The sequence below is a fragment of a genome, unplaced genomic scaffold (assembly GCF_019419815.1).
Source record: "Pyrus x bretschneideri cultivar Hongxiangsu unplaced genomic scaffold, Pyrus_bretschneideri_v1 Contig34, whole genome shotgun sequence".
NCBI classification, from domain to species: Eukaryota; Viridiplantae; Streptophyta; class Magnoliopsida; order Rosales; family Rosaceae; genus Pyrus; species Pyrus x bretschneideri.
In genome coordinates this window covers 3,651,229-3,723,317 of record NW_025999657.1, presented here as the reverse complement: position 1 = coordinate 3,723,317, position 72,089 = coordinate 3,651,229, and the positions used below count along the sequence as shown (strand labels likewise).

The 72,089-nt window shown below is 37.9% G+C and overlaps 4 protein-coding genes and 1 pseudogene across 5 annotated transcripts; 2 read left to right on the top strand and 3 right to left on the bottom strand.

The window, feature by feature from the left end:
- Positions 1-31,475: 31,475 nt before the first annotated feature.
- LOC103940224 lies at positions 31,476-37,055 on the top strand. The gene is made up of 14 exons (XM_009350310.3): positions 31,476-31,670; positions 31,771-31,960; positions 32,080-32,131; positions 32,227-32,275; positions 32,878-33,035; positions 33,164-33,229; positions 33,310-33,446; positions 33,640-33,700; positions 33,838-33,899; positions 34,638-34,742; positions 35,309-35,384; positions 35,855-35,967; positions 36,315-36,374; positions 36,458-37,055. The coding sequence occupies exons 1-14, from the start codon at positions 31,583-31,585 to the stop codon at positions 36,561-36,563; spliced, it is 1,323 nt and encodes a 440-aa protein (XP_009348585.2). The 5' UTR covers positions 31,476-31,582; the 3' UTR covers positions 36,564-37,055.
- Positions 37,056-41,939: 4,884 nt separating this feature from the next.
- Positions 41,940-42,615, top strand: LOC108866673 (annotated as a pseudogene).
- A 321-nt stretch (positions 42,616-42,936) lies between these two features.
- On the bottom strand, positions 42,937-44,246 carry LOC103940225 (small heat shock protein, chloroplastic). The gene is made up of 2 exons (XM_009350311.3): positions 43,824-44,246; positions 42,937-43,543 (listed from the first exon to the last, which is right to left on the bottom strand). The coding sequence occupies exons 1-2, from the start codon at positions 44,059-44,061 to the stop codon at positions 43,134-43,136; spliced, it is 648 nt and encodes a 215-aa protein (XP_009348586.2). The 5' UTR covers positions 44,062-44,246; the 3' UTR covers positions 42,937-43,133.
- A 2,960-nt stretch (positions 44,247-47,206) lies between these two features.
- Positions 47,207-51,509, bottom strand: LOC103940223 (vesicle-associated protein 1-2). Of its 2 annotated transcripts, XM_009350309.3 has the most exons (9): positions 51,319-51,509; positions 51,128-51,198; positions 50,688-50,769; positions 50,480-50,595; positions 50,222-50,386; positions 50,081-50,128; positions 48,768-48,845; positions 47,690-47,796; positions 47,207-47,555 (listed from the first exon to the last, which is right to left on the bottom strand). In XM_009350309.3, exons 1-9 carry the CDS (start codon positions 51,368-51,370, stop codon positions 47,468-47,470), a joined length of 807 nt encoding a protein of 268 aa, XP_009348584.2. In that variant the 5' UTR covers positions 51,371-51,509; the 3' UTR covers positions 47,207-47,467. The 2 variants fall into 2 exon arrangements, with proteins under 2 accessions (XP_009348584.2, XP_048447579.1); XM_048591622.1 differs by having other exon boundaries at positions 47,207-47,796; positions 51,319-51,507.
- A 14,888-nt stretch (positions 51,510-66,397) lies between these two features.
- On the bottom strand, positions 66,398-68,236 carry LOC103940222 (probable aspartyl protease At4g16563). Its single transcript, XM_009350308.3, has one exon. It carries the CDS (start codon positions 68,152-68,154, stop codon positions 66,673-66,675), a length of 1,482 nt encoding a protein of 493 aa, XP_009348583.2. The 5' UTR covers positions 68,155-68,236; the 3' UTR covers positions 66,398-66,672.
- Positions 68,237-72,089: the final 3,853 nt, after the last annotated feature.

Here is a 72,089-nt window from a genome sequence, read left to right as displayed (position 1 = left end):
AAAAACTTTCATTCATGGTATGGTCGGCCTTCTAAAGGCTTTGGGCTGTTTGGGCCCTTTTGAGTCTTTAGTCATTAAGTTGTCAAACAACTTAAGTTAATGGGCTTGACGGTTCTAAGCCCAATGAGCCTTGAGGTCCACTAATTACTCAAAAGCTAAAATGAACTTATTCGTTTGATTAATTAACATATTAATTAATCCTAGCCATAAATAATTAAACCATTTAATTATCCTTACTCATCTCCGTTGTTTCTTTAATCTCTACGTTACACGGTGTACGATCTATTAAGTTCCTTTTAGCGAGGCAGTGGGCGATTAGAACTCTTCAAATCGATTGTGAATTGAAACTTACTTTCAATTCACCCTTTAGTGATTATACACCTTTAGGGCTTCCACAAACCATATGTGGCACCTAGCAGTATGTCATGGCTACCCAAGCTAATCAGAAGAGGTGGAGAACCTATTCAGTTTGGGATTACAATGCAATACAATCTTTCTCTAATACAATACTCTTGACCACATTGTTTGGTTTGATAGTTTATTCATGTCTACTATCCAATGTGATTCTCTTACTTATATGATTATCTTGAATGTGATTTGGAACGACTTCCTTAATCTCATTCATACTCTGATCAGAGATTCTTAATCATATCATATAGTATTCTCCCTCAAACGGTTTGAAGGTTAGAGATCCCTTGTTGTGCATTCACTTGCCTCCATGGCTAAATGGCTTAACCTAACTATGTCTTGGACACCCTTTGACGGAGTGACTTTGACATAATCAAAGATCAAGGACCTAACCATAAAACAACTATGATGCCTCAGATCAAATGACTACTTTACATTATCCAAACCATGAGTTCTCATGTGACATGAGTATGAGAACTCCTTGTTGATCGCGTTCAATGGACTCATTCTCTATTGGGCACCTACATGCTTGTCTTGGTGTCAGTCACACCAATGACTCGAGACTAGTCACTCTCTCTAAGAGAAGACATAACACGTACTGAACTTAATGGACTGTCAATGCCCAATTGGCAATCCTATGATCAGGAACTTTTAGGATACGTATACGAAAGAGAATGGTTTCATGAATCTAACTTCTTTAGATCACATTTTCCCAACTACATATTCCTTGGACTTATCGTTTAAGTATATAACATTTATATGAGACAGCTTTAAACAATAATCTTTGCCCTTTATATTAAACTAGATTAGTTTAACATGTGAAATGTCCATAAAGTATCATCATATGATTGGCTTTAGGGCAGATTTACAACACGCCGTACGCTCACTTTGGATCCATTGTAGGTGCCAGTCTTGTCCTAGATTGTTACAGGCAATTAGGACTCGTATGTGCTGCATATAGAGCCAATCTTCATATGATTGTAGTACAAGAGCAAATATCATTGTTACACCCAGTCATATTCATGTCAGAATATCTCTGCATGAACTCGTGTGTCAGCATATGTTGATGAGCACTCATTATGATATGTTTGCTTATGCGAGATTATACGATTACAGACGTCATGCACTTATTTACGTAATATTATGCTGTATTGAATTCTTGAGATATTGCAGGCTATGGTAAGTATTTTCATACTATACATAGTATGTATATTTTGGAAACTATGCTTGTTTTACGACGAGGAGTTATAAAGTTTTAAAAAAGGTTTTTATTAAACTTTATTTTTAGGCCCACTCACCCTTTTTTTTTTGCCCCTCCAGGTTTTAGTGGTCGAGCTATCGTGTCGACGAGCATTTCTGGCAAACTATTGTTGTGGGAATATTACCGACAGTATAATTCCTCTTTTAACTTTACTGTATTTTATTAATACTCTGACATCACGTGTGAAATGGGTTCATTTCTGCTCACATGCGCAATCTTACATTTAGGCACTTAGGTTTAAATTTATTCACGTTTTCCACATCACTACACCTTATGGCTTCGTCACCCTCCTGGTGTTGGCCAACACAACTCGATTCGAAGTCTAGGTGGACATTTCGGGTCGGGGTGTATCAGAGATTGTATGCTTTTGGTTCTAGATTGTAACTTAGATATAGATTTTCTTGCCTCGCTTCATTTCTATTTTTCAACAATTTTTTTCTATTACGCAGGCTAATCTCTGATGTTTCTAGCGATCTTACTGTGGAAATAGGAACATCAAGCTTTGCACTTATTAGAATTCAAATTCTGATTATTTGAACATTGAAGACCTCATCGTAAAGAAGAGATTTCATGTTTTTTTTTTTGTTATTAGGATTCATATTCTGATTATTATTTTCTTCAATTTTATTCCATTAGATATTTGTGTTTAATTTAGATTAATATTTTCCTTATTAATTAGAATCCACATCATCATCTAAGTCATTTAATGTTTAAAACTATTCACACCACTTTTAATCTAAACCATTGAATGTTATAAAATCTAAAAGCTACAAAGAAGTAGAAACATTTGTCCTTTGATCCTATCCCATATAAAAAAGAACAATATTTGGCTATTTAAAAATTAGTAGGAACTCCTACTCAAAAAATTTCAAAATAGTTCGTTGTTAATTTATAGAACTTCGTGTTTATAATCAGAACCGTTCATATTATAAATCACCATATAAAGATCATCTCAGCAAAAAAAAAAAATCAATTAAAATTAAGGTCATTTAGTCATCAAACTGTTTAAAAACAAATGAACGGTATTATACTTGCTAAAAGTATTACGAACCGTCTATATACTTGCTATAATAGATTGACAAAACAACCTTAGTTTTAATTTATTTTTTGTAGAGATAATCTTTACAGTGTAATTCATAGTATGAATGGTTCTGATCATGAACACAAAGCTCTGTGATTAAAACACTAAGAGTTTTTAGTAGGAGTTCCTACTCATCTTTGAGTAGTCAAGTATTGTTCTATAAAAAAAAGTATTATTTTTGTTTAGTAAACGATATTATCTACACCGCATTAGTTTTGGGGAGGTGAATTGATACCCCTCCCTCCCACGGATGAAATATAAAGCATGCATGCAACACTAGGAATATTTGTTGCATGACTTGATTAATATGAAAATGCATTTTGAGGCCTCGACACTTTGAAACTAGCATGTTAATCCCTTCACATACATAATTGACATTTCATTTGTGCACGAGGATTTGTGTGATGCTAATTACTTTTAGCAAGGATACAAATTGAAGCTGATATTTACTTCATCATTCACGACTTATTTTGTGATGCGAAATTGGTGGTGTGAGTTGTTGGCGACTTCTGATTTCCGAGCAGTTACGGTGGGTCATCCAGCACCTAGGCTGTTAGGGTTTTCTTTACTAGCCACCTCTAGGTCGAGGACTAATTAATCTTCTGGGGTTAAAACGTGTTTATAGTTTTTAATTTATGTACATACTATTTTGTAATTGCTGCAATGAAGAACCATTACTCATGCTCATATGTCGGTTCCTTCTAGGACTATGTAAGATGTAATTAGTCCGTTTGGAATTCGTTTTAATGATTATTACCTACCTTTGATGAAAAAAAAAAAAAACCAAAAACGGAAAATGAAAGGAAAAAATAACATAAACTACCATTCAACTAAAATATTACTTAGAGTTGAAAACCTGTTTAAGAGAATGAATATCAATGTTTGAATTGAAACATTTCCCCAAAACCTACATTAGACAAGCTGAAATGAGTAAAAAACCATAGGATCCAAAAGTATGAACTTACAGGGCATTGCAAAGGAAATTCACCTTGACGGTATCTTCTTGTGTTGTTGGTGTGAAACATGCACCGTGGGAGGCTACACCATTCCGAAAGGTTCTCGAATTTCATCAACGTTTGGGCGAAACATAGAGATCCTTCTAGCTGGGAAAATCCACTGGAATTCGACCCGGATAGGTTCTTGAATGGTAAATGGGACTACAGTGGGAGTGACTTCAACTATTTTCTGTTTGGGTCAGGTAGAAGAATATGGGCAGGGGTTGCAATGGCTGAGATGATGGTGATGCATTTACTTGTTACACTTTTGCATTCTTTTGACTGGAAACTGCCACAAGGAGAGGAGTCGGATTTTTCGCAGAAGTTTAGGATTTGTTTTGAAGAAGAAGATACCTTTGGTTACCATCCCTACTCCACGGTTGTCGGATCCAACACTCTATGAGTAAGAAGCCCTCGTGTTTCATTCCCCTACGTCTACTCCACCTGTGGGTAGCAACAATCTAATAAGCAAAAACAATAGTGTGTTATCAAGAATGACTTTGGATCTTGATTACAGAATTTCTGCTAGACCAACAAAGATTTATGGGGATGCTAGTTGAGTGTGTATTTCCGGACATGGAAAAATCATGTGTTGATGTACAAAATCAGTGAGACTTTGGATCAAAGTCAAGTTCACCTGTAGTCGGGTTACGTCCACCAGGGTAGATGAGTTCTTATTAATAATATAGAGTCTACATAATACAATGGTTAAAGCATGATCATCATTAGTGAGTTCTAATAATAATTTAGGTACAATAATGGGATTTGGATTTAATTGTAGGATCTCCTTTTATAGTTGACGAGAAGCGTACGTTTTCATCCGTAGTCGATGTGGGACTCTAGGAGCTTTTATTTAGACGCTGACATGTTTGTCGTTGTGATTGACCTCCTAGTTGGAGGGACTTGCACTTCGGCAGGGGTGCCTCAACACGAATTAGTGGGTCCCTAAAGATATGAAGTTGACCAAGGCTCGGTAATTTTGAGATCAGTAAAGTATGGTACAAACATCATGTAATAATCTATTAAGAAAGCTGAGCTCTATTATATATAACAGTGCGAGTGAAATAATGTTAGCGGCAATAGTAAGGTAAAGTGGGAAAAGTGGTTGTCTAATTACCAATGTTACTTATTTGATTATGTTGCTCTTTCAAGTTGGTGTAGCTTGAAAACTGTTGAAAATAAATTCACATTGCTAAAAGAATGAACCTTCCATGAGTTTATACGTAAATTGAGCTACTTTTAATATTGCTAATTAATTTTATGATGAAATCTCAACTTTCTTTATAAATTTCATTGTCTATAGAGAGCTCCCATATGTCAAGAGGTTGGAAATTGAAACAATTTCTTTTCATTGTCTGGAAATGTTTTTTTTTTCTTCTTCTTCTTTTTTTTTTTTTTTTTTTTGAAAAAAATAATATGATATTATAATGCACTCAGAATATCACAACAAACGTAAGCAATCATGCCCATTATTATTAGGCTAGCAACAATCACCGCAAATATGTAGTATCATAATCATTTTATATGTGAGTCGACTATGAGACCTACCTAATTTGAGCCAAATGCCACCAGGCAAAATATTAATTGGTATTCCTTTCCTTTCTTGCGGTTTGTAACTTTGTGATGTAAGAGAAATTAAAATTTGTTCCACTTTCAAATAGTAGCAATATATAAGAAAAATATATAAGTTCAGTACACGATGAAAGTAAATAAGCTAAATATTCTCTTGCATGGCAAATAATTAAGCTAGCAAAAAATAAATTAAAGTTCGAGTTAATTAGAGAAAGAAAAGGATATAAATTTCAATTTCAAAGATTGCAATAGAAGCAACCACCGGTTCGGAAAATATTTGTTACAACATGAGTGGAATACATAACCCAAAACCTAAAAATTTACAATATTCTCCTTCACAGATCCTCATGTTGTGGCTCTGGTGTTAGTCTGAGTAGCTCATCGACAGAAACTCAGGGATCCTCATCCCCTATATAGTCTGAGGTGTAATTATCATTGACTAAATCGCCCAATCCTCCAAACACATTATTACTTGGTGGATAAAGATGATCAGCTTGAGTAGTAGTCGAAGTGAATCCTGTGTCACCGATATATGGATAAAGATGATCAGCTTGAGCAGTTGCAGTAAATCCTGTCCCGTTAACATATTGATGAAGATCATGAGGTTCAGTAGTCACAGCAAATCCTGTGCCGTCGACATATGAATGAAGATGATCAACTTGAGTAGTCGCATTAATCCTATCCCCCTGACACATGAATGAAGATCATGAGCTTGAGTAGTCACAGTAAATCCTGTGCCATCGACAAATGAATGAAGATGATCAACTTGAGTAGTCGCAGCAAAACCTGTCCCGTTGACATATTGATGAAGATCATGAGCTTGAGTACTCGCAGCAATTCCTGTGCCGTCGACGTATGAATGAAGATGATCAACTTGAGTAGTCGAAGCAAATCCTGTGCCATCCAAATATTGATGAAGATCATGAGCTTGAGTAGTCACAGTAAATCCTGAGGCGTCGACATATTGATGATCATGAGCTTGAGTTGTCAAGTAAATCCGGTTTCACTTACATATGGATAATGACGATCAGCTTGCATAGTTGCAGTATATCCTGTGTCGCCAACATATTGATAAAATCATCAGGTAGTGTTACAGCAGGTGGTACAATATTGTCAATGCATGGTTGGAGTTTTTGCTGTTACTGACACCAAGTTTCTTCCTGTAGACATCGAAATTTCAGTAAAACAAATGTTCACCAACGCATTAAAGTTTTGACATGTCAGGGCATACATGGCATACGCCACGTGTCGTACAAATTGTACACATGGCATGTGACTCAACAAAATAGGAAGAAATACCCTTGGATGATTAAACAAGTTTTTTCTTCTCAATTTGGGCAATGACAAGGTAAGCACATTTCAATCCATTGAGGATCAAAACAAGTTTTTCTTCTCATGTTGGGCAATGACAAGGCAAGCACACTTCAATCCATTACGGATCAAAGCAAGTTTTTCTCATTTGGGCAATGACAAAGCATACACATTTCAAGTTTAAAATGGTGTTAAGTGGGAAATTAGGCCATAAGTTAGACCACTTCAAGTTTAAAATGGTATTAAGTGGGAAATTAGGCCATAAGTTACACCACTTCAATTTCAATATTGCATTAAGTGGGAAAATTAGGCAATGGTGCTTGGAAAGGAAAAAAATATTTTGTGGTGGTGATTCATTCTCAAAGCCTATAAATAGGCTTCTCCATCAAGGTATCAAGCATCAACCAATTCACAAATACATTTCTCTACTCCCAAATTGGAAGAGAATTCCCCAAATCCTTGAAGCCTTGAAACTCCAAAGCTTCCAACCATCCAAATTCCCAAGAAAAGCCAACACACACCAAAACCAATTCACAAATACATTTCTCTACACACCAAAACCTTGAAGCCTTAAAGTCCTAAAGCTCTCAAGAAAATCCCGAAGGATCAAGAAAGCACTCTTCGTTTCTTCGTCAAATCCTCCTTCAAGATCAAGCCCCAACGGCCCTTGAAGAACTTCCACCAACTCAAGATCAAGCCCCGACGGCCCTTGAAGAAAGTGTTCATTGTTCATCAACTGTTCATCCTAAGATCAAGCCCCAATGGCCCTTTGGATCAACAACCTCAACAAATCCACACATCCAATCGTTCTTCAAGATTAAGCCCAAAAACCCTTGAAGATCCGCTCATCCATCAACCTTCAAGATCAAGCCCAAAAGCCCTTGAAGAAATCCACACAACCATTATTCAAGATCAAGCCCCGACGGCCCTTGAAGAAAGTGTTCATCGTTCATCCTAAGATCAAGCCCCAATGGCCCCTTGGATCAACAACACAAACAAATCCACACATCCAATCGTTCTTCAAGACTAAGCCCAAAAGCCCTTGAAGATCTGCTCATCCATCAACCTTCAAGATCAAGCTCAAAAGCCCCTTGAAGAAATCCATACACCCATTCTTCAAGATCAAGCCCAACGCCCCTTGAAGATCCGTTCATCAACTGTTCATCCTTAGATCAAGCCCCGACGACCCTTTGGATCAACAACTCATCCACAAACCTACACCCTACGAAGATAGAATCAGAGGACCAAATTTGAGAGAGATCGTAACCCCAAAATCATAAACACAAAAATATTATTTTGTACACGTTATTCTGGTTTCTTGTTTCAAGGAAACTTTCGTGTTCACAAATTTGGCACGCCCAGTGGGACATCTCTACCTCTCATCTCTATCCTCAAATCATCGAAAAACGCAAATGGCATCAAGAAAGGATCAAGCTGTTCCTACAATCAAAGCAAAGAACAAGAACATCATCGCCGCAAGTGGTGATATTTCGGGCACCATAACCCGAAGTAAGGCAAGAGCTCTTTTTGCCGCGGCTTCTGCCCCTGCATTAACTCTGTCAAAGGAACAAGAGCACCTGAGGCACGAGCCTGTGATCACCCTAGCCTCGCTAAGGGCATCAAGAGGGGAAAGCCTGAGGAAATACTCAGAGTCCCTACTCTCCGACGCTGATTCAAGCGGCAGTACAACCATGCAAGTCATGACCACTGGAGTAACTTCAATCGAGGAGCAGCTAGCTCAGATGAATGAAGCAATCGCAAAGCTCACACGGACTGCAGAGGAGAAAAACTTGCAAACCGCCGGACTCATCAACCGTCTGGAGGCACAGCATGGCGTCAAAATGAAACCAAGCTCTCTTCCAACTAAGAAGACCGAAGAAGGCTTTAACCCAAATGCCTACGAACTCATGTCAAAGGCTAGGCATGACTTTGCTTCCTCTTCAAATCTTGGAAAGAAGGTTTCAAACACCGTCAATGACAAAGATCGTGACCTCACCGACACTCAAAAGAAGTTGAAGGAGCATGATTACGGAGTTGACAACAACAAAGCTGGACTTGGCTTCACACCAAATACACCCGTGAAGATTTCAAGCAAAGTGAAGAAAGCTAGCGCTCAACACATCAACGTGAGCATTGAACAAGACCAAAAAGAGCCTAAACCAGCCCCTCGGACGTCGGTATTCGATAGGATGAGCCATTCAAGCTCCAGAATTTCAGTGCTTAATCGCATTGGTAGTCAAGGCCGAACCTCTGTCTTCAAGAGGCTTAACGCGCCAACATCCCAAAGCTCTGTTTTTGAAAGGTTGTTAAAGCCTAAGAAACAAAGCAACACAGCTATCTCTCCTCTGCGACGATCAGCTTCGGAAAGATTTGAAGATAATGAGAAGCCTTTTGGAAAGAGGAAGACAACACCAAAGGAAGAAAAGTTTGATGGGTTAGCAGAAAAAGGCGACGTTTGAAGCTTGATTCCTTCAAGGATGAAGCGCCAAGCAATCCTAGAGGTCGACACAAAAGGACCACTGAAAGTAAGGAGGCGCATCATCGTCCACACTGGCAAATCTTCATGCCAACAAACCCAAGAGGACGGCACTGAAGATGAAATCCCTAAGAAAGATGTCACTTCTGGCTCTTTCGACTCAAAGTCTTCACCTCGACTGTTGGGGGCATGCTCCAAGTCAAGTGAAATTGAAGGATGGACTCATGTCACTCCGAAGAAACTGCACGAGAAACATGTGTCTTCTCCACAAGTGCACCAATCAGAAAGGAGGGAAAGCAGCTTTCGCCAACCTCCAAAGCAATGTGAAAATGTTGAAGATAAGAAAATTTCAACACAAAGATCGTTCATGCGCGATCTCTTCTTCATCGAAGACTTATTCAATTTCTCGATCAAGGCTCCTTGCTATGAAGATTGTGAGGAATGCCTTTCGAAGATCGCTTCAAAGAAATTGGACAAGCAGCAACCATCTTGTCCACAAGCTCCTTGTCTGCACGAGTTGAAACTACAAACGACACCACAAGCTCCTCGTTCGCACGAGCCTAAAAGGTGACAACAAACGCTCCTTGCCTACACGAGCTGAAACTGCAAACGGCACCAAAAGCTCCTTGTCTGCACGAGTTGAAACTGCAAACGACACCACAAGCTCCTCGTTCGCACGAGCCTAAAAGGTGACAACAAACACTCCTTGCCTGCACGAGCTGAAACTGCAAACGGCACCAAACGCTCCTTGCCTGCACGAGCTGAAACTGCAAACAGCACCAAACGCTCCTTGCCTGCACGAGCTGAAACTGCAAACAGCACCAAACACTACTTGCCTGACGAGGAGGTGTTCTACATCGACATCTTCCCAACATGGACGATGTTCTTCGACGGATCCGCACGAGCAGATGGAGCGGGGGCAGGAGTAGTATTCATGTCGCCACAAAGGCAAATACTACCTTACTCCTTCCAACTGAATGAGCTATGCTCCAACAATGTTGCTGAGTACCAAGCATTGATCATCGGGCTCCAAATGGCGATCAACATGGAAATCACAGCTCTTGAGGTATATAGCGATTCCAAGCTCATAATCAATCAACTCTTAACTGAATATGAGGTGAGGAAAGATGATCTCGTCCCATACTTCCGGCTAGCGACCCAACTGCTACAAAAGTTCGAAGCTGTGACACTAGAACATGTGCCAAGAAAGGAAAATCAAATGGCAGACGCTCTCGCCAATCTAGCCTCGAGTATGACACTAGGAAAAGATGAAGTTGCAGACGTGCCAGTTTGCCAAAGATGGGTGATTCCACTCGTTAATGAAATGTCACTAGATGATACAAATGTCATCTCAGTACTTCCAGTCGATGCTGAAGAGTGGAGACAGCCGCTGATCGACTACTTAGAGCACGGAAAGCTTCCAGATGATCTCAGACACTGTTCTGAAATACGTCGACGAGCACCTCGCTTCCTTTACTACAAAGGAACACTCTATCGACGCTCTCTTGAAGGAGTGCTCCTGAGATGCCTAGGTGAGGAAGAAGTTAATCTAGCCATGGAAGAAGCACATTCAGGTGTGTGTGGGGCACATCAGTCTGGACCAAAGCTACATTTCCGGCTTAAAAGAATGGGTTACTACTGGCCGAGCATGGTGAAGGACTGCCTGGAACACGCCAAAAGGTGCCAAGCCTGCCAATTCCACGCCAACTTCATACATCAACCGCCTGAACCATTACACCCTACAGTTGCTTCATGGCCGTTCGACGCATGGGGATTGGACGTTGTAGGACCAATTACGCCAAAGTCATCTGCAGGGCAAGCTTACATCCTAGCTGCAACATATTACTTCTCCAAGTGGGCTGAAGCCATCCCTTTAAGGGAAGTAAAAAAGGAAACTGTTGTTCGTTTCATCAAGGAGCATATCATCCACCGATATGGGGTGCCTCGCTACATTATCACTGACAACGGAAAGTAGTTCTCCAACCGACTCGTGGACGAGCTTTGCGACAAATACAAGTTCAAGCAGCACAAGTCTTCCATGTATCATGCTCCGGCCAACGGCCTCGCGGAAGCATTCAACAAGACGCTGTGCAACCTCCTGAAAAAGGTAATCGGCCGAACAAAGAGAGATTGGCATGAAAGAATAAGTGAAGCACTTTGGGCATATAGGACTACACATAGGACTCCTACCCAAGCTACACCTTATTCTCTCGTATATGGCGTAGAAGCTGTTCTACAGCTCGAAAGTCAAATTCCCTCACTAAGGATGGCTATACAAGAAGGCTTGACTGATGAAGAAAATGCAAAGTTGCGCCTTCAGGAGTTGGAAGCGCTGGATGAGAGAAGGCTCGAAGCTCAACAACACTTGTAATGCTACCAAGCATGGTTATCCAAGGCATTCAACAAGAAAGTCCGCCCAAGGTATTTCCAAGCCGGAGATCTCGTGCTGGCATTGCGTAGGCCTATCATTACAACTCATAAGACAAAAAGCAAGTTCACATCAAAGTGGGATGGACCCTACGTAATACAAGAGATCTACACCAATGGCGCCTACTTAATCATGGCAGAAGACGGGTTGAAGATCGGCCCCATCAACGGCAGATTTTTGAAGCGCTACTACCCCTAAAGCAAACGCTCCTGGCCCGCAAGAGCATAAACTGTGTACAGCAAAATCATCATCAAAACCATCATTCATCTGAACTACGTTATGACTTGATCCCTTCTTTGGAAGAGTACGTAGGCAACTTGAAACTTCAAAACTTCAAGTACAGTCACATCAAAATAAATAAATAAATGTTTCATTAAAGAAAGTCAATTTTATTACATCATCAAAAAAAAAAAAAAAAAAAAAAAGATGGAGCTTTCACAAAGGTTGTTCACGTGAAGCCCCACTACGTGGCAAAACTCTAGAAGCGGAAGGCATCGGAGCAGAAGGCATCGGAGCGGGAGGCATTGAAGATAGAGCATTCGAGGCCTCAATACTGGGTGGAACGCTAGATGACCCAGGAAAAAGGTGCCTCTGGAGATAAGTCGCAAGCCTTTGACAGTCACTTTGAATTCGACCTTCAGATTCTTGCAGCTCATCAAGCTTCCTCTTCATGCCCGTCGAATAGTTATTTGCAAGCACATGCAAACTTCTATTCTCGTACTTAAGCTGTTTGATCTCTTGCTTAAGATTTTCCACCTCTGTCATCAATGATTCCACTTGACGGGATCGAGCAAGCAGGCGTTGGCCCATGTTGGACACAGAGCCCGCACACTGAACACTGAGAGCGAGGGACTCTTGAACGGCCAACTCATCGGACTGTCCTGAAAGCAGCCTACTATCTTTGGGAGTAAAGAGGTTCCTAGCTACTATCGTAGCTGTTGTTGCATCCGTCATCATGGAGTCTTCACCTGTAAGGGGACCATTAGAAGATAAGAAAGACGGGCACCATACCTTAGCCTGACGCGGCGTAACCGGATCACTGCTGAGACTTAAATCTAAGCAAATGTTCGATGGGTTAGCCATTTTCAAAGGTGTTAAAAGAGAAGGGTGGATGGAGTTAAATCTCAAAGGGCCGGAGACGATTTTCACAAATGGGCAATCTTCAAAGTGTGCATGTTGGAGGTGATCGATACCTCTATTAAAAGGAAAGACGACGCTCTCTCGGCTTTTCAGAAAACGCATGCAACTTTGTCAAAAGATCTCTGACAAAGCCGCATCTGCACTACTGTTTGCCATTCAAAAATCGAAGAAGCGCTTGCTCAAAAATCGAAGAAGCATTTGTTCAGAAATCGAAGAGACGCTTGCTCAAAAATCGAAGAAGCGTTTGTTCAGAAATCAAAGAGGTAACACCCTCCGAACCTCAAAAGTTGGGCCGCTTATTCAAGGATCGAAGAGTCATCACTCTCTAAATTTCAAAAGCTGGGCTCTTCTAGATTTGTCATCACCCTTCATATGCAACCCCAGCTTTGCAGAAATCACGGGCAACTTTGTCAAAGATTTCTGACAAAGTTGAGAACGCGTGAATCTTACTGTTCAATTACCCAACAGTTGTCGACAATGGTAAAGGAACAGTACCACCACTTGCTATTGGGAAATCCCTATATATGTCAACCTTCATCTTTTATGGCAAGGCAGACCTGCAAAAAAAAAAAAAAAAAAAAAAAATGCCCAACTCTTCCTCACCTCTGAGGGCGCACTCCCAGCAAAGCCTCTCGAAATACTCAATTTTTTCTTCTTCCCCAAAGAAGATACCAGATACCTGGAGTACAGATGAGCCAGGAGGAAACGGTAGATCGAAGCATGTGGAGACAAGCACAACAAATACATGTGCTGATTCATTCGCCGCTTCTTCCAAAGCAAAGGTATCTCATATCATCAAGGGCGAAAGCAAGGGTATCTCATATCATGTTTTTTCCCTGTCTTTTCCTTTGCCCTTGTTCTCACCTGCCAGGATAAGGACAAAGAAAGCAATATGCCGGAACCTCCACTCAAACTTGCGCTGCCACCAAGAAGTGATGGTCCATTCAAATGCAAGGTTTGCATTCAACTCCTGCATCAGAGGACAAATACTACAAGAGAAAATGCCACACCTGCATAAGGAAATACCACTTCTGCAAAGGGAGCAAGTAAGGCAAGTAAAAATGATACATCGAAGCATGTGGAGACAAGCACAACAAATATATGTGCTGATTCATTCGCTGCTTCTTCAAAAGCAAAGGTATCTCATATCATGCCTTCTCCATGTCCTTTCCTTTGTCCTTGTTCTTACTCGCATGGCAAAGTGAAAGAAGCAATCAGCCGGCACTTGGAGTCAGTCTTCCGATCTGGAACCAACTGCCTGGAATCTATTCCCTGGTTGCTTACCTAGCGTTGCTCTCGAGTAGTCATCTTCAACGGTTGATACACTTCCAGAGAAGGGACCACTTCTGCAAAGGGGAGCAAGTAAGGCAAGTGAAAATGATACATTAAAGCATGTGGAGACAAGCAACAACTGCATATGCTGAGCTATCCTCTAACCCTCTTCAATACGAATTGGAGAGATTGAACAAAGAAACAGAAAAAAGGAGTAAAGCTCAGACCTTCGGGGGAGACCAAAAGAATCATGCTGCCCAGTTCAAAAGTAGCACAAAGGAAAATCAACGATTGGAGGAAACCAGAAAATCTTCCAATCGAACTCAAGATCAAGCCTCGATGGCCCTTGAAGAAATTTCCAGCCCAGTTCAAGACTAAGCCTGTGGAAAATCAACGATTGGAGGAAACCAGAAAATCTTCCAGTCGAACTCAAGATCAAGCCTCAATGGTCCTTGAAGAAATTTCCAGCCCAGTTCAAGACTAAGCCTGTGGAAAATCAACGATTGGAGGAAACCAGAAAATCTTCCAGTCGAACTCAAGATCAAGCCTCGATGGCCCTTGAAGAAATTTCCAGCCCAGTTAAAGACTAAGCCTGTGGAAAATCAACGATTGGAGGAAACCAGAAAATCTTCCAGTCGAACTCAAGATCAAGCCTCGATGGCCCTTGAAGAAATTTCCAGCCCAATTCAAGATTAAGCCTCGACGGCCCTTGGATTGACATCTACATTAATGGACTTCAAAACGCATCTTCTACACGTGACAAGCACATGTCTACGACGCGCCTTGAAGTGGGGGCATTTGTAGACATCGAAATTTCAGTAAAACAAATGTTCACCAACGCATTAAAGTTTTGACATGTCAGGGCATACATGGCATACGCCACGTGTCGTACAAATTGTACACATGGCATGTGACTCAACAAAATAGGAAGAAATACCCTTGGATGATTAAACAAGTTTTTTCTTCTCAATTTGGGCAATGACAAGGTAAGCACATTTCAATCCATTGAGGATCAAAACAAGTTTTTCTTCTCATGTTGGGCAATGACAAGGCAAGCACACTTCAATCCATTACGGATCAAAGCAAGTTTTTCTCATTTGGGCAATGACAAAGCATACACATTTCAAGTTTAAAATGGTGTTAAGTGGGAAATTAGGCCATAAGTTAGACCACTTCAAGTTTAAAATGGTATTAAGTGGGAAATTAGGCCATAAGTTACACCACTTCAATTTCAATATTGCATTAAGTGGGAAAATTAGGCAATGGTGCTTGGAAAGGAAAAAAATATTTTGTGGTGGTGATTCATTCTCAAAGCCTATAAATAGGCTTCTCCATCAAGGTATCAAGCATCAACCAATTCACAAATACATTTCTCTACTCCCAAATTGGAAGAGAATTCCCCAAATCCTTGAAGCCTTGAAACTCCAAAGCTTCCAACCATCCAAATTCCCAAGAAAAGCCAACACACACCAAAACCAATTCACAAATACATTTCTCTACACACCAAAACCTTGAAGCCTTAAAGTCCTAAAGCTCTCAAGAAAATCCCGAAGGATCAAGAAAGCACTCTTCGTTTCTTCGTCAAATCCTCCTTCAAGATCAAGCCCCAACGGCCCTTGAAGAACTTCCACCAACTCAAGATCAAGCCCTGACGGCCCTTGAAGAAAGTGTTCATTGTTCATCAACTGTTCATCCTAAGATCAAGCCCCAATGGCCCTTTGGATCAACAACCTCAACAAATCCACACATCCAATCGTTCTTCAAGATTAAGCCCAAAAACCCTTGAAGATCCGCTCATCCATCAACCTTCAAGATCAAGCCCAAAAGCCCTTGAAGAAATCCACACAACCATTATTCAAGATCAAGCCCCGACGGCCCTTGAAGAAAGTGTTCATCGTTCATCCTAAGATCAAGCCCCAACGGCCCCTTGGATCAACAACACAAACAAATCCACACATCCAATCGTTCTTCAAGACTAAGCCCAAAAGCCCTTGAAGATCTGCTCATCCATCAACCTTCAAGATCAAGCTCAAAAGCCCCTTGAAGAAATCCATACACCCATTCTTCAAGATCAAGCCCAACGCCCCTTGAAGATCCGTTCATCAACTGTTCATCCTTAGATCAAGCCCCGACGGCCCTTTGGATCAACAACTCATCCACAAACCTACACCCTACGAAGATAGAATCAGAGGACCAAATTTGAGAGAGATCGTAACCCCAAAATCATAAACACAAAAATATTATTTTGTACACGTTATTCTGGTTTCTTGTTTCAAGGAAACTTTCGTGTTCACACTTCCCATTGCAAGGCACCCAGTTAATTGTCTGCAAATGACGGTATGTTGTTAACGCAAGGTAGAAGTAATTCTTGTCCCGGTTTTTCTTCTCTTGCATGCACTAATCCACCTGCTAATGGTGGACTACTGATCATATTGTTGCGTGGCTAGAGGTATTGTAGATCAGGTACACATGGTAAGAGACGCTGCCGTTTTCCGTGTGTCTCAATCGAACAAGCTGATTTATCATCATCTTCTCCAACCATCTCATCCTCCTCTGCTCGTTGTTTTTGTTTCTTGTTGAAATCCTCATTTTTACGAAGTATACATAGAACATATTTCTTCTCCTGCACATCCGATAAAAATCTTGTTATTTAATTAAATTTATTGGAAGTTGTCTAATGGATATTAGGGTTTCCTGCATGGTTGAGGTCGGTTTCCTTGTGATAAGTTGTCAACTCCCTTAATTCAAGGAGCTGGTATTTAGCTTCCCAAAGTGATTTGTAAGGATCTCAAGGATGGGTTGTCATCCTCACTTTAGCTAAGTCATGGGCTAAAGTGATGGTCTCAACCCTACTTTCTTGTCTTCCCATACCTTGTCTTGTCCCTTACCTCTTAGGTCTACCTTCTTGCTTGTAGGAGCTTCTTTACTTAATTAAGTTTTTTTGCTTTTCCACGGGTGAGAGAGCAGTTTCTTAGGGATTGTGTTTTGTCTACTTTTCTGGTAGCTTTTCCTCTTGATCCTCTATAAGAGTGATCTTCTTTTTCTTGTAACTTTTTCATAATGAAAAATACAATTCAACCTTTGAAAAGCAACATGGTATCAGAGCAGGAAAATTAACCTGCTTCTGCTATACTGCTTTCCAAGAGTATTCAATCTCCAAAATGTCTGAAGAAAATCCGTTAGCATCAAAAGCTGATAGCTCCCCGGAGCTTTCCTCCGTAAATGTGCATGAGGTGGATGTCAACCCAAATCAAAGGTTAAGCCTAGTCGTATTGAATGAGTTTAATTACTTGTCATGGTCAAGAGCTGTGTCTTTGGCGCTAGGTGGCAGGTCCAAGTTAGGGTTCATAAATGGAAGCATCAAAGTACCTGATACTTCCTCGTCAAACTATGAATCCTGGCTTAGCAAGGATCAACTAGTTATGTCATGGCTCTTGAATTCCATGGAACGAAAGTTAGCTGAAATATTCAGCTACTCAGAATCCTCGTATCAACTATGGGAAGTAGTCAAGGAAATGTATGGTAGCCAGAATAATGCTGCTTGGGTTTTTCAATTAAAGAAGGGCATCTTCAATCTGCAACAAGATGGTAAGCCGTTTGTGCAACTCCTAGGAAGCATGAAAAACATGTGGAACGAGTTGGAAATCTATCGTCCTCATACGATCGATCCAGCACTGATACGAAAGAGAGCAGAAGAAGACAAGATATTCCAACTCTTGTCCAATCTTGACTCAACATATGAAGATCTACGATGTCACATGCTCATGAACACTGAACTGCCTTCCTTCACAAGCGTGTGTGCAATGATTCAACGTGAGGAAGTAAGGAGGAAAGTCATGAACATGAGTACAATGTCTAATGTACCTGAGGCCAGGGCATATGTAACCAACGAAAGAAGGTACAAAGGAAAGCATCCTCACTTAAAGTGTCAACACTGCAACAATACAGGTCATGTTAGAGACACATGCTGGATTTTACATCCAGAATTAAAGCCTGACTTCATGAAGGACAACAAAGGGCATACAAAGGGTAAATCGTACTCCACATCGAGTAAATCATGCGTCTACCTCCATCTCCAATAGGTCAGATCCATTCAAGAACTTCACAACAAACCCATCATAACTCATGAATGAGTTTATGTCATACCTTCAAGGCAAGAAAGGAGGTGTTGGAATTGACCGTACAGATAGCATGGAAGAAGGTACCTCGACAGCAATGCTCGGCAAGTTTACAGGTTTCTTGGCAGACACAAAACCTGTACCCCAAGAGGACATGCAAGGTATTATGAAAGCCTTTAAAACTACTCTCAAATTAAATATGTTGCATGATTTTTGGGTTGTAGATTTAGGTGCCACAGATCATATGACCAACCATGTGTCTAAATCTCAAAAGTTTGAAAATTTGACAAAGCCTTCTCAAGTTTCAATTGCAAATGGAAAACATGTAAAGGTTTTAGGAAGAGAAAAAATAAAGTTGATGTCTGATGAAATTGAGTCAGTAGCTTTGTATGTTCCTTCCTTCCCATTTCAACTTCTATATGTGGGAAGGATCACAAATACCTTGAATTGCTTAGCCATTTTTTCTCCTCACAATGTGATTTTTCAAGATTGTGCCACCAAAAAGACGATTAGTGAAGGGTTTTATTTAGATGGTCTCTATTACATGTCAAAGAGCAATCCCAGAGGGTTTCAAGCCAAGTTCGACTCCATTCACGATAATCAATTGTGGCATCAACGTTTAGCTCACCCTTCCTCACCCATTTTGTCATCTTTATTTCCAAACTTAGGAAAGGATGCTATTTTTTGTGAAACATGCCACTTGTCTAAGGCCACTAGATTACCTTTTAACTCTTCTCTGTCTAGGACAAGTAAGTGTTTTGAACTAGTTCATTCAGATGTATGGGGACCAACTAGTGAATCTTTTGATGGCTACAAGTATTTTGTGATTTTTGTGGATGATTTCTCTCGAGTCACATGGTTGTATCTTCTAAAGTCTAAGAGTGAAGTTGTAGAAGTGTTTAAAGACTTCCATAACCTTGTTAAAAACCATTTTTCATCTCACATACAAACCTTACGATCTGACAAAGGCACCGAATACATGTCCCATATCATGAAACAATATTTGAGCACTCATGGCATCATGCATCAAACAAGTTGCGTTGGAACCCCTCAACAAAATAGGGTAGCTGAACATAAAAACCGTGACCTACTTGAGAAAACAAGAGCACTAATGCTACAAATGAATGTACCAAAGAGTTTTTGGTCCCAAGGTGTTATGGCAGCTACATATATCATCAATAGGTTACCTAGCCGAGTCTTGGAATTCAAGTCTCCTCTAGAGGTCCTGAAAATAGGAAAAATTGATCTCTCACATCTTAGAGTGTTTGGTTGCATCTGTTTTGTGCATGTTCAATCTCAACACCGAGATAAATTGGATCCTAGTGCTGCTAAATGTATCTTCCTTGGTTATTCGTCTACTCAAAAGGGATATAAGTGTTATAATCCCCAACTAAGGAGAGTGATTGTGTCCAAAGACGTTCGATTTCATGAGACTAACTCTTTTTTTTTGACAAGACAAGTGAAATCATAGACCAAGGGGATGGCATCTTGGACCTGTTCCCATTACCAAGAATCAAACCTGAGGGTCTGCAACAACGAGAGCTCAATCATGTCAACACTGATGCTTATCTCAATGAAGATAACCACGAAGGCCCTCACCCTGATGGTTCTATGCATGATGATGGCAGCGGTAACCAAGAAAACCTTCAAAGTGTGGCTGAAAATTTGAATAAGAGTGAGCCAACTCTCCCAGAACCTCGACGCAATCTTCGGCGTGATAGGCAACCTCCCACAAGGTTTCAAGACTTTGACATATATAAACCGAGGCATCCAATATCAAATTATGTGTCGTATCAAAAGGTGACTCCATCACATGCTGCCTTTCTTAACACCATTTCCAGTCACAATGAGCCTCAAAACTTCCATGAGGCTAATAATCATGTTGTGTGGCAAGAAGCAATGCGAGATGAACTCAAAGCTCTAGACCAACACAACACCTGGAGCATCACCAAACTTCCAAAAGGAAAAATGGCAGTGGGGTGCAAATGGATCTATAAGATCAAGTTTAATTCAGATGGTTCAATTGAGAGGCATAAAGCCAGGCTAGTGGCTTGCGGATTCACTCAAACATTTGAGGTGGACTACAAAGAAACATTCGCGCCTATTGCAAAAATGAACTCAGTTAGGGTGTTATTGTCTGTTGTTGTCAATAAGGGTTGGTCTATGTATCAAATGGACGTGAAGAATGCCTTTCTACATGGTGATCTCAAAGAAGAAGTCTACATGCGATTGCCCCCCGGACATCTTCAAAGTCAGGACCCTGATTTGGTGTGTAAGTTACATAAGTTTATTTATGGACTGAAGCAATCGCCTTGTGCTTGGTATGCTAAACTAAGTTCAGTTCTTGATAGTGTTGGTTTCAAAAGGAGTGGTGCTGATTCATCATTATTTGTTCGCACTGGAGCTGGTGGAAAATTAGTGGTGTTGATATATGTGGATGACTTAATAATTACTGGTGATAATGCTGCAGAGATCTCCAAACTCAAATAGTCACTTCAACAAAGATTTGTGATTAAAGACCTTGAGGTGTTGAAATATTTCCTTGGGATCAAAATGGCATCTTCTCATAAGGGTTTATTTCTTAATCAACGGAAATATGTCATGGATCTCCTCAAGGATGCTAATATGAGTGAGGCTAAGCCTGCCATTACTCCTCTCGATAGCAAGCTCAAACTTAACTTGAAAGGAACTCCACTCTAGAATATTAGCTCCTATTAGAGGCTTGTTGGTAAGTTGATCTACCTAACGATCACCAGACCAGATATCTCATATGCAGCGAGTATTGTCAGTCAATTCATGCACACTCCCACCATCAAGCATTTGAACCTTGTAAAGAGGATCTTACGTTACTTGAAAAGGTATGTTGGTCGTGGTATTCTCATGACAAAGAGCGACCACACTCACATCATGGGGTACTGCGACGCAGATTGGGCAGGCAATGCCATCGATCGCAAGTCCACTAGTGGTTACTGTACCTTTGTTGGTGGAAACTTGGTCACCTGGAAAAGTAAGAAGCAAACTGTCATCGCCAGATCCAGTGCCGAAGCTGAGTATCGTGCAATGGCTTCAACAGCATGTGAATTAATCTGGCTCAAGGGTCTTCTGTGTGATTTAGGGTTTCCTGCAACCCTTCCTATGTCTTTATTCTGTGACAACCAAGCTGCCATGCACATAGCATCCAATCCTGTGTTTCACGAACGAACGAAACACATTGAAGCTGACTGCCATTACGTTCGTGAACAGGTGCAATCGCAAGTAATTCAGACACACTACACAAGAAGCTTCGACCAATTGGCCGACATTTTCACAAAGCCCTTAGCTTCTCATCAGTTTCAGCGGCTTCTGTCCAAGCTTGGATTCATCAACCTTCGGGATCCAGCTTGATGGGGAGTATTGGAAGTTGTCTAATGGATATTAGGGTTTCCTGCATGGTTGAGGTTGGTTTCCTTGTGATAAGTTGTCAACTCCCTTAATTCAAGGAGCTGGTATTTAGCTTCCCAAAGTGATTTGTAAGGATCTCAAGGATGGGTTGTCATCCTCACTTTAGCTAAGTCATGGGCTAAAGTGATGGTCTCAACCCTACTTTCTTGTCTTCCCATACCTTGTCTTGTCCCTTACCTCTTAGGTCTACCTTCTTGCTTGTAGGAGCTTCTTTACTTAATTAAGTTTTTTTGCTTTTCCACAGGTGAGAGAGCAGTTTCTTAGGGATTGTGTTTTGTCTACTTTTCTGGTAGCTTTTCCTCTTGATCCTCTATAAGAGTGATCTTCTTTTTCTTGTAACTTTTTCATAATGAAAAATACAATTCAACCTTTGAAAAGCAACAAAATTAATCCAAGATTGAATGTCCTGTATATGAAAAACAAGAATTCTCCCCTGCCTAGCGAGCAACGAAAAGAAATCAAGTATGGCTATCAGTGAGTATTTTCTTCACACAAACCTAATTACTTTTAATCCGACAAACTAAAAACCTCACGAAAATTTTCAACAAACATAAAGTATTTAAGATCGACACATGTATCTTAAAATTTACGTGTTAATGTTCAATATTTGATCTTTATGCTTGTAGATTTAAGAGACTTGTCCAAAAACAATACGCAAGAAAACACATAGAAAGGTGAAATAGTAGCAGTCCATAAGATTCAAGAAGAACAAGATCCTCATTCTTTAAAACACAAAATTGTATACGTAAATACTTGCTTGTTGGTTGTGTATAAGCGACTGATGAAGATCAAACTCAAGCATGATCCACTTGTCATCTTTCCCGGATCCCTTGTTCTCATAGTGGAATATTTTTCTGTAGCCAATAACATTGTTAGTCCCGGCTGGATAACATATCTTCTTGCCTTTATCGACACCTTTCCAAGTGCCAGATCCCTTCGCAACAACTCGGGATACACGCAAGCCTCTTGGAACTTTTGTGGTGAGTTCAGTGATGAAGTAAAGGTCCTTATTCCTCCTCAAGTCGTTTGCTCTTCTTGTTTTGAAGTTTTTGAAAGTTATAGGATGGTACTAGTCTATAGGGGGTGAATAAGTTCCAATTTAAAAATTCAATTCAATTCTCAATTCTCAAATTAATTCCACATTCACATTACATATCAAACTATCCTACACATATGCAATTAAAAAGATAAATAAAAAGTGCACAAGGATGTAAGATTTAACAAGGCAAAACTCACCATTGGGAAAATCTTTGGGCTCCTAAACCGGGACAAACACTAAGAGAAATGAGTACAAAAAGACTTACAAAACTCATCAACTAGACACGCATACTAGTAAGCAGTTTTGTCTCCGCGCTTTATTACTCGATCTCTCTTCAGCCTTCGAGTAGAAGTGGCATGACACTAACGTGGCCCGTGGCCGTCAATTACTGTCTCCTCGAACTTTGCAAGATACTAACGCGATCATGCAGAATAAATGAAATGAAATGATTTTTGGAAATCAACCAATTATGAAAATCACAAGGTACATTCTCATAATTTATTTCAATTAAAGCATAATGAAAAATCAGTGAAAAAAAAACTAAATTTTTCTTTAAAAGAAAAAACACGTGGACACAAAATGATTTTTCTACCATAAACCTCACGGGAAAAATATGAATTCTTTTTAAAAACACATGCTACTGACCGACACGGAAAACAAACTTTCTGCTCTTATGTGAAAGACGATGCCTTCAGAGCATGCAGCAATATATAAGAATATATATGTATTCTAAAACCTGCAGCAAGTAATGGATCTATATAATGCATGTAGCTGTTGTAGACTATTATTATATATATGACTTATGACGAGAATTATCACAACCTCAAATAACTCCACCAAATCTGCAGACACTAATACGTTTAACTATTTACGCGACGAACAAAAGTTGGTCGTGCAAAATGTCATTCCATCACACAAATGTATGCGCGATGGAAATTTCGTCGCGCAAAGATCGTGAAGAAAGACTTTGCGTGACGAACAATAGCATTGGTCGCAAAAACGGGACACGACGGTTTAGCCTTTGTCACACAAAATTTATAGGAACAAATGTGTTCATCGCACAAAATACCAGGATACAAACATAGGTTCGTCTCTCAAAACTTTGCGCGACGACAGTTTACAGTTGCGCGACAAAACCTTGTTAATCGCTATAATACTACGAGACGAAGGTATTCGCCGTGGAAAAATAAAAAATAAAAAATCATTTTAATTTTAATTTTTTGTTTTTTTTTTCATTTTGTAATAAAATTAAATTGCAATTAAAAAATGTAATGAGGAGGAAAATAATTTATTTAAATAAATATAAATGAATGTACATGCAAAATGTTTAAAAAGTAAAGGAGTACAAAACTAAGAAAATAATGTGGCATAATCAACGAGGTCGTCATTTGGAGGCGGCTGGAAGGTTTCAAGGTTGGGGACAGACTTAGAGGTCGAAGGTGTAGAGTTGTGGGCATGCTCGGGTTGGAGGGGCTCAGATGTCAACGGCGGACGAAGATCCGGGAGACAAATGTCAAACTGACTGAGGGCCTGTACAATCTGTGACATCTGGCTCTTATACGAGGCCAGCTCTATGAAATCCAGGAGGGATTTCATTGTTATAATCTACGTATTTGTATTATTGAAATTTTATATTATTTTTCTAGAATTTATATCAATTTATTTGAATTTAGATTTTAATTAGACTAGTTACAAATTTTGAAGTTTGAAAATTAATTATTTAAAATCCATAGACCTTTCGAGATCACAATTTATATTTTTGAATAGAGCTCGATCTCACGAATGCGTAGGTACAAACTGTTTGTGAAACAGAATTATAACAAAAGAGTTATTAACATTTACAATCAGGGATATTTTTGTAATTTTGCCTTCATTTAGAAGGCTCCAGATTTTTGGAGCAAAGGAATGCGCCACGTGTGTTGCTGGGATGAAATGGAAAGAAGAGAAATGAGAAAGATGGACGGCTATGATGGAAAGGAGAGAAGAGAAATGAGAGAAATGAGGGAAATGATGGAGAGAAAAGGACCAATCGGGAAAGGGAGTAAGAAGGGGAAATGAGGGGGAAGAGAAAGGGAATCGGATCCCCTTTTGACCCGGTTCAGGACCTGACTTTGGACCCTTTTTTGCCACTGTTTCCATCACGATTTCATCCATTTTTTCAATGAATCGCGACCATCCAACACCACCATTCGTCACCCGACCTCCTCTCTTCCTTCCCCATCCAAACCCGACTGGGTTTGACCCCGAATTCATGGAGAACCACACCGGTGGTGCGATGGACACCCCGACGGAAATCCGCCATTTCGACAACCCTCACCATCAAACTACTCCTCTTGAGGCCTGGAACAAAGCCCAAACAACTATGGGGGCGGCGGAGCACCGAAGGTGATGGATCGAAGCCATCCATTTCTATGGTTTGTGGCAAATTCGAGGGAAATTGGAGCTTTTTTCGACCAAATTGGACTTGGCCATAGGTATAAAACTTGCTCTACTCATTGAGATTTGTAAAATTTGATAATTTTTGGAATTTGTTGAATTTTTCGGCAAGTCGGGTCGGCCGACAGCCACCCGCGGTGGCGCGTTCGACGGTGCGTGGTCAGTGGGTCAACGATGTCTTTCTAAGTTCAATTATATGGCATGATTTCATAATTGATATCCTTATGACGTGGTTTGATTGTTTGAACTTAGTTTCATTATGATACATCACTAGATCAAAATTTGAATCGACGATCCGATCATTGGATGATCACCAAACTTTAATGCGTTATAGGACGTAATATTTGAGGATAGCTGGAACTAATGGATCGGGAATCTAATGTATGGATCTTCCCAAACTGGATTTCTAAGTTAGCAAAATTAATTGTTGACCGCCACTTGAATTTGTGATTGGCAGAGATTCGATCGTTGGATCGTAGTGAGACTCTAATATGCTATTCTAGAAGTATAATGTGGACTTTGGGAAGTTACAGATCAGGAATTTGATAAGCGGATCTTCCGGCTTAGATTTCTAGGGTTATGGACCCTACTCTTGACCTTGATCGATGGTTGACTTTTCAGTCAACTAGCATGAGTTCTTCTAGTGTGTTGCCGATCTTAGAGTACGGGGAGATTTTATGGAGCTTAATGGGCTCATTGTGATGACGTGCCTTCTCGATTTACGTAATGATGGCATTATATGGTGATATACTTGTTTATTTTATGTGATTTAACTTGTGTATTGAACTTGTTATGGAATGTGTGGTTTGATTTGTATAATTGGCTTGATGTGATGAATGTGAGGGTTAGTAGTGGACCGTTAACCCATTGTCATGGGGTTTAGTGCTCGACACTTGTTTCACATCTTGTTTCCTTATTTCACTTTTTGTGTCGTTCAGCCCTTCTAAATTGAGTACTTGGTTCTTGCATTGTTTCTTCGAGCCATTATTGCATCCCTTGGCCTTCCACTTGGTTCCGTTGAGTGATCTAAAATTGGGTATCCGCTGGGGTTCCGTTGAGAGGTCTAGTTCCCTGCTCTGTCTGGATTCCGATGAGTGATGGTCAGGAATCCCTTATATTCCACAATTTCATTGAATGATGGTCTAGAATCCTTTATACTCCGTGATTCCATTGAGTGATGCTCTGAAATCATATCCTGCCTTGGATTTCATTGAGTGGTTCGTTATGTATTGTAATATGTGATTCCATTAAGTGATGGTCCAAAAATCGTCTCCTGGTTCGAATTTCGTTGAGTGATGGTCCGAAATTGTATCCACTCGGATTCCGTTGAATGATGGTCTGGAATCCCTTCTACTCCGCGATTCCGTTGAGTGATGGTCCGAAATCCCTTTTACTCCGCGATTCCGTTGAGTGATGGTCCGGAATCGTATCCTGGTTTAGATTTTGTTGAGAGGTCCAGAATCCCTTTGGTGTCTTGGTTCCTTGGATTTGATTTCAGCTGCAGAGATGTAGGCTTTAGCCGAACTCTGTCGCTTTAGCCCTGCATTTTAGTATATTGTACGTGTTATTATTTGGTGTGATTATTAGATGTTGTTGGATGTAATTGTTATGATTATAATAGACCGTTGACCAATATGGCTATAGATTATTGTTGTGCTTCGTTAATTGTTCCTTAAGATGTTGCACGCGTTGAATTGTGTATTATGTTGAGACATGGCCGTTTATGTGATGAATATTCGAGTGTAGTGAAAGGATGAACTACAAATGGCTTGATCCCTGTTTAGGATACGTAGGTAGTCTAACAAGGAGGTTAGATGCAACCATAAAGCATACGAAAAATTATTACACAGTTGGATCTTGAGTTTTGCCTTGTACATCTCGGAGGCGGGATCTGTTAGATATACGAATGTTGGGTGATGTCATGCATCGATCCTAGACGTATGTCAGGTTCGGCATATGACAAGCTCAGTCTTAAAGTCAGCCACCTCTGCTGTCAAAGCTGTCACGTGACTCTTTGACTGCGATGATGAAAAGGCTCTAGGTTCTTACCGTCGGGCATTCCCCACCCCCTACAATACGTCCCCGGCCTCTTCTCGAGAGTCTAATCCAAGGTCTTTATAAAGATCTGAAACCCCGCATCCTCTAGGGATTCACAGACTCGAGCGGAGTCTCGGAACGAAGTTGGGAGGCAGACTCTTGAAGAACCAACTACCTTTTTTCCATCATAGTCGCCTGCGTAATATAACATGAATTAATAATAACATTCAAATAATAACCATGATACTTGAATGCATAAGATAGTAATTACAATTGAAGAATACTTACATGAAATGACTCAGCCAACTCATCCCGGGGTCGAACATAAATGTCACTAAAGATATCGATCTCCAGGAATTTTGAACCCCCCTTAGTAGAACAAGATACGAAAATTGTTAGTACAAAAATAAAATTAATATTATTGACATATTAAAAATTGAATATGAAAAACTTTATTATTACCTGCCGTCACGCCTTCATCCTATATGAGAAGGGTCTCGAACTAGAATGATGGAAAAGAGTCTTCTTCTCTCGATTGCTCTTGTTGGCTTTTGCCTTCTTCTGTTATACAAAAAACAAACGTATTAGTTCTAATTTAAATGAAATATAAAAAATCAATAAACATTAGTAAGAAACGTATAATACTTTTAAACTTAATATAAAAAACGTACCACATAACCGAGCTCCTGAAAATGACTGCAGAGCCACACCTAACTATCTTCTCGGGCCTCAAATTCCTTCGGGCAACCCTCCTCAAAAGCGACCTACGAATCATCAAATGTCTCAAAATATTGGTGCAAGTTGCTCTTCCACTGCTTGTATCATTCAGCGAAAAGTCTGACGACGTACACCAACATATCGTCGTTGATGTCGTCGAAATTGTAGTTCATCTGCAATGTAACAAATTAATTACATACATTAAGTAATATAAATGTATAAAATTTGAAGAAACAAACAATTAAAGGGTAGGATACTTACCGACAACTGTGCGTCGCCTTCCAAGACTTCTATTACCTTCCAAGACATCGCCTTCCAAGACTTCCATTGCATAGGGCAAAAGGTCTGAACGACTTGACCAATGTCACAAGCCAATGCACTATGCTACTCCGCTGTTGGTGTAGCCCAATGTCAGTCGTCATATCCGATCGTGATACCTTCATTGGTCACCCGGGTGACCTTCGTCGTCTTCAACTAGCGACAAGGTCCCTGAGTATTTTTCTTTGTTGCAAAAAAAATAAAAAAACATTCAAACAAATACAACAAATAAAACCATAATTCTGGCAGAACCTCCCCTAAAATTATAACAATTCCCAAACCCTAGACATTGTAATGAATAATATATGATATCAACAACAATCCCAAACCCTGGACATTGTAATGAAACATTACATAGTGTATATCTAGTTTCTAACCTATCCAAAATCAAAAGCCAACTAAAAAATTTAATCAGATGAGCAACATTTAACATCCACATTCTATTTAGCAACTCAGTTTTTAAGTTATTTGTTGCTACATTATTTTGAACTCAATTCACAGGTTTAACAGTAAACCGACCATTGGCATTCATGCTCCAACAAATAGAATCATTTATATCAAACACTGGTAACATAATACGGCAAATTTGATTAGCAATGTAAATATTGACAAAATTTAGCATAAGAGATGTATTCGAGCAGTTATTGCATTTATCACATGTTTACCTGGTTGGGACCCTGAGGCATGAGTAGTGGATGCCGATATCGTGTCGTGTCGTGCGTGCGGGGGCGGCAATGACCACGACTGGCGCTAACAGGTAGCGCAACTGAAGAGGCTGATAACACTGGCGCTGGGAGGACTGGGGAGCAACTAAATCAGCTGCATCAACCAGATTAACCGATCTGGGCTCCATATATGCTAGAGCAATGGCAACTGAAATAGAAGGCGAAGAAATCGGATGGGGTGCTGTCGTCACCACCTTACAACTTCTAATAAGCTGCAACATCTTCACAATTAGGAAAAAATCAGTGCCTAGTCATTGAAGTCAACGTGCCAAATCCAATGCTTATTCTCTATATTACATTTACATATATATTGCAAACCATAGTTGGCAGCACAAACATATTTCTCATATTACTTGACCCTGACAAAGCACCAATTCCTTAACTCGTAACAAAACACAGGTGTAAGACATGAACACCGACAATCATTTTCCAAGTATTTGAAATTCAAGAAAAATAAAACAAAGCACATTTAGAATCGAAACAGTACTCAAATTTAACGGCACCCTAGAGTTGAATTGTGATGAAATTCTAGTACACTAGACATATTATAAGGTAATCAGAAAATTGGCATCCATTATTTCCTAGTTGATACATGTTGAAGGATATAATTGATGGAACAAGGTACAATAATTGGTGAGTCTTTTGTGAAGGAAAAAACTATACAAAGCAGAATTAGTACACCTAAAACCAGCAAGCAAAGCAAAATAATGCCATGTGCCAACACAGAAACTACAACAAAACAAGGACATAATACGGAAAATTTCCAGGCATTCAAGTTCGACATGTCCCTAAAACAGAGGGTACAACAAAACGTGGTTAGTCGTATGGAAAGTCATAGACATATATCGTAGAACATGCAGGTTCTATAGACATGTATTGGTTTAATTCAAACATGAAAGCTACGGGTTTAATGTGGTAAGTTTTGAATGAAAACTGCAAGTTTCAAACACACTAAATTCAAAACTACAGGTTCGATTTAGTTATGAATGTTAGGTTCATATATAGGGGTACCTGCAAGAACACAAAAGACAATATACAATAAAGTGTAGTGAATTTGTAGATTGCTTTAGGAACCCAAGTGTGAGTGCATCTGAATTACAAAAGATAGTCAACGGTTCAAAGAAAAGAAATAATTTATTGAGTCGTTAATTACCAAAAAGTGAACTTTAGGTCAATAATTTTGGATTAATTATCAAATTAATGGACTGCTAGTCACTTTAATTAGTTAAATAAATCGTAACCATTCAGGTTTGATTGTAGAAGCAAAAATAATAATAACATTCGGGTTAAAATTATAGCCCAATCTCGGTGGGCTTGGGCGTCGTGCGTGGGGCAAGGCCCTAAAAAAGGGGCTTAGTAAGCCATGGGTTTGTTGCAATGCAGCCCAATCATAGTTGCAAGCTATGGGCCGGGGTCTGGGATAAGCCCAGCAGCTAAGCTGCTGATTTTGGGCCACAAAATTGGCAAGAGAAGCACAAGCCCAACACGAGGGCGGGCCTGGGTATAGGGTGCGGGCGAATCCTAGCAAATGCTGGCTTTAATTTAGGCATGGGTGCGAGAAGCCCAGTCAAAAGGCTGCCTTTGGATCGCGGGCTGAGGCACAGGGACCCAGCAAGTAAGCAGGCTTGCTGCAAGTGGCGAAAGGGACAACCCCAACAAGCATCGCACTTGCTGAAGATGGTCCAATGACGCATGAGTGAACCCATCAGAGCTGCAGGCTTGTTGGAGTGGGTTAGGGCTACATGCCCGTTTTAAAACCCTAACTAGGCCAAGAGCCTGGGTGCCATGCATGCGCAGCAAAGCCCAAAGGGCTAGTGCCGTGTGGTCCAGACGTCCAATGACATCGTCCCAAGGTGCTCCACGCAACTACAATGTAGGCCAACGACGGGGCTCGGCGGCGGTGATGCCAACAGTGGCGCAGCGGTGAACCACGGCTTATGCCGCAATAATTCCCATATTTTTTTTTTTCGAATTTTAGGGTTAAAAAACCCTAAGTGCTTCTAAATTAATTTTGATGTTTTGACTCACGAATTCCACATAGCATTATCGCGTATTGCATGAACAAATATATATATATTGACAAAATTTATGAACACATATGCAATATATATAATTGAGAGGAAAATATAAATACAAGGGTTCATGCATCATGTGGAATGTTTTCATGCTTCAAGGTCGTTTCAAATATCTTAATTTATTTTTAAAAAAATCTGATTGGCAAAAAATAATTGAAAGCCTTTGATGTTGTAGAAGAAAGGCTCCTCCACGATCCTTCAGTTCCTTGACTTCTGGCAAGAGCGTGCTGATAACATGTTGTAGGCATAATTTACTAAACTGTATTTAGGACTAGAGACGGAGAGGGCCGACGGTAGGAGAGAGAAGAGAAAGATGTAATTCTGATGTGTGTTTTGTATCACCCATTGTGCCTTTATTTATAGTAATAGGCAAGATTAAATTCTTAACTGAATAGGATTACAACTCTAATAGGATATTAACTATTAAAGAGAACATTCAAGAATATCCTTATATATACTAGGATTTACGCAGTCACTTTCCTAATCTAACTGCAACAGAAATAGAATTATAACTTTAAATTTGAGTTTTACTCAAGAGATCTAACAAAAACGTTTTTAATAAAAATATTTTCAAAGAAATGCAGTTGGCTCAATGGAAGCGTTTTTAACAAAAATGTTTTGAATAAGAATTGGTTCGATCAAAAGCCAAACCCTCCTCCGTTCTCTTTCATCAAAACCACACGCCAGCCGTTCCATGTGCGTACTCTGCAAAACACGCAAGAGAGCTGGAAAATGTCGACGAGGTCAAATTTCTACAAGAACCCTTCGATTTCTTACAAGAAGGACCTCAGTCTTTCCTCCGTTCTTCAAAACCTCCAAGGTAACTTCAATAATACTATTACCCTTTCGTCTCAACCGCCTTCCTTTCCCCTACAAACGCCGCGTTTTGTTCCTTTTAACTCATTTCCGTCCACTTCCAGCTTACAACGTCGTCACCGGCGATGTTCCGCCGCTTCAACATCTGCCGGCCGGTGATGGCGAAACTACATGTCGCAAACGCCGTCGTGATCCGAAACCAAAACCAAAACCGCCTCCCCCTCGCCGTCAGAACCGCGAAATCGAGGAGAAAGACGCACCTATGTCGCACCAGGATTACATAGACAGGAGAAGGCAATTGCTGATTTCTAATTTCAATTATCATTGGAATTTGTTTTTAATTTTTATAAATTGCGATTTTTTGCTTTTGTTATTACTTAATTTTTTTTTATTTTTGTGAAATGTATGAGCAGAAAAGAAGTTTGTACATCGCAGAATTACGAGGAATTAACTTGTGAAGTTTTGGTAATTGAAATTGTTGCTGTTAATTTGTTTTGCATTTGTGGTTTTTTTTATTGATATAGGTCAGCATTTTGAGGTTTGGTTTCTTGTTGTGGCAGGGAAAGCCGGGAACTTCGAAGTCGTGCTTAAGTTTGGTGCAATATGATAGTAAGTAAGCTTTCTTTTGGGCTTGTGCTATTTTCAAGGCATTCAGCGACGTCGGAATTTGATTAATAGTTTGCTAACTTAGTTATTTTAGAGTGATATTCTAAGCCTAAAAATTTTATTTGCAGTTCGGTTTTGGTATTCAAGGGTTCGGTTTTTCCTAATTCATTGAAACTAAAATACAAAAGATTAATAGGTGCTCAATTATCAGTATTGCTCGATTGGATGTTATTGATTAAAGATGTACTTCATTTAAGTCGATCGCCGAAGGTTAACGGATTGAAATGTGAACCGTGAAAAAGTTGATGCATGTAAAATTTTTGAAACTTCATGTTTTGACTGGTAAAGTTGCACTGGTTAGTTCACTGTTTGACCAATAACACGTCTCACTTTTTACATTTGAGATGCTGTTGATGGCAGGAACAACTTATCTGCTGAGGGTATTGCCATCTTTATAGACTTTTCTATTTTTCTGCTCTTGCTCTTCTGTGATATTAGTCAGTGGCTTTTCCTTGCTGCTGGTCTGCTAGACTACGAGTAGAAGTTTCTCTATTTCTATGATTTTAATATTTTTTGGCCAATACAATGCAATTTGAAAAATATAGGTGATGAAAGTACGTCTTCAGAATGTGAAGCTATGCTTCCATCAGGTCACTTAAATGAATCTGATCAAGTAAAAAGCAGAATTGAACAGCGTTTCCCTAATCCAGGAGAACCTATTTGTGTCATGTGTGGTAAATACGGAGAATATATATGCAATGAGGTAGGTTATGATTTTAATTTTTATGTGAAGTGCATTAACAAAACTTTTAAACTAACACTTACTGAGTCTCCTTTTCTCCCATGCACTTTAATTTCTAGACTCTAAGTAGTGCTTATTTGCTTCCACAGACTGATGATGATATCTGCAGCATGGAGTGCAAAGCTGATCTGTTGCAAGCTCTTAAAGTTGTGAAGGTATTTAGCATTACAAATTTGTTGTAATGTTTAATTAAATTTATTGATTCAATAAACGGGCCTGTTTATAATTTTCTTAGGACCCCTTGAGCAATCAAAGACCAGATGTCTCATCTGGACCCAAATGTACCTTACCGATGCATGATTTTGGGGACACTTGGGATTATGAACGCCATTGCTGGTCCAAGAAGAGTTCCATTCTTTCTACTTATGATTGGTATTCATTTTGTTAAACATATATTCTCCGTCTAAGTTTCTCTAATGTAAAAACTGACAGTAAAGTTGAGCCCATGCATCAGATAGAGGCAACCTTTTGCAATTCCTTTCTGTTCATGAGTGCACTTATTCCAGTATACATTTTGATGGTATTTGCTCTTTATTCATCTGTGATGGTGAACATGTTTGTGTAGTTGGAAATGTAGAAGGCCTGGACACCTTGCTGAAGATTGTTTGGTGGTGAAAAGTAACGAGGTTCTCTTTTATTCTTTTTTATTATATTTTTTGTAAACACCGTCCTTATTGTTTCCTTAATTAGGCTATGTAATTTATGAAAACGAAGGGAAACATAGATGGTATGACTCGTCAAAGTCTATGCCTTTTTTTTTCAGGTGACTTTGGGCCACAGCAAAGCCAATTCAATACCCCCAGACCTTCTTGCATTATACAGAAGGTTTAGAATTTCTTTTTAAATAATTGTCCAAATACATTCTTTTTTCTTTTGTGCTTTTGGCATTTTGGCTTGTCTTATATGACCAAAACATGTATGTGGGTTTTAAGGGTTCAGGGATCCCCTTCTCTCCAGATCATTGGACTGGGCCTTACCTCCATGTGTTGTTGAGTCTATTGAAAGCTGGTATGCTTGAGAAGTTTAAATAATCATTGCCACAAAAAGTAGAACTGCTGACTCACCAGGAATTGGTTATCTCATCAGCAACTTCATTTTCATCTAAGATTGAGTTTGATATATGTGGGTGTATATAGGTTAAATAGATTGTTAAGATGGAAATTTAATTTCTTCTGGACATCTGATGTCTCCATTTCCCAATTCTGGATATGTAATTACTTGAAATGCTAGGCGTCTCATAGACAAAAATGTGCAGTTGATATTGCAAACTCTTTTTTTTTTTTTACTTCCTCAACAATTTGGGCACTTTTTTTTTTAGCAATATAGTGCTTAGCTTAAAGTTAGAAACTTAGAATGATATCCAGTTGTATTGGATTTGTTCGACTAACCACTGTTCCATTTATAGTTCATTTGATCTTTTTAATTAGTGAGCTACTATGCTGCGTCCTTTAGATTTTTCTTGGTATGCTATAACTTGACTGGAAACATTATCCATCTGTTCTATTTATCGCATGACTTGAGAGTGGAGTCACCATCCCTTTTGTGCCTTTTTTGTGTTAGCAGATGCCACCAGATGGGCAAAAACATATCGGCTTCAAAGTGCAATGAATGCTACAACTCGCTAAGTTTGGCCACTTGCCTTCATTGTAGGATTGCCCTCTGTGACAAGTAAGCATTATAATTACGCTTTTTGGAATGATATTAAGTTGACTTACGGAATAATATAAGGTTGTGTCTTGGTTGAACATTTCTACATTTCTTAACATCGAGCCATTTTTTTTTCCTTTGTGAATTTTTGACTTCTCACTTTTCAGTTACCAGACTGATTAATGTTGTAATTTTTGTGGCGTCACCAATAATATTAGTACATTAATTTGATTAAACTAGGAAAATGGCTTTTGTCAACTGTGGTTCAAGATGTTATTTGAATTTTTTTTTTTTTTTTTTTTTTTGAAAGTTGTAGGTAGCTTCTCTGCCATTCATTCGTTTCTATTTTGTTATGTTTTTCCAACACAAGTTTGATGAGGCTTAGTTGAAGTGAGAAGATGAGATATCATGCTTGGAAAAAAGCAAATATCTCATTATAGTAAAAACAGGAGTAAACAGTGCTTGAATATTATTGTTCTTGGATGGCTTGCTGATTAATCTCGACATTTTCAGGGAGGATCTTAATTCAAGTTTGAATTCCATAAGCAAACACCCAGAGCATTGGGACTGATAATCCTAATTTTCAGTGCAGGTCATTTGAATGAGCATATACAGACACATCCATCCCATCGACAATATTATTCTCATAAACTCTCTCGTCTGGTGGGTACTGACTTTGCATCACTGCTTTCCTAAGATTTATAGAAAATAAAGAGATGTTGTACCAGTATGGACCTGTGGTATAGTTCAGGTTGACAGGGTTCGAGTTTGTAAAACATCTCTCAGTTTCAGTTTAACTGAGTGCTGATATTGACTCAGCTCGGGACTAAAGTCAATAGGTGCTAAATATTTAGAGTCTAGCAATTCTAATACAAGTGTAGGGACCACAAGTGGAAATAACAACCTTCTGTTCACAAAAGTAGCATTGGTTATCATTTATTTACTTATTGATTTTGCTTCCATGTTCGGTGTGAAAAGATAGAGCCACAATGTCACTCAAGATTCAAATCATGATTCATGATACATGTATTTACATGGAGACTATAAGTCTTGGTAGATAAAGGAACCTTTGGTTCCTATCACTTAGTGATATTTCCTTAGGATGCTTAAGAACTTTGATTTGATTTGTGTAGGTGAAATGCTGTAAATCAACATGCCAGGTGACTGATATCAGGGATCTTTTGATATGCCAGTACTGTTTTGATAAAGCTTTTGATAAGTTCTATGACATGTATACTGCAACTTGGTACGTAATTAGTATGAATAGAAATTGTTACTTATTCTTCACTTACATTTCGGATTAGTCCCATTTTGCTACCTGTAGGTTTGCCTGAACTTGGAATTATCGACGATTCTGTTGCTTTTGCTTTGTTTGAACTTAGCTTTAATCTCTCAATTTTTAAGCGGTGGCTGTGGGTGTCAAACCTCATTATTTTTTAACACACCCAAATCTAGTGAATGAGTTTCTATGTTTCGATGTACAGAAAAATTAAGAGATTAAACAAAGCAATAGTAGAAGATTGTGATGCGTATATTTCTTTTTTATTGTTCTGTAATAGTGTCTAATAACTAAAGTGTGCACGTGTATTGCAGGAAAGGCACTGGGCTTTCAATCATATCGGGATCTATTTGCTGCGAAGATCACTTTGATTGGTAAGCATATCAGTACTGTTACCTTCCGCCCTTTACCTATGCCTTTCAATATCAGATTTTATAATGGCTTGTTAATTCTACAGGCATAGTATGAACTGTATGAATGCTAATGTGGGAGAGAGTGGATATATTATCAGTAGGAATTCCCAGAAAGGCAAACGTATTCAGCTTAGCGACTTCATTTTCTGAGGGGGGTAATACTTGTAAAACTGTGGCAGAAGTAGAGTCCACATTCTAATTGGTGCAAGCAAGTATGTCCCTTGAATATGCCATGACAGTTTTAAGAGGGCCATTATCTACAATAGAGAACCTTACACGAATTGCAAGGTAAGCGTCTCAACTTCAATGAGCAGCACAACTTCTTGCATCCAGAACCCGACTGATATAGCGATATGGAAGGTTGAGATTGTTGCGAGGTAAGCACATTGTACCGATTCTAAGTGATGCAGAGACACCGGTTAAGCCTTGCAAGTACATGATGTGGTCAGCTGATTAGAATTTATTCGAGATTTTTGTTTCCACGTTACATGTTTACATACACACATTTCCCGTATGTAGGATGTGCGTATGTTCATGTAACCATCTGATTCTTGTATTAACCACCCACATACGTTGTGTTGCAGATTCACATTTTATTGTGCACAAGTAAAAACGAAATCATCAAATTACCGAATTCGTGAAGGTTCATACTGAACAATAAGTATAGAGGCATATTCTGTAGAATTGTTAAGAGTGAAGCAGTGATGTGCAAAATAGTTTATTTTGCACTCTCCTTGTTTTTTACTTCTTTTTTTTCTGATTTCATTCTGTTGACTGCAATTACTAAAAACCCGTAGGATCGATTTGTTATAAAACTAATTGCCTCATTTTATTGATTGCAATACCAAATCAAATGAGGTGTACCAAGAGGGGAAGGCCAATTTGCAATGATCGATCTTCTGTTTACTTGAGAGTTCACTTTCTTCACTCTAGATACGGCTTTAAACGAGTTGACCCAAACGGAATATCATTCTGTTTAGGTTTGGTTTGTTTCTTACATGAACCAGGCATAAAAACTCCGAGCTCGATATTGAGTTCGAGCTTTTTTAGCTATTTACTGCAATTAGTTAGTCCGCGCTTGTCCGTCTTTCGAAAACAAAATCAAATTGAAATATATTCAATCTAAACGTATAAAAGAAAGTAAACATAGTTCTCCAAAAACATCTACCACATGATGTTTCAATCCAAATTGAAAATATTCAATCTGAACTTAGAAAAAAAATAATAATAACATAATTCTCCAAAAACATCTCCGACATAATATTTCAATCCAATTCAACTTCTTGAATAGAATTTAGTTTGACTTGTCTTGTGAAAAAATATGTGCTGATTAGGAGCTTTACAAACCGAACATACCAATATCAAGCTTATATTGTTTCCTAAGACCTTTAAGGAGTCAAACACAAGTCGAATCTAGTGCAAAGCTCGAGCTTTAATTATAAACTTAGTCAAATCATATATATATATATATATATATATATATGATTTGGTGTTGCATTGTGCAACATGTGTGTGGTGCTGTAGTGCACAGCCATGTTCATTCAACCTTTGTATATTTTGTTGAATGGTTGCAACTTTTGATTAAAAGACATGATGCTTATTCAAATTGTATGAGTAGAATTAAAAGATGTAATTAGTCAAATTTATTTTCTGAAAATTCTAAATAGAAGACATGTCTTTTGGATCAACACTATTAAGAAGAGTTGTATATCTTCAACACAATTTTTTCAGAAATTTGTTTCTACATTCCTTGCTCTCTTTTCTCCCCATCACATTCATACAATTTCTTTCTAGTTATTTCTAAGGGAATACAATTCGGTTTTGCTAATCGAATATTCCATACTTTGTTGTATCCTAGAAGTGACTTGCCAAAACCCCTTTAGCAAACTCATTCGAGTGGGGGCAAATAACCCTTTAAGGCTTAAAGTCATTATTCGGATTATTCTCTATAATACTACATTTACTCTAACAATCTTAAAGTGTTATTACCATCATGGAGAACAGGTCTGATAACATGGCTTTGAAGATTATCAATCAAGATGTCTACAAGCTATCTAGACAAATTTGATGGATCAAACTTCACCCGATGGAAGGACAAGATGTGTTTCATGCTTACTGTTCTAAATGTCATACATGTGCTGGACCCGAAATTGGAGTCTATTCGTGAACCAAGTGACAAAGACTCGGACAAAATAGTTGCCGATCGAAAGAAGCGTGAAGAAGATGAATTGGTATGTTGAGGACACATCTTAGGCACATTATCTAATCACTTATATGACTTGTACGCACACATTCAATCTCCAAAGGAAAATTGGGAAGCACTTGAACACAAGTACACAACTGAGAAAAGAGGTACCAATAAATTTTTAATGTTCACATATTATGAATTCACTATGTTTGATAACAAACCCATCCTAGACCAAGTTCATGAATTATTGGTCTTGGTCTCAAAACTTCGTGAACTTAAAATAGTTATTCCGGATCCTATGATAGTTGGGGCTATTATGGAAAAATTACCCCAAACATGGAATAACTATAGAAAGAAACTTCTACACATGGTGGAATACATTAGTTTGGATGATTTGCAAAAGGATATTCAAATTGAAGAGGAAACTCAAAATTGTGGTAAGAATTTTGCAAATCAAGATTCCTCTAAAATTCACATTGTCGAAGGAAACAAATATAAAAAGAACTTCAAAGTCAAAAATGACAAAGGAAAGTTTAAGAGGACCAATTCCAACAACAATCAAAACAATGCAAATGGTGTCTGCTATCATTGTGGAAAGAAAGGCCATTATATTCATGATTGTAGATACAAAAAAGCAAGTGAGGAATATGCGAATAAGACCAATAGCGCAAATATGGTGGAAAACTCTAAAATTGATAACATTGTTGCAATGGTATCAATGATGCATATTAGCATGATTATCGAACTGAATATGGCAGCGGCAATAAAATCCTTGGATTGGTGGCTTGACTCAAAGGCTACTATACATGTGTTCAATGACAAGGCACAATTCAAGACATATGAAGCATCAACGGACAATCAAGATGTTTTAATGGGGAATCCTAATTCCGCCACAGTTCTAGGAAAAGGAACCATTGAACTTCAATTTACTTATGGGAAGAAATTGACGTTGCTTAATGTACTGCATGTTCCAGAAATTGGAAAGAATCTTGTGTCTCCAAATTTATTATGTAAGAACGGTATAAAGACTGTTCTAGAGTCCGACAAGTTAATAATGTTGAAAAATGGGATGTTTGTTGGGAAATGGGTATTCTTGTGATGGGATGTTCAAACTAAGTATTTATAATAAAGTGAATTCTTCTGCTTATATGTTGAATCTTCCTCTCATTTATGGCATTTACGTTTAGCACATATAAATTTTAGATCTTTAAAATACATGTGCACACTTGGTTTAATTGCTTGCAATGATGATTATAATGATAAATGTGAAACATGTATTCAAGCGAAAATGACTAAGAAACCTTTTCCAATTGCCGAAAGAAATAAAATTTATTAGACTTAATACATTCTGACATATGTGAATTTAATGGTGTTTTAACAAGAGGAGGAAAAAGATATTGTATCACAGTTATAAATGATTGTTCTAAGTTCACTTATTTTTATTTATTATCTAATAAAAATGAAGCTTTTGAGTGTTTTAAGCGCTATAAGACTGAAGTTGAAAACCAAAAGGGAAGGAAAATTAAATGTCTTCATAGTGATAGAGGTGGTGAATATTTTTCACATGAATTTGATATTTTTTGTGAAGAGCATGGTGTTGTACATCAAAAAACTGCACCTTATACACCACAACAAAATGGCTTGGCAAAAAGGAAAAATAGGACACTCACTGAAATTATTAATTCTATGATGATTAATGCTAATACTCCAAAATATTAATGGGGTGAAGCATTGTTTACTGCATGCCATATACACAATAGAATTACATCTACAAAGACTCATGTGTCACCATATGAAACTTGGAAATGAAGAAAACCAAATTTGTCATATTTGAGAGTATGGGGCTGTGTAGCCTTTTACAAGGCACTGGACCCTAAGAGATCCAAGTTGGATCCAAAAGGAATTAAAAGCATATTTGTAGGATATGCAGAAAATTCAAAGGCATATAGGTTGCTTAATTTAGATACAAATACAGTAGTTGAGTCTAGAGATGTCTAATTTATAGAAAATAAATTTTATAACGACTACTCAATGTCTAGAAACGAGAATGATCAAACACCTTTCTCTAATTTGGCTACTAGTCATTCTCAAGGTGAGAAAAGAAAACAATCTGAAACTGTTAATGAACCAAGGAAAAGCCATAGAGTAAGAAAAGAAAAGACTCTAGACTCTGATTTTATTTCATCTCAATTTATTGTATTTTTAGTCGAAGGAAATAGAACAAAGGTTCTTAAGAAAATACCCATATTGTTGAATGTTGAGGATGATCCCAAAAGTCTAAGTGAAGCATTGACTTCAAGAGATGTAACCTTGTGGAAGGAGGCTATAGATGATGAATTTGAAACATTAATATCTAATCAGACATGGGTTTTACTAGACTTGCCCCAAGGATCAAAAGCAATAGCTTGTAAGTGGGTATTTAGAAGAAAATACAATACAGACGGGCCTATTCAGACATTTAAAGTCAGGCTGGTTGCCAAAGGTTTTAAGCAGAAAAAAGGAATAGAGTATTTCGATACATATGCACCAGTAGATAGGCTCACATCAATTAAAATGTTGTTTGCATTGGCATTTTTATATAATTTGCATGTGTATCAAATGGATGTGAAAACGACTTTTGTAAATGGTGATTTAGATGAAGAAGTCTATATGGAACAACCAGAAGGGTTTGTTCTCCTTGAGAATGAAAAGAAGGTTTGTAAATTAGTAAAGTCATTATATGGATTGAAGCAAGCACCAAAACAATGGCATGAAAAGTTTGATTTTGTCATTTTATCATATGGATTTAGACATAACAGTGCTGATAAATGCATATACTCTAAATTCACAAATGATTATGGTGTTGTAATATGTTTATATGTTGACGACTTGCTAATTTTTGGTACAAGAACTTGGGGTGGTGATGAACTTGGGGTTTTTTTTTTCCCTTCTTCTTCTTCTTTCTTTTTGGGTTACAAGGGGTGGGGGAGAAGGCGAACTTGGGGTTTTCTTTTTTTTTTCAAAATAACTTTTTTTAATTAATTATTATTTTAATATTTAAAAAATATTAAATGATTTTTTTTAGTTTTTAATAATATTTTTTTTTTTTTTAATAGAAAGTGTGTCACGTCAGCATTTAACAAAGGAATTGACAGACAACTAACGAAAAGTATGGCATTGCAACAAATTCGAAGATACGGTATGACATTAAAACTTTTTAAATACGAGGTATGAAACTATTAATGATCAATAATTTTGGTAATTCTGTGTAATTTACCTTTTTTTTTTTTCTTTCTTTTTTTCTTTTGCGAATACATAATATATGCAGGTGAGAGTGTAATGTGAAACTAGAAGTATTGATGGGAGGTCATGGAGGTCTGAATATCCTGCCTCAGAAGCGGTAGAATGTGTACAACTTGGATAACAGAGAGAAGGTGCGGCAGGACGAAGAGGCTGCCGCCAAAGAGGAGCAGCTCAAGCGCCAACAGTCGCGGAAAAGGGATGCTGAGTTTCGTCTTGAACAGGTCCGGACTGCCCGTGGCTTGGCTCCGGTGATCCAAGGGAAGGAGCCCACTGCAGTAGTGGAATCGAAGTCTGCTGCGGTGGACTTGAAGCCTGGGCATATTAGTCTCTTTGAAGGGATTAAGATTTTTGACCCTGTTAAGGGTTTGGAGGATGAGGGAGGTGATGGTAAAGACGGGTTTAAGAAAAATAAGACGACGAAGAAAGAGGAAGCGAAGCCGAGGGTTGTGACAGAAGAAGAAAAGTATAGGTTGGGTTATGGAGTTGCCGTTGTTTCCGTCGCTTGATTCTCCTTTAATTTATTTAACCCAAAGCCTACATGAAATGAGGAGTGTATGATGAGAAAGAAGGAGCGAAAATCACTTACCCTTAATTTATCCCATTGTTTCCGTCTCTTGATTCTCCTTTTAATTGATTCTGTTGTCAATGAACATTGTGAGTTGCAGTTGTGCTTCTTTTTGGTCCATAAGAAGCCTGTTGATCCTAACTACTTGTTGAGGACGAAAAATCCAACACTCGTATATACAGGGATGATGAACAATCACCATAACTCATCTGTTATGTTTCTGAACAACGTATAAACCTACACAACTTCATAAACGAGAGATTGTGAAGCCACAAACATTTGCAGGGAGGTTATGGCTGGGATACATTGGGGTCTTCCCTTCTGATTTTTGTTTAGGGGGGAGGCTTAAGTTTTGAGCCGCAGTTCCCCGGAAACAACCGACGCCCAATCAGATATCAAGTACATATTTTTTTAATAAACGATATTATCGACATTAAAAATAGAATAAACTTTGTAGAAATTTTTTATTTTTTTTCTAAAATCTTCCATTAAAAGCGCAAATACCCTTTTCATTTTATTTATCCAAAAGCTCAGCTCCGAAGTCCAACCATCCAAGAAAATAGAAAGACTAGAAACAAAACCGAAAAATGCAAATTTACATCATCAAACTAACTCAAAGATCCCAAGTCATCAAATTCAGAGACTCCCAAACCCAACTCCCTCTCTCCAGTCGGTCGCTACTCAACTACTCAACCTTAACCTCAAACACATCCTTTCTCTCTTCCTCCTTTACCTTCGGAATCACCAGCTTCAGAACTCCATTCTTCATCTCAGCCCTAATCGAATCGATCTTGTACAGATTCGGAGGCAGTTCCAGTCTGCTCGAGAATCTCCTCGCTCCGCCGTCTTCATCCTCCAAGTCCTTCCCCTCCCCTTTTACTACCAGCGTGTTCTGCTCCACCGAGATCTTCACGTCTTCCTTGTCCAGTCCCGGCATGTCCATTCGTAGAAATAGAGCCTCCTCGTTCTCCTTCACGTCCCATCCCCTTCTCGATCCTCCCCGTGGCCCTGCCAGAAATGGGTTTTCCATGAACTGGTCCACCATGTTCAGAACCTGGCTCAAGCTCCTCGTCGGAGAAAACGGATCGAACACATCTGCAACTCACAAAAATAAACAGAACCCTGTTGAGATGTTTGATCAAAAGGAAAGCCCAACCGGGAATTCAAAACAGAAACAGAACCCAGTTCAGAATTTCAGAATTTTGACCGAGAAAAAACCCAATTGGAGAAATCCGAGTGCAACTCACAAGACAAACAAAACCCAATCAAGATACGTGATCGAAAACCAAACCCAATTAAGAATTTCAAATATCTGATCAACAAATGGAACCGTTTTAGAAGTGCGGAAAGAAAAGATAACACAGATAACAACTACCTGAGAAGAAGGGAGAACCGAGGTCACGGCGGCGGGAGGGAGACATGTCTGCTGTGCCGCGACCGACGGGGACTGAGCTTTCATCCTGATCGTAGTTGGTGACTTGGCTGTTGGTGTTGAAAGACCGAGAAACGAGGGGAGATACAGAGGCAGAACGGATGGGGTTGGAGAGCTTGGAGAGGATGGTTGGTGCTGGTACTGCGGCCCTTTTGAGAAGGATTGACATTGACGCAGCCATTTTTGTTCTACAAGAAAAGAGATTAACGATGCTTTGATTTGGGGTATTTGATCGGTTTGTGAATGGAAATTTGGATTTGAACTTGTTGGGCTTGAAGGCGGATCGAAGTGAAGGGGTTTTATATAGAGGAGACACATGCGATGTGATAATCACAGGGGAACCGTGGAGGAGGGGAAAACAGAGGATTGGAGAAGGTTCCATACCATGTCTAGATAGATGGTGAAAATTCTAGAAGCCAAAAGATTTTATCTAAAATTTTAGAATCTGGTCCCTGAACTTTCATTCAAGTTTAGAATTTGTTCCTAAACTAAAATTGTGTTAATTTACATCTTTTAATTTAACAAGACGTGCACTATTAGTCTTACCATTAACTTTTGTAAAAATATCTCTGCTTGTTTGATGACGTGGTACATAGTGAATCTCAAATATCTAGTTTTGTGATGTCATGTAAATTAAACAAAAAAAATTATTATATGTTAAAAAAATGAATAAGAAAATATTGGATTTCTTATTCGAAGTTGCCATGACCTCGAGAAAATTTCAAGGGTAAATTACATTTTCATATATTAGGTTTGGATTCTATTTCAATTTCTTACAACATCTTCAAAACATTTCTTTCATACCTTAAGTACTATTTTATTTCAAAATAATACCCCGTTACATTTTTCATCCATTGATCCATTAAGTACTCATGTGGCTGCCACATATATACCACGTGGCAAAAATAATAATTTTTTCATTTTTTTTTTAAACTTGAATTTTCTCAAAAAAAACCTAAAACTTGTCTTCTCCCCGTAACCCCCAAACCCATCTCCCCCATCTTCATCTTCTTCCCAACGATCCAGAAAGAGAAGAAGAAGAGAAGAGAAAAAAAAAAAAAAAAAAACCCGTCTTTCCCCTCTCTTCTCCCCCATCTTCATCTTCTTCCCCCGACCCCCCTACCTGCAACCCAGAACAAAAAAAATAATAAATAAAGACCTTGAAACCTGTCTTCTCCCCGCAACCCCCAAACCCATCTCCCCCATTTTCATCTTCTTCGCTGCAACCCAGAAAGAAGAAGGGAAAAAAAAAAAAACCGTCTTTCCCCCCTCTTCCCCTCTCTTCTCCCCCATCTTCATCTTCTTCCCTCGACCCCCCCCAACCTGCAACACCAAAAAAAAAAAAAAAAAAAAAAAACCTCAGACCCCATCTCGCCATCGCCGGTTCATGGAATGGATGTGGATTTAAGGAGTTGGGGGGTGTAGAGGAGAGTGGGGGGGGGAGGGGGGGGGTTAACTTCAGTTTTTTTTTTTTTTTTTAAATTAAAATATTGTGTTTTTTGCCACGGGGGCACACATTTGGCAGCCACGTGGTGGCCACATCAATGCTTAACGGATCAATAGATGGAAAATGTAACGGATGTATTCTTTTGAAATAAAATAGTACTTAAGGTGTGAAAGTGAAATGTTTTGAAGATGTTGTAAGGAATTGAAATAGACCACAAACTTGAGGTATGAAAGTTTAATTTACCCAAATTTCAAAGTACCCAATGTCAAGCAAGCACTTCATGTAAATTAAGGGATACGAAAAAATATATCATTTTCTCCACTTGCATTATGACATGTGGAGTGCCACTTGAAAACCCAATACTTGGATATGATTGACTCGGATAGAACTATTCACCATATTGCGGACATTTAATTTGTCGTTGATGTCCTAAAAACGATCCATGAAGGAAACTGTGAAAATTCCGCATTGTTTCTTGAGAGGAAACACTGCATGTATCAACCAAATTAAGAAATGATACATCAAGGGAGACAACACCAAACATATTGAGTCGAAGTTAAACAGATATGATCCCAAGATAACTTTGTCGACCTCTTCACGAAGTCTTTGCTGAAGTCAACCTTCCAGAAGTTGGTCCAAAAAATCAGTATGCATAAATTATTTGATTTGCAATGTTTATAGTTCTTAAAGGAAGTTTTGTCGAACTTAGGATGAGTATCCTGAAGTCATTTGACCTAATGTACTCTTTTTTCCTTAGGAACATTTTTACTTCAAGTATTTATTGCCTAACAAAGTTTTGACGAGGCACTTCCTCTGAGATGGTCATACCCTTGTGTGTGTCCAACTTATGTACCAAACATGTTATATATTGACAAGAATGCATTAACTCACTTTTCTCCTCATGGGTTTGTGTTACTGATTATTACCATAGACAAGTTTTATGAGACCTACTCCTATATGCATTCCGTATTTGAGACTCGCGTTTGCTACTTATGCTGATTAGACGATACAACTTTATCAACCGCTTCTACATTTGCATGAAGATCTGATGCACAAACTACTTGAGTATTTACATACTCAAGGGAGTGTTGTAGTTATATTCCTATTATGCGTATGATTCTGTAAATCCTAATTAAGTAGATATATATATATATATATATAGGAAACCTATGTAATCTACAAGATTCTTTCCTATTGGGTTTTGTAATACTTGTAGGTCAAATAAAACATGTGATGATTAGTTTAAACCAAAGCACAAGATATGAGGAATATCATCACCCAAATTTTTTCAAGCCTCCCTTCTCTCTCTCTCTCTCTCCCTCCCTCCCTCCCTCCCTCCCTCCCTCCCTCCCTCCCTCCCTCCCTCCCTCCCTCCCTCTCCCTGTGCCGCACCGTCTCCTATTTCCTTCACTACAAATAGGTTGCAACAACCGCAAGAATATATAGTTCTTTTTTAACAAACGAATAGCATTAGTAGTTTAGATAGTTGTTAGGAAGGAGAATCAGTGGATGTCAAGAATATATGGTAAGTACTAAATAGTAATGAAATTAAGATGAAAAAAACCGAACGACAGCATTTCCTTTGGATTATTATTGTGCTGAAACGGGTGATGTTATTGCATCAATTTTGTACTTGTTTTAGAACGTACGTTTTAAAGTTCCTACAATAACAATTAGATTGTATCCAAAAGATGGTACTTGTTTTAAATTAGTAACAAGTTAGAGAAGAAAATAACGCATTCCTTATTTTTAAGCAAAATGCTGTTCTTATCATCTATTTATACCATGATAATAACGTCCCTAAAACCGACATGGTTAAATTCTATTTACAGATCCAATTGTCTACCGGATTAATTAACATAGATAGCTACTAACAAAATTGAACAAACACCAATAGTATAAAACAACCGAACATGTGTTTTACATCACAGTGAGATGTATAAATTATTGGAATAGGATACTATCCGAATCCTATTTATGAGGATCCCGGAGATCACTTTATGTCCGTTCATAAAGTGATCCCGGAATCCTCACAAAGAGGATCCGGAGAGGAACCTCATCCTAAATTATTAACCATCAAAGATACAGTTAACCAAAATCTCACGTCGAACCACAACAGAAACAAAGTGAATTAATCCCTTTAAGTTACAATGAGAATGTAAGCCTTCCGAAGATCAGTCCCACACGCTAATCTAGAGTTCCAGCACCTAAGATCGATCAAGACCCACCTAAACAAGTTTCGAAACTTTAGCAACGCTAACTAAAAATGAGCCACCCTCCCCTCCTTAATTTCTCCCTTTCACCATCATTCTTCAATGACTGAGAAGGGAACAATTTGACAGCAGATTAACAGAGTGCTTACGACTTCTTTATGAGATAACCCAGAAGTAATCCGATCAAGCCAATAATAATGACGAAAAGGATTGAAACACCACCACGACTTTTGCTTCCTTGACGCTTCAAGAGTTCCTACACAATAACTTAGCAAGTAAAAACGCAACAATCTTTTGGAAGCAAGAGAGTTAACAATCCGATACAGTGAAATCAGTGGAAGAAACAATGTGAAGCCTTTTGCATTTTTACCCTGAACATGATAAAGGTAGAAGAGTAAAAATCAAAGAAATAACAATTGTCTTCACATTGCTTCGGAAACAACCTTATTAAGGAGCTCAACTAAAATAAACAAAAGAAAAACTAATGAAAAGGGCTTGAAAACTTTGAGTTTTAATGATAATGACAAAATAAAGGGTAAAGTGAATAGTACCAGGATTAACTTTTTAGTGCTAAAATGTGGTTTTCCAATAAAATGAACAGTACCATGGGCTTTTCGTTAAAACTCCCATAAACAAATCTACCCTCAGACTTCTTATCAAGATTCAAGACCTAGTACCCACATTAGGGAGTGGTTAATTCATCTACTCTTGGTGCGCATTTTATCAAATAAAACATATATCAGAAATCATATCAGAAACTGTCAAAAACTAAATTGAGGAATTTCTGTACTGCATAAATTTGGAAGGGAAAAGGTGAGGATGACACAGTGAATTTATAGAGCTGCTAGATTTTCTATTGATATCGTTAGAATATACAACAAAACTTTTGGGAATAGGGGTCACCAACATACTTTAACATCTACTGGGGGCTCTAGTGGTGGAGAGAGACACATATGAGGGATAGTGTACGAATATATATATCTTATTGGATCACATCCTAACAGCTTAAGCTTCTGGGAACAGTCAACGGGAATGAACGAAGTAAAACCATAATTACATCCCACTTTATGATATACCAATTTATGAACATTGCAAATTGGAACTATATAATCACTATGGCATATGTTTTCGAGGAGAAATATGCATACAAAAGGGTGAGAAGGTAAAGAAAAAGGGTAAAGAAGAGAACAAATACAATTCCATTAAAGTTGCATACTAAGCCCTCACCAGCTCTTGACGAAGCCTGTTACTTTGTTGATTTGCTTTATTCTTTTCCTCCGTCAATTTCAAAATAAGTGATCTTGCCTGCAATTTTAAAAGTAAACGTATATAAGAAGCAGCACTGCAAGCACCACTAGTTACGTGGTAGACTACTACTTAGGGAGATATCCTGTGTAGACAGATTGCGATATTGGTAGAAGCAAAACTTTGGGAAGAAGGTAAAACACAAAAGAAGCTGTCTAAATGAAAAAAAAATACATACACTCTTTCATTTGCAAGAAATGGTAAGATTTTTTTACCCCCATTAAAATCATAAAATAGTTAAGATTTCTGATATGTTTATGATGCTTTGAGATCCCGCAACCAGATCTCAAGGGCAGTCAATGAGCGAGAAAACACTAGTCATCCAAGGAACAATCAGGATAAACTAAAACATGGAATCTGGAAACATTCCACAATTTACGGACAAGCCTCAAATTCAGGGAAGAGCCATGGAAGGTGACAGAACGAGGGACAAAAACCATGATATTTCAAGTCCTTTCTCAAATGATGGGCTAATCCTAATCCAGAACATGTAAACCGTAGTTTTCTTTGTAACACCATACATATACTTATGTGTAAGAAACCAAGTTACCAAAAACAGACCATGAACACAAACTGCCTTTTTCAAGGTAAACGAAAACAAACCAAAAGCCTGTTATTTTTATTCATCACTTAAGGTACTCGGCTCTATAGATTATTATAAGTCATTAAGAACATAAAAAACGTTAAAGAGCACATCCCATACTAAAATTCTGAAAGTATACAAATGCAAAACCTAATAAAAAGAAAAAGAAAATACCTTGGTACAACATGCACTGTTATATCATACAAAAGAACTCAACTTCCGTGTAGAGCCAACATTTGACCAACATTCACAATATAAAATGAATCACACTGTAAAAGGATTGCACTTAAGATATAATTTTAGTATAATAAAGCACAGAACAGAAGAAGAAGAGAGGTTCACCAAAAAATATCAGGCTAGACAAATTGTGTTACTCCACATCAAACCCATTAGCCAAAAAAAAAAAAACAAAGATACTAAAAGTTCGCATGAAGTTTATTGACATTCTTATTAGTTAAAACCAACTTTCAATTTTTGTAGCAAATTTTAACACAGTCTTGGTCATAATTAATAATAAAAGTTAAATAAACAGACATTAATGTAACAATCATCTGGCCTAACAACATCATACCAGACTTTCTGAACAACAAATAAGAAAAATTCAGAAACTGGATAAGGTATAAGACACATATACTCAGACATGATGTTGTACCTCTGCAGATCTCTCCTGAGGTTCAAGCTCAGTAAATGCTTTTGCAGCCTGTAATCATCAACAAACCGCATGCCAGTCAATATCTTTTTGCTGCCTGAAGACAAAAAAACTATCGGATGGTCTCATAACTCGAGTACTCACATTGGAAAACTCAGAAATGTTCACGTTTCCATTCTCTGTAGCAGAAACCCTTGGTGAAGACCCTTCTTCTGAACCTTCTGGAACCGGAGAAGGGGGTTGAGGTGGAGGAACATATACCACTCTCAATTTGCACTCCTCAACCACATGTCCCGCCTCTTTATTGAACTACACAGAGCCAATTCCACAGTGAATAAAACTCGGCATAAGTACACAAAACATCAGTGCTAAATTACTAACAACATTCTGTGATATAACTACCACTTCAGGAGTAACATCCTTTGTCGTTGCACCGTCGTTAGTTTTTACACTCTGGAGGAGGAACTTGTCCTTACATTGCATGTCCGGAGGAGCCTCTTTTTGGGCTTGCATTGTAACTATATTGCAACAAACAAATAATATTTAAAGAAACCGATAATGTATATTATGAATCTATGTATCACAGAAACAAATAATAATTAGTATGCACCTATAACATGACATGTGGATCGAGGCAAGACAACTCCGGTGTTCGGACGAACACAATACTTCTTCGGGTTCGTAGTTTTGACCTGAACATAATCAAATAAATATCAAACCTCCAAAGCAAAACTAGAAATTTCACAAACTAAATTCAAATTCTACCAGCCTCCTGGCATTATCAAAATACAGATAAAATTCAAACCCAATTCGAATTACGGATTTGATGTTGTACGAATTACAAAAACACGTAAATATTTTTAAAAATAACAAAAATTTAAGTACAACCAAGTGGAAACAGTAATTTTTCAGGTTCCAAAAAGAAAAGCAAATCATCACATTCTTAGTGCTCTCCTTTTTCCTACATTTTCCCAACAACCAAACAGTGTATATTACAATATATTTATACACACACACAGACAAACAAAAGGAAAAACAAAAGAGGCTGACCTTGAAGGCGACATAGCTATCGGTATTATTCGAGAGCTGGAGCGAACAGGAGATCTGCTTCTTCAACTCGACTGGAGAAATTTGAAAACAAAAACAAAAAACACAAATTGAAAACAGAAACGAAACCACAACATGCAAATTTCTGGAAACGAAAAACAGATCGAAAGAGAAAGAGAGCGTGTTATACTGACAGGGGAACTTGAGCTCCAGAGGCTCGATGCTGAGAAGCTCGCCTGTGCTCATCGGATTCGATCGATTCAATTGCAAAAAATTGGTGGAGTTGGAATTATTTTGGAAACAAAAACGAAAACAGATATTAGGCGGAGAGATCGAGAGAGAAGGGGAGAGGGAGAGAGATTGAGAAATCGGAATAATATGGTTGTGATTTGTGAATTAATAATAAATTTGAGTGGGGAAATTTTTTTTTTTTTCCCGAAAGAAATTACTTTTGTTTTTATTATTACTTTTTTATTCTGAATTTTGATGAAAGATTTACCAATTTTGATTTTATTTTTATCAAATGTGTGTGTGTTTTTTTTCCTTTCTAACAAACGATATTATCAACAAGAGAAAGTAGATTAAGAGTTCGTTTGGATATACTTTTAAAATGACTGAAAGTGTTTTTAGTAAAAATGTTTTTGAAATCATTCTTTAGTAAAGATGCAAATAAATTTTGAGAAAGCACTTTAAGTGTTTTTGAAATTCAAAAATATTTTCTTTAAAAGTTTTTTCAATCATTTTAAAAGGACATCCAAACGAGCCCTCTTGTAGTGGACAAGCAATAATGATGTGGTTTGAATTCACTTTTTGACGAGAATCGAGTCAAATGTGTGTTGAACAGAAAAGATTTTTCAATGTACCCGGAACATGAGATGGTACACCACATATCATTGTTCAAAGAAATGGACACTTAAAAATAAAAAAAAATTTCACTTATATAATATATGATGGATCATCCCATGTTCCAAGCACACTAACAAAATTCATTGAACATCGCACTCTCTCATTTCCCATTTAATGCTATGTATGAGTCAATGTTATGATAAGTATTAATCGTTAAGTTTAATTCTTACAACTGTTAAATTTTAAAATTTCAATTTTATTATTTATATTTTATATTGGTCAATGCTACGTACTTTTATAAAAGCATTCCCTCTCTTTCTTTTCATGTCTTTTTATTTTGTTTTATTTTTTATGATCCATTTATTTGGATTTTTTATGGGATGTATCGATACTTTAATTTTAGGCTTGGCTGTTGGTTTGCTGTCCTTCCATATTATTTGATATGTCACATTTGGTCTAGGTAAAAAAACAAACAAAAATCACTTGAAACCATGATATGTCACATTCATTCTCTCTCTCTCTCTCATGCAGCATTTTACGTGTATACAAAATTACAAAGGTCATGGCTAGAAAGATCATAAAAAAAACATTTATCGCAATGTGAATACATAACGCATGAATCTGGATGAAGTAGTGCTTTTGCTTTGTGGAAACGTCATTAGACTTGTATGGGTACTTAATTCCCTTAACGATTCTCTATATGGTTGTATTACGATCCCACAATTTGTTAAAATTCAATATGAAAAGATATGTTTTCTCTAACAAGAAATTATTATCGAGGATGCCCTATACAATATGTAACGATGCAATAGCCACCAATCGGAAATCTTCAAAATATTTGGTTGCTTTTTGCGGCATATTGGAAGTTCATCATCACTACTAGTATTTGGTAGCAATCAACCGATACATTGAGTAACAACCAACCAAAAAATGTGAACATATCCAGTAGCTAGAAATCGAAAATTCTCAACAACAACAAAAAAAAAAAAAAAAGTTGTATTCCACGTTATACAACTTAATGAGCTAGCATATTTCTCTCCATACTATCGGGATCTTCAAAGACGTGTTCTCTAGCGTCATCATTGCTCACGGTGAGAAATTTCAAGAACTTTTTTAGTAGTTCTTGAGCTAACAATCGTTTTTTATATTATTGAAAATGGCTTCTCCTTAACTTTTGCTTAGAAACACAAAAGCACTAGAGAGAAAAAGAAAAGAAGCAATTCCTGCCGCCGTCCCCTCCATCTACCTTTGGGGTCGGTGGCAACCCATTCCCTTCACGTTTCTCCCCTCTTCTCTCCCTCTTTCCCTTCTTCTCTACATATCCATTTCCATTTCCATGGAATATGATATTCCCCACATCTCTATTAGTTAGGGAGCTATCGGCGGAGAGCCCCCAATCCCTAATTTTTGGTGGTGGTGGGCCTAAGATCAGCCTTAGTTTGGCCATTTGGTCCCCCTCGTTTTGGTTTTCCGCCATCTCTTGGAGATTTGAGATATTTTCGTTTAGCTTCCTAAGTGGACATGGTTGTTTCTTTCATTGGCTTAGTGTTTTTGGAGAAATTTAATGCATTGTTTGTGGATCTTGGATGTTGTGAAATTAGGAATTTGTTTTGCTTTTAATTTGGGTCTGCTTTGTATGTGTTTTTGTTTTGGGCCTTTGGTTTTTGTTGGTGTTGATGATGAATCTATTGGCCTAAGCGATGGAATGGCGAGGTGCACGGTGGTTATGGTAGTGTCTACTTGTGTCAATGGACTAAGTCTGAATAAGTCAGTATGTGCTTGGCTTGGGCTTCTTATCCTTTTGGCCTAATTGCAGCTTGTTTTTATGTTTATCTTATGTGACATCTTCTTCTATCAATGAAGTTTATGTTTGACAGAAAATAACTAATCTTGCTAAAAATAGTAGTTTTTTTAACTTTATACTTTAAACAAATTGGAGTATCATAAATCGATATATTTCTTGCAAGTAGAAACATTGTTCTATCCCCACCTAGCATTGCTTAAGCGCTAAGCTACTATCTACTGCCCCGATTAATCACTAGGCGTTTGGAAATTAAGAAATGGTGCCTAGACTGCTTAGACCCACCTAGGCACCTACCCAGGTCGTGACTTTCACTTAGACAGAAAATCAATAACTTTCATTTTGCATTTTATTTTTTTCAATAAAATCTAAGATACTTATTGAATTCTTGAATAAACACTCATTATGTAAGATATCACATCACCCAGGGGAGTGAGTCTTATATGTATATTTTCATCCCTATCTAGCACGAGGCCTTTTGGGAGCTCATTGGCTTCGGGTTCCGTAGGAACTCTGAAGTTAAGCGAGTTCGCGCGAGAGCCATCCCAGGATGGGTGATCCACTGGGAAGTTCTCTTGTAAGTTCCCAGAAACAAAACCGTGAGGGCGAGGTCGGGGCTCAAAGCAGACAATATCGCGCTACGGTGGTAAAGTGGGCCCGGGATGTGGTGGACCTCGGGCCGGGATGTGACACATTACATGCTTGTTCCTCACGTTTTCAATATGTTCTAATCATTTATAATTTATAGGTCATTTTATTTTACAATTTAAAGAATTCAAACCTAAGATCTTTTATTTACAAAATTCAAGCCTAAACCCTCTTAAATACAAATAAAAAAGAACATTACTGGATCGTAATACTAAGTGACACCTTACAATTACATTACAATGACTAACTAGATGCATGCCATCTATTACCCAAATGATTGAAGAACTTCTCATCTGAAATTCTAGTTGCGTGGATCATTTGGACATGAAATTATTGCAACAATGATCAGCCACAGCTTATCGAGACGATGCGAAAAGACAACACAATTCACTAGTACCAAAGTTAAATCACATCATCGGCTTCTTTTTTTAAAAGTTGCTTTGTCATATACGTTGGGACGACAATATTGACTCCAAAATGTAGGGGGAGATTTTCAGAATTGTCCAATGTCATGAAAAAGCTAAAGTGGGAGTCCAACTTAATGCAACTCAATACATCATGGACCATTTAATTATTATATATAACATTGGCATGCTTTACTTGACCGATTATTTCCTGTCCGGTCCCAAAGTTAGGCTGGCTTTAGCCCGAGCTGGACCATTTAACCCTTTACAATGTGAGATGCTTTGCCAACCGTCACTAGTTAATTAATCATATTGTATATCATCTTTCTAATTGTATGTGCAAAATTAAATGTGAATCATCGCACAATGTAGAGCGGATTTTAACACAACCGCAAATGAATAAATGTCCTTAAAAGTATTACTTTTTTGAATTTATGAAAGGAAAAAAAAAAGAGTGTTATTAGTCACCACAAGATATTTGATCTATACCCTGTGATCTGGAGGCCACGACAAGGGTAACTATGACATTTTTGCTTCAAAAGGCACTGTTACTGTATAACAGTGAATAACAGTGGCTACTGATGAGCAAGCCACGAACATGCAGTGGCGTCTATGGTGCGAAAGCACTAGTCCGCCGTCATCCAACCTCTCCGCCTTCCTACGAATACGACAGTGTATATGCAGGAGTGCAAGTGGCCGATTTTGGTGGGGTTATAGGCCCATGGGTTTTTGAATTTTCAGTTGTCACACAATATATATCAATCGGCTCAATGAGTCAATGTCCAATGGGTCTTCAAACCCAAAACCACTGGACCTTCAAACCTGAAAACAACCTTATGCCTATTTAGAACTTTTTTATGCTCCTTTGATGATTAACATTTTATTTAGTGTGTGATATGATTATTCAAATTGTTCTAATTGATCCACTAGTTGCTATTCAGTACTATAATCTGATGATATTTTTCTTCACTTGGAAATGAGAGATCTTAAGTTCGAATCTCGTGAATGACGAATTCGATTTCAAATTAAGCTGTCAATTATATGACTTAGTCCAACTTCCTCTATTACAATGCCACACGATTACACCGTAAAATCAATATTTTTAATCACATCATTTTACATGCCCATGTGATTTTAATAAACGTGATGTCGAATAATTTATTTTTCTAAACTACATTCATGCACTCCGATCAGACACTAGACACTCATGAATGACATCCACGTCCCATGTTTGGTCAGGTCAATTGTTCTTGAACACTTAATTTTATATTTATTTTATTTTTGTAATTTTCGAGGAAGAAGATGACTATGGACGTGGAGAAGCATCTAGAAGAACACGTATGGTGACAGCATGAGCTAGCTGTATCCAGTCTCTCAGACACGCTTTCAGACCCTTGGGAAACGGCAAATATGCTGACGTCATGCCCACGCTGTCAAACGAAAGTTGGTGGGACGTTGGCGGCTTCTTTTGTTATATTATTTGTACACGTGTAATGCCAAGGCAGAGGAAGTAATATTATAAGGTCAGGCCTACGATATTTATTTACACCAACAAACAGGACTCATATGATTGATCGAAAACAATGGCAATGCTCACTATGTGGGATCGGATTAAGAAAATAATTGGAATTAAGGGCATTTAATCTTTCATTTGAGTGAAGCCAAAAGGCTAATCAACCTGCTTGTGCGTGTACAGCTGGCTTCAATGAGTGGAGTTTCTGGCAGCTTTGGGTGACGTAGACGCTGCAAAATCACTAAGTGCTGGTAAAACTCCAACAGGATCATCTTCAAATCTTTTTCATAAGGATTTTAAAGATTCGTAAATTATATTCGTTTATCATATATCGTGCGATCAATTTTTATTAAGTATTATTTATGTTTATTTTTAAATAAAAATATTTAAAATAATTTATGATCGTTCGATGTATGATGAACGGACATTATTCATTGATTTTCGGGATCCTCACAAAGAGGATCCGGTGAGGATCCGAACTCGGTAAAACTCACCAAAGTCGAGTCTGTCATCTTATTTATTATTATTGAATGAATTTATATTTTAAGATCTGTGTCTATTTATTAAATAGATGTTGAAATTTAAACACATTCGTAGTGATAAATAGAGAGTAAATATCATCATCATTGAAGGGAGAAATTTTTCATTGTGATGGGAATAAAGATGATACATCACGTGTTTATATATAAGTGATGATAAATTTTTATTTTTTAAGTTATTAACTTTTTAACACACATATCTCATCAATTGTATAATTACACATGGTGTACCACCATGTGTAACGATTACACTAAAAAATATCTCCACTTAATTTGTGAGCAAAAATATTTCTGGACAGAGACACATTTAACAAAATATTATTTTTACTATCTATTTATATCATCTATCTAAGGGCTGGTTTGATATTGCTGTGCTTTAAAAAAAAATATTTCTGTTGTGCTGTGAGAATAAACAGCTGTGAAATAAACCAGCAGAGTTTTAGGTAAATTTTTTTGTAAAAGTACTTTTGAAAAAAAAAAAAAAAAAAGCAGTATAGGGTTTGGTAAACTTTTATGTAAAACAGATGTGAAAAAATGTTGGTTTTTCAAAGGTGGGTTTTGCATCTTCTTGTTTTTGGCTTTTTTTTCACCCAAAATTGTGAAAAAAAACTAAAGCTGAATGTTTACCAAACACAAAAACAGCTCATAACTTTTTTTTATACCAATTTTTTTTCAAAATCATCTCAGTACCAAACTAAACCTAATAAAGGTCAAACTCAAATACATTAGCGGACCTACTTTTATTACAAAGAGAGTGCAAGTGATTATACAAGACAATCGGTGAGGCGTGAAAACTATGTACCACGTTTCAGAAGAACCTTACAAAAACGAAAACTGTAGAATTAAGATGCTACTCTAAAACAAGCTTTACCAGCTTCATTTTCTAAAATTATGTAATCATTTATGTGTAATGTGAATAAAATTATGGGTATGCTGTGGTGAAAGTAGCTAATTTCTTTTAAACTTTTTGTTATCAAAAGAAAAGAAAAAATTATACTTATGATCCCTTAACTTTAATCCAATTAGAACAATGGTCTCTCAATTAAAAACTTATGATCATTGGTCCCTTAACTTATCAAAACGTGTAGCTATGGTCATTTTCATTAACTTCGTCAGAATTCATTCAAAATGAGTTATGTTAGAATGACTATTTCTCCAGTTAAGTTAAAATTAAGGAATCATTGTTACAATTTCCTCCAAAAATAAAATAAGTATACCACATATTCTAAGTCCTTTAAAATGGACCACATTGGTACACTAACGTGAGATAATAGGTTAGAATTAAAACGTGTCTAGGTTGTTTTGTTTCTGATAAAAAAAATTGGTTGTAAATACGAGAGCAAGTTGGTCCTCAGTAGGAGATGAACTTGCACAAAACAAATTTACCACTACTTTTACATTGTATTAGTAGCTCGGGTCATATGTAAAACTCTTTCCACATGACATTATATTAGTAGTTTAGAATAATGTCGTAATAGAAGTAAACGTATTCCATCTAGGACGTCAAAATTGAGGATTTTGGTAATCAGATTGATTGATTTGGATACCGATACTCACAAATTGTAAAATAGTTTCAATGTCAATTAGCTCTATTTTCATTCTTATTCTTCACAACTAGTAAATAGTTAAATGAGATTGTCTAACTACAATCAATGTTTACTCTGATTCCTGCGTACTCAAATTCTTATTCACTCCGATTCTTGCTTACTTTAATTCTTAGTTAGTGAACAGTATGCATAAGTCACATGCACACCAAGTTCTGCAGCATGCATGCAATCCCTCTTCCACGGTAACATTGAGGGGATTCATTCATTTAAAAGTTCCGTGTTACTTTGAAAGGTGCACTCAGGGTTCCAACAAATGCTGTCTTTATCACGCACAGTCGTATGCATAAGTCACATGCACACCAAGTTCTGCAGCATGCATGCAATCCCTCTTCCACGGTAACATTGAGGGGATTCATTCATTTAAAAGTTCCGTGTTACTTTGAAAGGTGCACTCAGGGTTCCAACAAATGCTGTATTTATCACGCACAGTCGTATGCATAAGTCACATGCACACCAAGTTCTGCAGCATGCATGCAATCCCTCTTCCAAGGTAACATTGAGGGGATTCATTTATTTAAAAGTTCCGAGTTACTTTGAAAGGTACACTCGGGGTTCCAACAAATGCTGTATTTATCACGCACAGTTTGCATTAGCTGCATATTTTGCTTTTGACACATTTTGTCACATCCACCTCGTGGAGGGAAAGCTGAATGTGAATCTGTGACATGAAAGGAACAGACAAATGTATGGGGCATGCATGCATTTGGACTCTTCCTACTGCGACACGATTGCTAGCTATCATTTCTATTGCTTGGAAAGAATAAACATTATGAGGGTAGGAGTACTGAATATGATCGATACGATGGACTGATGAACCACTACACCACGAAAGAACCTAATGCATGAAAGTGATTTTGCACGCATTATTTTCTTTCTCACACAGTTTTCTTTATTTATTATTACTAAATTTAATGAATCAAAACAGAAAATTATAAAAATAATTTTCTAATTATAACTCAATTGAAGTAGTAGTTTCTCGACTAAAAATATTTGATCATTACTCGTTTAACTTATTAAAATAAGCTGTTATGATTTTTTTTGTCAACTTTATTTTTTTTGTCAAAATAAGCCATGTTGGAATAACCATTCCTTCAATTTGGATTAAAGTTGAGAGATCATTTCTATAATTTTTCTCATTTGATTTTTCATATTTGCACCTTGATTCAGCTTCATGTGCATAACACGACTCATTTTGACTGAAGTACTAACGGAGTTGACGAAAATTACTATAGTTTCACGTTTTGATGAGTTAAGGATCAAAATATTTTAATTGAGAGACTATTACTTCAATTAAATTGAAGTTAGTGGACTATTACTACAATTTTCTCGTAAACATAAGTAGGAGTGCAAAAAGAGAAAAAATGTGTTTAATAATCATTTTCATGCCAAAAAGAAAAGAAAAAAAAAGAAAGAAAAAGAACAGTTGTGATTAGCCACGCACATAAGTATAAATAATCCCTCACCAATAACAACATGAGCAAAATTCAAGAGAGGCAGATTGTCTGCCGCCTTGTTTGATGCACTTCTCATCCTCTCTTATTTTATACGATCACGATTAAATCATGTTAATATTTTATATTAATTTTTTTATATAAATAATAAAAATATAAAATATTAATGTAACTTAATTGTGATTGTATAAATAAAAAATGATGAAAAAAGCATCCAAATATGGGCAATTACTCTGCCTCCAAAATTCAACTTATTGGAGAGTAGTTCCAGTCAAAAGCATATGGGTACGTGTATGATTGATTTTCGATAATAAATACATGTAAATCCTATGTGCAATGTGATTTAGATTTACGCCACCGAGGGTTAAATGGCGTACGAACCCTCGCGGTTGATTCAACTTCTGGCCGATAGGAAAGTATAGGGAAGTCCATGCCTTTGGTGGATGATTAAGACTACGTCCAACTGTCCAAAGGGAAACGTGGCTGTAAAGGTTATACGAGTAATGAGAGGTCTTGTCAAAGACAGAGATATTCAGATATTCAGATATTCATCTCAATTAGGGGTCGACATAAAAATCATGAAACCATTAAATCGTAAAAAATCATGTTAGGATCTTTGTTGTAGTTTTTAAATTTAAACAATAAATTATGTTTGGCTTTATGACCATTTAGCTCTCGATTAGAGACGGGTTTTTGTTATAGGGCTAAAATGAGCCCTATGGCCATTTGGCCCTCGGTTAGAGATGGAGGCAAATATGATCATGTACTATTCATTAAAACATTAGGCTATCTCTAACTGATGGCTGGCCAGAGGGCTCGTTTTAGCCCTCTGGCCCTCCAAGATATTAATATTTCAATGAACAGTACATGACCATATTTGCCTCCATCTCCAACCAAGGGCCATAGGGCTCCTTTTAGCCCCGTCACAAAAAACCGTCTCCAACCGAAAACCAAAGGGTCATAGGGTCAAACATAATTTATTATTTAAATTTAAAAGCAACAATAACTTAAATTTAAAAACTAAAACTACAAATTAAATTTAAAAACAACATTAACTTAAATTTAAAAACTACAAAAACTTAAATTTAATATCCATAATCAACATCATCTTCATCATCCGCCATTATAGGAGTATAGTCAGAGGTAAACAACTGCTGCCGGGTCATAATCTCTTTTTTTTTCCCTATCAAAATAGGTTTTACTCAATGGAGTGTAATTTGTAGTGTTCCTTTCCATATTTTTATCATCCATCTCTTCTTGTATTTGTTTGGCCCGTTCATCATGCCTACAGTTCCTTTCTTCCACGACAATGGCATTTTGCTCAGCCAGTAATCGCAATGAGGTCGCCACTTCCTATTGAGCGGTGTAATCATCATTTGCCTTACCATTTTCCTTCAACCTTCAAGCCTTGTTTCGTCCCATAGCCCTAGGTAAGGAACCTTCGTCCAGAGATGGATTTTCTACCCTTGTTTGTTGAATGGTAGGAGATCCATCTTCATCCATATCTACAGTTGGGGATGCAATTCCGAATACCGGTGTAGGACCTACTCTATGTTCAGTTGGATCTTCAAATAACACCCACCCTTTACAAATTTCCCAATAACCGTGAAATTGAAAGGGTTTTGAGCTGCCTTCCATATACAATTCCTCCGCTTGGCATACCTAGAAAATATAATTACAAAAATTAAAGGAAATTAATTTATGAAATTAAATGTAATATAATTAAACATTTAAAATAAACTATGAAAACACTAAATTCGTCGTAGTAATTGGTGCCACTTTCATGTCTACTTGCAGATGCTAACAGTGCTTGTTGCCATTTATTCAAACTTGGATGAAGATGTTTCTTCCATCTTGAAGAACAACTCTTGCGGTTTTGGGTATTCAATGGAATGGTGCCTTCATAGAACTCTGAGTATTTTTTGAACACATAAGTCCAAACACCTTCGCTTGTTTGAGAAATCTCCCTCACACTATCTTCCGAGACCTATCTATAGACCCTGCAAAGAGCTTCATCTTCTTTTGATGCGAACTAATTAAGCACACAAATTAAAACCCTCTTGTGACAATTGTAGTATATGTATAAGTAGGGATCGTTTTTAACCGGGGATTATGAGGGATTGCAAAATCACTTGGAAACTGACTCAAAAACGTAAAATAAAGTTTAAAACACTAAACTAGACTCAAAGTATGCAAAACTAAACAATAAAACACTAAAACAAATCAAAGGACTCAAAGAATGCAAAACACTTATAAACACAAACTAAGATACTTTCTAACTAAATTGGACACTAAAGTAAAAAGGGATTGAGGTTTTGACAAAATTAAACTAAATGCACAGATTGTAATTAAAAGACAGAATGTAAATATGAATGTGATGAAGATATGGATGAATGCTAGCTAGAAGGTTCTTCTCCACACACGTTACACTTGCATACAAGCTGATTTTCAGTTGGTCTTTCGATCAATTATGAAACTCAACACCCCGGGTTAATTAGGTCCGCTTAAATTAACCGTCAAGTTTTCCTTAAGTTAATGAATTTGATGGGTTACCGCAACGCAATTCAAAACATTCTCCAAGAGTCCTTTACGTGAAAAGCACAATAAAGATACAATCAAAGATCATTAAGCATCATGAAAACTATAAGTGTTGACGAGGCATTCGTTACTATGATGAGCATGAAACTAGTGCCAAGAATTCATTTAACGCGATTGTTTATAAGCAACCTCCACTACTTGTGAAAATAAGTTCATAACTATTAGGTGAAATTCACTTATATTCTAGCAGCGTCATATTCATGCATGAAAATTAAGTGTGCACTCTCAATAAACATACACAAATAAGTTATCAATCAAGCAGTTAAACAAATTGAATTCACCATTCATGAAATTCCAACCAAAAGTAATCAAATCATATTGCAAGTATAAACATGGTTTCGAATCACCCCCTAACTAAATAATGGTTTAGCCTCTCATGTTCACAAAAAGAGAAATACAATTGAATTTAAACATAAAGCACAAAGGATTAATTACACCTAAAACGCCCAATGAATCCACTTGAATTTCTGCGCGTCGAAGCTCCTCTTTCATCTTCTCCTTGCTGCGGCAGCGAGGTTAAATGGTGTTTTTGGAAGATTTTCTGGGTTATAGATGGGTTTAGGGAGGTTTGGTGGTGTGGCAAGAAGGGTGGATGATGTGTGGATGTGTGGATGGTGGTAGGAAAGGTGATGGTGGATGCTGCGGCTGTTAAATAAAAATGGGATATGGTAGTGACGGCTGTTAAGAATTATGGGAGAATTTTTGGGGGAATCACGGCTGAATGGTGTGTGTGTGTGATGGTAGATTGTGGCTGGAATTGGTGTGGTGAATGCACGGCTTGAAGGGAGAAAGGGTATTGTGGCTGCGGCTGTTAGGTTTTGGGAAAGAATTCTTGCGGCTTAGGGAGGAAAAAATGGGATAGAATGATGGTGGCTACGTGAAGATGAGGGAAGGCTGGAATTGGTCTCCCTTCTGCACAGCAGAGAAGAAAATAAAATATATGGTGGCTGCGTTCGAGGGGAAAAAGTGCGGTTGGAAAGAATAATGAATGGTTGCTGCCGCTGGAATGAATTAGGGTGAAAAATTGATGGGGGGGCCACGGCTTAGAAGAATGGGATAGATTCTTTAGGGGAGTGACGGCTTAGGTGGTAGCAATAGCTTTTGGTGGCTGAATGATTGATGAAAATATGAATGAATATTGCACTAGGATTAGGAAAAAGGTGCGGCTAATTATGTAAAACCTAGGGTTTGAAATATGTTTGGTTCCAGAAATTAACCCTAGCTTATTTTTATTAAAGAAAATAAATTCAAAGGCTTCTAGAATTTAGGAAATAAAATCAGAAATTAAAGAGGGAAAGATTAAAGGGTGCGGCTAGGGTTAGGTTAGGAGAAGGAAATAGGGTTTAATTACATAACATTAGACAAAAATGCCCCCCCTTGCACGGCAAGGGAAGGGGAGAAGGGAAAAGTCACGGCTAAGGCTATGTAATTGGGCTAGGGCCTTGATTTTGTGTCCTAAAGTGCATACAAGGCCTACAAAGTGGCTAGAAAATACGGACGTTTAGATTAGGAAAGGTTACCAAAACGGGAAACTTAGGGTTAACTTTCCTACTTCAAATAGGAAACCTTGTTTGAGTAGGATTCCTCGTTTTGGTAAGAATTCATCGTTGGAGTAGGAATTCGTCGTTTCTTCAAGTCTTCAACTCATTCATTCCTCTTTCGCTCCAAAAGACTCCAATTTGCATCTTCTTGCGCACTTTGGCCTTATAATCTGAAAATACACAAAAGTGGCCTTAAACACTAAAATAACTAAGTAAACACAACATAAATGCACGAGAACAAGCTAATTAAGTAGCATGAATATGCTCCTATCATCTTTTCAAGTCCAAGCCCTACCTTTCATTACAGATGAGGCCATTTGAAAATTATTGAAAAAATTGAAGGAAATATTATTGGAAGAGGTAAGAAAATATAATGTGAAAAATTGAAATAGAATGAAGTGAGATAATATGGAATGGTGAAAATTATGTGAGAAATTGTGTAGGAATGATTTAGGTATTTATAGGAAAAAAAAGGTTTTAATTCATTAACAAAAATTTGAATACAACAGCTAGCTCACGTCAACTAACCGTTGCATTCAAATTTTTGCCTACTATTCATGTCGGTTATAACTGACACTATTGCTTTTATTCCTATCAGTTATATCCAACAACATTAATAAAAATTTTGGGCCAGCCCAGGGCTAGCTGGCTGGCTGGAATGGGCCAACAGTTTGGCCATTTGGCCCTTTCAGATTCCGTGGGACCCTCGTTTGGAGACGATTTTCGGGTAATTTTTGGCTTTCTAACCTTCTGGACATTTTGGTTGAAGATGACTAGCCAACATTCAGTTGGAGATAGCCTTATACTTGTAGTTGAAGAAGAACATCACCTTATTATAGTACTAACATGACAAACATTAATTAGCAATAATTATGGTGCGCCCACCTCTATTAACTTTGATGGTGTCCTATTGCCTATGAGCTAAAGCTATATGCCCATTTATTAAAAAAATCAGACAAACCCTCCTAAGATAAAGCTTTCCTCTAGGACAAGGATTGTCTGCCCTTCCACTTTCAGTGCCCTCCTGTTTGTATGGTCACGGTTAAGCCACGTCAACATTTTATATTACTATTCATTTTTGTCTTATTATCTCTATAAAAAAACAATATAAAATGTTGATGTGGTTTAACCGTGACCACACAAAACAGGAGGGAACGTAAGGGCATCGAAGGTGGGAGGGCAGACAATCCTTGTCCTTTCCTCTGCGCATACTTTCTGAACCAAGTCAAAATCTGTTTTGGGTGCAAATAGTCTTTTAAAACAGTGATAAAAAGATATTGAACTTTTATATGATGGTGTGAATTCAAAGTCTGTCTATAGTTAATCTAATATCTAAGCTAATAAAATCTATCGCTTGACCAAAAAAACAAAAATTGGTCTTTTTTTAGCAATTTGCTTAGAACATCTCTAAAAGGGTTGTTAAATTTATAACTTGTGCTGCACCCTCTACATTTAGAGAGTTTCTAAGACCATCTCCAAAGGAGTTTTGGAGATGTCAAATCCTAGATGAAATTCCATGTAATCAAATTTGAAGGTAGAAATAATCTCTAACCGATATGTCAATTTTACGTGGATTGACATATAAGTTTTCATATGTCAAATTTGACATATGAGAAAAGGTGATGTCAATTTTTTTTTAATTATTTTATTATGTGAATCCTATTAATATACCAATTATAAATCTTGAAAAATGTATTTTAATTGATTTCTTTTTAAAATGAGTCCTACAAATATCATTTATAACCAAAAAACATATCGGTTGGAAAAAGAGAAAATCTGACATTCCCACATCAGTTATCAAATTAACATTTGACATTTATCTTTTGACATCTCTTTTGGAAATGCTCTAAACCTTTAAACATTCTTTTTGTTATAATAATGCGTCTTTTCTCACCATTCCTATTATTTAATTCAATAACAAAAAAATGTGAAACAAACTCGTTTCATGTTAGATGGTATACAAAATAATATTAAATTTGTAGAATTTATTGGAGAACAAAATTGTCAAGTAACAAATTTTACTTTTCAAATTGCTCGTAAATTAAACAAACTATAATTTTTTTTCTTTTTAAAAAAAATGATATTATTTATATTAAGAGAAGTGAATAAGTTTAGTTTCACAAAAAGCTAACAATAAAGTAGTTTAAATTCATCTTTGATTAGAATCGAACCTAATCTTATTTACAAGTAAGGACGATAAATACTACTAAATCATAGTACTCACAACAAACTTTAATTTTAAGAATTACATGTGGGAAAGTTGTTGAGATGCTTATGCAAGGTACATGCCAGCTCACATTGCAGAAATAAAAAAAACTTCACTTAGATTAATTACACAATATTATTTAATCTCAAACTTTACAAATTTGTCTGATTTCTTTTTGTGTCTGTTTTTGCACTTCATCTTTTGCATCAAATCCAACCTATGAAAATACTTATAAAACATAAACAAGTTACAATGTACAGCCCACCTTATTACTCAACACACCCGACCCATTTACACAGACCCCTCAGACGGTCAAAGTCAAATCCCCTTTGACCTCGACCAAAAAGAGTCAAACCACCGGTGACCACCCCCAAATTTTCAACTCCCATCCCTTCTACCGCTTGTTGAGACTGTCCCAAAGCAATCCGCATTGCCTCTTTGCAAACCCAACCCTATGCTTCTCCAAATCATAAACCACCTCAAACCCCTGCTGCTGGTAATTTCCCAAAACACCCCCGGGGCCACCGCTATTCTCCGCCTCATCACCGCCGTTCATCAACATCCAACACCCCACCTTCTTCCTCTTCCTCCCCGCCCCATCACCGCCGTCCACAAACTCGTAAAAGTAGTTTCTCCTGGGCAGCGCCACACTGGATTTATTCCCCACGAAATGTAACGCCACGCCCGGAACCTCCACCACCTTGTCGTAATAGTAACACGGCCCGAGCCCGGTTTGTTCCTCAATCTGAGTCGCTCGCTTGTGGCCTCGCCCGACTCGGCGGTCGAACTCGGCCACCAGTGAGTTGTAAAACCTCTGAGGCAACATAGTGAAAGTCGTCCCCGAGTCAACGACGACACCACCGTTCCCGTTCTCGTCGACCCTTTTCAGAGTCTCCGGCGCCGGAAAAACCCTTTTGCCTACCGAGACTCCGGCTAGTCCAATGGAATAGAAATAAGGGTGTTTGGGGTTGTCGAGCATGGAGGTGTAGACGTACTCAACCGACTCACCGCCGACGCTGGCGTCCCCGAGTAGCTTCTGCTTCTGGTCGTAGGGTCCCAGAATGAGTGGACTCGGCCTGCGGACTCGGTCCTGGTCAAATGAGTGAGAAACTAAGCAGTATGAAAATTGGGTGGCGAGGTGGGGGGAGGTGGTGGATAACTGGGCCGGTAGAGAAAGCAAACCGCGTCCGAACCCGGCCACCCCAATCGGCTCGCCGAGGGCAGAATGGGAACACCCAAAAGTGAAGTTTCGAAGAATGAGAGAAGGAGATGACATGGGTATTGATAAGCTGTGCTTGTAGAGCTTGGCTATGAAGCTTCCGTCGGCGTAGGCGTAGTAGAAGGGCGGGCAGGCGAAGGAGGAGCATTCCGAGATTTCAATGGAGTCGAGAGGGCAGCGGGAGATGGCGCAGAGATCGGCGGGGGAGAGGGATGAGTGGGCGGCGGAGCAGGAGGTGGTGTCGCATGGGACAGCAGCGGCGGGTGGGATTTTGGGAGGAGGGGTTGTGGAGTTGGGTTTGCCTTCGCAGAGAATGCATTCGAAGCGGGAGCAGGGGAACCAGACGAGGTCGCTGCCGGTGTCCATGTAGAGGGAGATGGGTTGGGGAGGGTTGGAGTTGAGAGTGAAGGAGAGAGTGTAGTCGCTGCCGGGGGTGAGGGGGAGGGAGACTTGGTTGGTTTTACGGTGGTAGTGGTGGCGGTTGTGGTGGTGGTGGAAGCGGACGGCGGAGCGCGCTGAGGTGGACTTGAGGAGGCTGGGGGTACTGTTGAATTGGTTTTGGGAGAGGGTGTGCGTTAGAGGGAGAAAGAGTGGTTGTGAGGATGAAAGGGAGAAGTGCGTGATGCAACAGAGTATTAGAAACAGAGCAGAAGCCATGGAAAACAGAGTAGAGTTATGATGTTTGAGAGAGAGAGAGTAGTGAAGGGGTCTTAATAAGGGGGTGGATTGAGTGCCCTCCCATTTCTATATTCTCCAGTATTCTTCTGTTTGTGTGATCATAGTTAAGTTACGTCAATATTTTATATTTTTAGTATTTTTTTATTTATTATTTCTACAAAAAAATTAATAAAAAATATTAACATGACTTAACCACGATCACACATCACAGGAGAGCATGAGAAAGTATGAAAATGAGAGGACAGACAATCCACCTCTGTCTTATAAAGAGGAGTGAGACGGGAGGAAGCTTCTGGTGGGTGGGACGAGGGGTTTTGAGGAAAGGATTATCCTCTAATCATGTAAATGGGAAACATGATTAAGGGACTAATCAGCTAAGTTTGCTTTGTTTAATCTGTGTTTAACTTAATAAGATAAGTTTAATTAAGGGCAATGGACCAAAAACGGGGTCAATTAGTGAATGGGTGTGACTGAAGTAAAGCTTCTTGTACTTTGAACAATGTACTAATTTTTGCCTAAGACTAATATTTCATCATATCCGTAACATTATTTATGAGCGAATGTGCTTTAACTCAAATGATGCGTGTTGCTTGTAGTCCAGCTAAATAAAGTACAACTCAAACAAAACAAAAGATCAGACCTCATTTACTAATAACGGATCTTAACCGAATAAAATCAACTATTAGTATTGTTTGATTTATTAATATTCCTTAGATTATCAATTTTATAAAAAAAATCATTCAAATTGGAGATCATTTAGTCATATAAACGAATCAAATAAATAAAAAGTTCATCCTGAAAATATTACTCAGTACTTACACTGTCAATATTTTTTTATACATTTGAATGATTAAATTGTCTCCAATTGAAATAATTTTTTGTAGGAGTGACCTAGAAACGAAGATTAAAAAATTCAACACTTCTGTTTATAACATTTGCACAATCAAAATATGTTATTTGCAATGCGAAAGTGAGGTATACAAAATGTTACAATTGAGTCTCTCTCCTCAAAGACGCATGGCCTGGGCCATTGTCAACCATAAACTTCAGGGCGTGATTCGCTTGAAACCCAAGGAAAGACCAGCTAAAAAGAGTCGACAACTGGAATATTTCAATGACAACAATGCAAATAATCATAACAACATAATTAACCAAAACAATTACTAACAAAAGAAATTCATACTAATCTGGTCCAATATAAAATCATTCAGTTTTTATTTTAATGGACATGACTTGTATAAAAATGAGTCCAAAATCAAGTCTATGTTGCTTATGTGCGGTAACCCGGCCCGGTCAGTTTAAGTATTTTAGCACTGGTCATTTTATTCGTGGTCCACAATGAAGCACATGATTTATATTCCATATCTATTTAACATTAAGAAGTAAAACAACTGTTGGTATTGACTTTGTTAGACGTAATTCTTTCTTAGCAGAAACAAATAAAGATTTTTTTATATTGTTTTTTTTGTTATACAACATATGATTGGAAACGGATCCGTTCAATCCATAGGAACATGACTATATGAACCCAATTGGCTCAGACTCATTTACCCAAAAAAAAAAAAAAAAAAAGTCGAGTCTGGATCCATCCTAAATAGACCCGGCTTGACCCGCTTCCCCCCACCCCCACCCAACAATTCTATTCTCAGCGAATCATTCTGCCATCCAATGGAGCTTCAGCTCCATATGAAACCGTATATTTGTGAGAGCAAGGACCTATCCTTTATAGCCTCTAAATTTATAACTAACTCACCGCCTTTTTTTTTTTTTTTTTTTAATGAACAAACGATATTACATTAAGGGGTGGGAGAATGGGCTAAGCCTCACAATTAGCGAGCTATAACATGGTTCAAATTTGCGTTTGATAAGAATTGAATCTAAGACCTCTCACTTACAAGTGAAGAAGAATATCACTAGACTGCAATATTAAGTGTCACTAACTCACCTATTAAAGTCGGAATAGGAATCGTCATGGCTTAATTATCAACAATAAAGTCCAACTATACCACTACTTATCAATTAGAGGATTTACCATACCAATAACAGGCTATATGTGATTAAACACACTCATATATCATACATATAGGACAAATATTTGTTGTCTTTGATACGAATTCGAAATTTGCATCCAAGAAGCCGACATATTATCTTAATTAATTAACTTAACTTATATATTATTCTAAAACTAGCGCCGTCTAGGCTCTGTCCAGACACTAAGCAGCTGACTACTGCTTCGACTATTACCTAGCATTTTTTAGAACTTTGCTTACATGTACAACTTGTTTGGGGTTTAGGTTTTCTAGTGTATCAATATGATTTCAAAAGACATCTTCGGGACGTTAGGGAAACTTCCCCTCAAAAAGCAGGTTGAGCAGCCCAAAGTCGAGACAAAAACAAAGTCGACGAATAATGCAAGCAAAGTGGAATTTGAACTTGAAGAGTGACAGGTCACAGGCCAACAGCTCAGTTCCTTTCAATCTTCTTGGTCTTTAGACTTTTTGGTAGACTTGCCCGGGAACCGTACCTTCCTTGGTTCGACCTTCTTCGTTGCTACATGCTTTTGTCCATATGGAGGATACGATCAGGGACTTGTAGGAGTGAAAAGAATTTGACTTTTATGTATTCAAGAAATATACTACTTTTTAGATTTTTTTATTTTTTTTTTATAGTTAAATTTAACAAAACAAATTAGGTTCTAAGAATAATTTGGTACTGTTATATTGTTTTCGTTAAGTGAAAAGTCAGATCTCTTCCAAGCTGAAAAAGTACTAAAAATCATTGGTAAGAGGTAGTTGGTCAGTCGATGACAATGCATTAAGTTTACCAAGACCTCTTCAACTGATTGTCTTCCAGGTTCATACTCTTTTCCATTTTCGTAGTTAAAATCAATTTAGTGTAATTTATCTTATTGTTTGTTAAAAAAACGTCTATTGAGACGAAGCACGTTGAAGCAACTTATAAAACCTTAATTGATTGAAAAGAAAGATATTCCATTAACTAATCCTATTTGGCACCTGATATTACAACCCAAATCACAAAAAGGAAAGCAACAGAAAACTGATCGAACTGAACTAATGAAAGCTTTGAAGAGAATGGTATTTGAAAACTTATAATTAAACTTTGTTTTGGAGAAATAATCTGTTTATCTGTCTCACTTAAGAAATGGTACAAGAAACTCCTTAAATAGGAGTGCTGGAGTCTCATGCAATAAAGGCAGAAGCTCCCAACTACATCCAACTACATGTAATAAAAGCTAGGCTATACAACAATGAGTGCCTATACAATAGACCCTTGACTTTGTAATCACAAAGAATGATTTTGCTTGATCTTGTTTGCTTGACTTTGTATCCACAATTGAAACTTTGCTTAATTGTTATCTCCATCATTCTTATCTTCATCATCCCCCCACAAGCTCATGAGTGGACGACGAACGAGCTTGGACTTTAAGAAATGAAAACAATCAGTAGACAAGCCCTTAGTGAAGATATCTGCAATCTGAAATTTAGTAGACACATGACGGACATTCAATGACCTTGCCACTACAAGCTCACACACAAAATGATAATCCATAGCAACATGTTTTGTTCTAGCATGGACCACGGGATTAGACGGCAATGCAATGGAGCTTCTGTTATCACACCAAATCAAAGGAGTCGAAATACTGATGCAAAGCTCCTGCAGCAGTTGTTGGAGTCAAACAAGTTCAGTTGCCGTGATGGTCAATTGCCGATATTCTGATTCGGTACTTGAACGAGCAACTGTGCATTGCTTTTTGGAACTCCAAGAAATTAAATTTGGACCAAAATATATGCAAAAACCACCAGTGGAGTGTCTAGTGTCTGGATCCCCGGCATCAGTACCACCACGACGAAACTGGAGCCCTTCCTCAGTTGTGCCTTTTAAGTAACGAAGGA

Coding starts and splice junctions, on each gene's coding strand:
- LOC103940224 (XM_009350310.3), top strand. CDS start 31,583: ATGTCGACGAGGTCAAATTTCTACAAGAACCCTTCGATTTCTTACAAG. Junction 31,671..31,770: donor CGTTCTTCAAAACCTCCAAG/GTAACTTCAATA, acceptor GTCCACTTCCAG/CTTACAACGTCGTCACCGGC. Junction 34,743..35,308: donor AGGATTGCCCTCTGTGACAA/GTAAGCATTATA, acceptor CCTAATTTTCAG/TGCAGGTCATTTGAATGAGC.
- LOC103940225 (XM_009350311.3), bottom strand. CDS start 44,061: ATGGCTGCGTCAATGTCAATCCTTCTCAAAAGGGCCGCAGTACCAGCA. Junction 43,544..43,823: donor CGGTTCTCCCTTCTTCTCAG/GTAGTTGTTATC, acceptor TGTGAGTTGCAG/ATGTGTTCGATCCGTTTTCT.
- LOC103940223 (XM_009350309.3), bottom strand. CDS start 51,370: ATGAGCACAGGCGAGCTTCTCAGCATCGAGCCTCTGGAGCTCAAGTTC. Junction 50,596..50,687: donor ATCCACATGTCATGTTATAG/GTGCATACTAAT, acceptor GTTGCAATATAG/TTACAATGCAAGCCCAAAAA. Junction 47,556..47,689: donor GGTTATCTCATAAAGAAGTC/GTAAGCACTCTG, acceptor AAACTTGTTTAG/GTGGGTCTTGATCGATCTTA.
- LOC103940222 (XM_009350308.3), bottom strand. CDS start 68,154: ATGGCTTCTGCTCTGTTTCTAATACTCTGTTGCATCACGCACTTCTCC.